This window comes from Myotis daubentonii, chromosome 3 (assembly GCF_963259705.1).
Source record: "Myotis daubentonii chromosome 3, mMyoDau2.1, whole genome shotgun sequence".
NCBI lineage: Eukaryota > Metazoa > Chordata > Mammalia > Chiroptera > Vespertilionidae > Myotis > Myotis daubentonii.
The window spans coordinates 137,256,994-137,329,082 of NC_081842.1; the positions used below are offsets into that span (position 1 = coordinate 137,256,994).

At 41.7% G+C, this 72,089-nt stretch overlaps 2 pseudogenes; both read right to left on the reverse strand.

Annotated features, from left to right (window-relative positions):
* Positions 1-4,946: 4,946 nt before the first annotated feature.
* LOC132229715 (exosome complex component CSL4-like) lies at positions 4,947-11,873 on the reverse strand (annotated as a pseudogene).
* Positions 11,874-26,978: 15,105 nt separating this feature from the next.
* On the reverse strand, positions 26,979-28,291 carry LOC132229716 (heat shock protein HSP 90-beta-like; annotated as a pseudogene).
* Between the last annotated feature and the right edge of the window lie 43,798 nt (positions 28,292-72,089).

The following is a 72,089-nucleotide window of genomic DNA, read 5'->3' on the forward strand; positions in this document are numbered from 1 at the left end:
GCACATCCATTTGATATCATCTTGTTCTTATTAGCATACTGAAAAGGAAAACATTTTTCAACACAATCTTGAGTCAGTTTTAATATCCTACACGGTGACATCGGACATGATGGCAGGAGACCTTGCTCCTCTCTGGGAAGTCCTCCTGCAAGTGAAGGGTTTGGGCCACCCCCACGTGCCAGTGCAATTAGCGAGGGCAGTAGGATGGATCAAAACAAAGCAAACACACAGACCCTAAAGGGGTCCTGATGCCATCGGTGACTCTGGACCCCACAGCATTATGACTATGGCAGATATTTCTGAATAAAGACAATCGAATTCTTATTTGTTCTCACAGGGGTCACCTGCAACTGATCATTCTCACAAAGAGAGTTTCATCAGTTGTCACCCTAAATTCTCAGCAAAGACTAAGGCAGCTGGCTGTGGGCACTCCAGAGCTGTGCATAGAAACCAGCAAGAGACAATGCAGTCAGGAGCATTCAGGTCCAGACCTTACCTCCTTATGGCCGTGGGCAAGGCATGCCCTTTGGACCTCAGTTCATGGCTCTGGAAAATGAAGATGTAAGTTACTGCCAATGGCTCATGTAGCTAAAACATTGTAAAATTACTTAGAATACTGCTTCTGTCATAAATGGATCTCTCTACAGTCTTGTGAGAGGTATGGCCAGAGTAATATTCAAAATATATAACAGTCAGTAAAGTATAGGTACCAGGATGGATCTCTGACCAACTGAAATGGCGGTGCAGTCACGGAGTAAGTGAAAGCCCAAAATAACTAGAATGGTAGTACCTGTGTGGGCTACTGAACATCCCCTGGTCCCTGGCGATTGTGAAAATAGTTCTGAATGGAAGCTTTAGAGACAGAGGAGAAGAGAGATGGTGCAGACAGCCAGGAGATGACCACGGGGTAGATGACCATTTGAAACGGAGACTCAAGGAGAGAACCGAGCTGGATTTGGGCAGAGTGGGACAAACACGTGCTGTGGAACCAAGACTGACTTGGCTCAGATCTCATCTCGGCCCCAGATGCCTGGCCTGAGGCAAGTTACTTAACTTCTCCAAGCCTCAATTTCCCCTTCTGTATGATGGAGGTAGAGTCTCATATTTCAGACAAAATGAAACACATGAGGCAGCAAATAGCACATATCAAAATTTATTCTTGATAATACTTCAAAATGCCAAGTTTCTCTCCTAAATTTTCTCTCAGTGGGTCTAACACAGCCAGATTTTTCTCCAACCGTAAAACAGATGAAATTCTTGGCCTCAGTTTATGGGCCATTTTGGATGGGGAAAAAATTGTGTTGTAAATTTAATCACCAGAATCATTTTCAGTGCTAGCACGATGGGAGGTACAATGGGAACAGTGATAGCTTGAGGGAGCTTACAACTCCTGTGTACTCTGGTGCCTAAGTTTACTGAATGGCTTTGGGAGCAAAATCATTGTACCCGTTATATTGAATTTATTCTCTCTCTTTCTCCTGAACCCCTCCCTCTGCGAAGTATACATTGATTGCATGAGTCAAATGCATGCATCATGCAACTCCATTGTAATTGCATACCCACCTCACATGATTGTTGTAAGGAGTGAGAGGGTTAGTGCTTTTCTAGGGCACAGGATAAGATGTGGTATGCAATCAATATAAAACACTATTTTTCTTCCTCACATTTGAAGAAGCCCAATTTATGACTATTTAAAAAAAAAATCAGACAAATCACACTGTCTGGAAACCCTACCCTCATCCAACATCTTTATCCTTGAATGTCCTTGGAGGTGATTGCTACAGACTATTTGTGTCGCCCCAGGATTTATATGTTGAAATTCTAACCCCAATGTGTTATTAGAAGATGGGGCCTTTTGGAGGTGATTAGGTCGACAGAGTGGAGTCCTTATGAATGGGACCAGTTCCCTTGTAGAAGAGACCTCAGAGAGCTCCCTTACCTCATCCGTCAAGTGAGGACACAGTGAAAGACAGCTGTCCATGAACCAAGAAGCGGACTCTCACAGACAGGGAATCTGCCAGTGTCTTGATGCTGGACTTCCCAGTCTCCAGAACTGAGAGAAATAATTTCTATTGTTTAAAAAACACCCAGTCTATGGCAGTTTATTACAGCAGTGTGATTAGATTAAGACAGTGACAGAAAGTTAGAAAAGAGGGAAGAAGGAAGTAAGGGAGGGAGAAAAGAAGGAAAAAAGGAGACCACAGAAGAATATCTGTCAGTGGAGAAGGTTTCAATAATGATGATATTAATGGTTGGCATAGCTGGGGAGATGTTACCGGCTGATCCTATGTGTCTATCAGCTAATATTAATACATTTTTGCTTTGCCCTGTGTTGTTCAGTGGTTAGAGCTTTGGCCCTCACACTGAAGGGTCTCGAGTTCGATTCCCAATCTAGGTCACCTAGCAGTCTCCATCCCCAGTGCATGCAGGAGGCAACCAGTCAATGCGTCTCTCTCACACCAATGTTTCTCTCTCCCCCTCCCTTCCACTCTCTCTCTCAAAAAAAAAAAAAAAAAAAAAGCCAATGAATAAATATTCTCAGGTGAGAGTTAAAATAAATAAATATATTTTAAAATAAATCATCTTCCTTACTCTGGACCAGGCACTGTACTAGGCCTTTTCATGTATGACAGAAAAAAATTAAGCAGTAATTATTCATAGCCTCGTCCCTTTTCCATCTGTCCAGAAGAATTTTGTGCTGCTCCTTTGGCCCATGAGTCTGTGCAGAATCGGGATGTGGGGCAGAACTGAGAGAAACCAAGACTGGCTGGAGTGATATGTGTTAGGAAGGGCCCTTCTAGTGGGACAGAATTTAGCAAGGAGGTGGGGAAAGGAGTGGGGTAGCAGGCCTAGGTTGAGTAGTCACTGAGCTTGAGCTATTAGAGGACTTTGGGAAAAGAGGAGATATATGGGCTGGTTGTGAGGGACTCTTACTGGGAGAGTGAGAGAGAAAAACAGTTTGTCACATTCTAGGAATGAAATCCCACTTGAAGGGAGTAAAGTTTTAATTAGCCTTTAAATAAAGTTTAACCAACATTCTTCCTTATTTTAGTAACTTAAACAATTTTTCTTCCTTATTTTAGTAGCTTACTTAAAAAAATATTTTTATACTATTATAATTCTTTGGTTCACCATCATGGTTTCTGCTCCGGCTTTAACCTAAGATCTTGTCGCCCTTTTCTCCATTTTTGTTTCACATTAATAACCAGTGAAATAATTGCTCAGGTCACTCTCTAAAATGTCAATTTTTTAAAATCCATAGAAAATTGCTGTAATTAACCAGACCCTTCAAGTTTAGCGGTATACAGAATGTCTCTTAATCCTTTTCCACACGCCAAAGTGGGAGAACATATAGATGCTGCCGGATGACGTCTCCCAGAAGCTGTCATTTTCCCAGCCTGAGTTATTTTGGGCACAGCTTCTCTCAACAGAGAACTTGTGACAGAAAACCAGTCAAAGCAGGCTGATTCAACAACTTACACTCAACGGGGCCTGTGCTGCCCGCTGGGTGTCTCATACTTCTAGAGGTGTGAAGACAGAGGTGTGTCTGATAGCCCTGAGGGAGCATGTGAGACCCTGGAAAGGACACGTGGGACAGGGCGCAGTCAGAGAAATGGGGCTGGGCTGCAAATGAAACAGCCAGTCTGCAGAGACCTGAGTCACCACCAGGCATTGCAAATTATTAATACCCACTCCTGCTATATCCCTGGAATTTGCAAGACAGTGCCTCACCAGCCAAAACCGAGTTTTCCAGCTAATGACTTTACCAGGACTGAGAAAGGTGCTAACAACAAGAGAATTAGTCAGGGCCTGTCCCGGGGAGCCTGTCTCAGCTGCTCATTTCCTTCTTTCTGAAAGTGTGTGTGACACCTGACACCAAGTCATCCAAGAATCTTAGGGCATTTGGCAAGCTAGTGAGTTGAAGTTTCATTGTCAAGTCCGCTTGTTTGGTTGTTTTCATAATTAATAACTTGCAAATGCACCTTTATGAAATCTTGGATTTAACTTTCTAATTATGCCAATGCCTTTGGGTTAATTGAATGAAAATCTTTCTCCAATCATAAATAACCCTTTTATTTTATAGAATTTTAATACATCTTCTGGGTCCATTAAAATTAAAGTGAAATATAACTGTATTTCTGATTTTTTTCTTCTCTTTACAAATATTTACTACCACTGGGACCTGGGTAAGGCTAGACACAGATTTGTTATATCAACATGACACCTGGACTCAGAGGAAAAGGAACTTGGAAAATGGACAAGCAGACAGTGGATCGTGCCCTGTTCTCCTGTGTTCTCCTGTCAGGGACACTGCCCAAGTACTAAGGATTAGGCTAGGAATTCCTGTTAGTACCATCTCAGTCACTTTGCATGTGAGTATGTATCTTATCACAATCCTATCGGAGGAGTTTCCACTTCCTGTATCACTTCCCCACTGCCACCAGCCTCAAATTCCTTCTCTAATAAAACAAAAAAGTGACACAGGGGGTGGCATTAATTATCATGTTTCAGATGTTAATTGAAGCATATTAAGAGATTAGGACATTATATGCATCCAAAGTCTTTTTATTAATTAATTTTTCACCATGAAATTCTTTTCATCAAAATGTTTTTCTTTGTCACAGCAAAAATTATGTATTTATAAGACTATCAGAAGGAATAGGCTATTTTCAACATTATACCGTGGGTTTTTTGGGGGGTTTTTTTGGTTTGTTTTATGGAGCCTCCCGAAGAGAAATTTATCACCCAAGATTTCATTCCACTGAAAGGTTCATAAGAAAATTGTTGCATCTATAGAGTAGCGTAAGTTTCCTGCAGACTTTTTCTAGAGCTGGTCGCAGTCTGATCCCAGGTGTTTGAATAAAGACAATAGCATCTTACTGTTCCTTTCATACCTGTGCTCTTGGAAACAGTGTACCCCTCTCCCTGGGGTAAAATGTTGCTTCTTAGGTTGACAAGAATCCAGGTTGTACAAGGACCACTTCCCAGAATTCTTTTGTCTTAGGGCACTGCATCTCACACCAGCTGATGGGATCCATCTGGACACCTGGTTCACGGTGGCCACCATCACCCCTTGTTCATTTTCGGCAGTGGTCAGGAGGAGTTGTACTGTGCTTCACCTAGGGAGGTCACTTTGCCCAAGACAATTCACCCACATGAAAACCCTTATAAATTTCAACTTTGTCTTTTTCAGTAGCTCGGATAGTTCCTCGAAAAGAGTTCTTAAGTTGTGTGGATCCCACAGAGAGGGTGTGTACTTTGGAAAAGCATGAATGGATCAGACCTTGCATGTGACAGTAGCCCCCACATCTGTCAGTAATTGGGATTTTGTTTTTCTCATCACAGACACAATAGGAAGCACCCATTCTTGCTGTGAGAAAAAGATGTAGCCCTGCTGGGTGCAGGTCTTGCTAACTGGGCTGCCCTCCTCCACATTACACGGATGTTTGTCCCGGATGCAGATCCTTACAGGTTGGCACCATGACTGCCACTGTCCCAAGTCCCTTAATTTTTAAATTATAGTTGACATACTTATATTAGGTTCAGATGTACAGCATAGTGATTTGACATTTGTATACCTATGAAGTGCTCACCACAAAAAGCTTAGTAACCATCTGTCACCATACAAAGTTATTAGGATACTAGAGGCCCCGGTGCACGAAATTTGTGCATGGGTGTGTGTGTGTGGGGGTGTCCCTCAGCCCAGCCTGCACCCTCTCCAATCTGGGACCCCTCGAGGGATGTCTGACTGCCCTTTTAGGCCCGATCGGACGTCCCTCTCACAATCCAGGACTGCTGGCTCCCAACCACTCACCTGCCTTCCTGCCTGATTGCCCCTAACTGCTTCTGTCTGCCAGCCTGATCACACACTAGCCACTCCCCTGCCAGCCTGATTGCCCCTAACTGCCCTCCCTTGCAGGCCTGGGTCCCCCCCAACTGCCCTCTCCTGCAGTCCTGGTCCCTCACAGCTGCCCTCCCCTGCCAGCCATCTTGTGTCCACATGGGGGCGGCCATCTTTGACCACATGGGGGTGGCCATCTTGTATGTTGGGGTGATGGTCAATTTGCATATTACTTCTTTATTATATAGGATTATTGACTATATTCCCTGTGCTATATACAACATCACTGTGACTCATTTTTTTTAACTGGAAGTTTGTGCCTCTCATTCCCCTTCACCTTTTCTGCCCAACCTCCCACCCCTCCCCTCTGGCAATCATTGATTTGTTCTCTGTATCCATGAGTGTGTTGCTGTTTTATTTTATTCGTTTTTTAAAGTTCACATGTAAGTGAAATCACACAGTGTTTATTTTTTTCTGTCTGACTTATTTCACTTAGCATATTACACATTGTCATGGCCAAAGTGACCTTCCTAAGTGATGCACAGTCCAACAACCTCCTGACCACTGCTGAAAATGAAGTAGGGGTGGTGGCAACCCACAGTGAATGCATATTATGCTAAGTGAAATAGTTATATACTAAGTGAAATAAATTGGACACCCAAAAGTATTTTTATTTAAAAAAATTTTAATTTAAATTTTAAAAAATTAAATTTGACATTCAATACTGCATTAGTTTCAGGTTGTACAGCATAGTGTTTAGACATTTATATAACTTATGAAGTGATCTGCCTAAGCCTAGCACCCAATTACACTGCACATAGTTATTACAATATTATTGACTATATTTCCTATGCTGAACTTTACAGCCTCATGACTGTTCTGTAACTGCCAATTTGTACTTTTTAATCTCTTCACCTTTTTCACCCCCCCACCCTCCCCCCACCATATCGGAGAACAATCAGTTTGTTCTCTATTTATGAGTTTGTTTCTATTTTGTTTGTTCACTTATTTGTTTCTAAGATTCCACATATATGTGAAATCATATAGTATTTGTCTTTGTGATTTCACTTAGTATAATACCCTCTGGGTCCATCTATGTTGTCACAAAGGGTAAGATTTCATTCTTTATTATGGCCGAGTAATATTCCATTGTAGATATGGAACACATCTTCTTTATCATACCATTATTGATAGGTATGAAGTTATTGCTATTTTATCAGTCATTTCCTGATTGTTTTTATAGATATTTTTTGTTCCTTTCTTCTTTTCTTGCTCTCTTCTTTTTTATGTTGGTGACTTTCTATAGTGATGTGTTTGGATTCCTTTCTCTTTATTTCTTGTATATCTCTTGCAGGTTTTTGGCTTGTGGTTATTATGTGCTTCATTTATACCAAGCCATGTTTATAACAGTCTATTTTAAGATGATGGTCATTTAAGTTTGAACACATTGTAAAATCCCAGGCATTTTTAACTCACCTCCTCCATGTTTAGGTTTTTGTTATAATTTTTGTTTACTTTGTGTGTGTGTGTGTGTGTGTTTGTGTGTGTGTATTCCTTAATTTACTATTGTAATTGCACACAATCTTACTACTTTTGCCTTTTAACCTTTGCACTAGCTTTAGTGTTGGTTGATCCACTTCTTTTATTATATGTTTGCTTTTGTCAGTGAGAATTTTTTCTTTGTTATGTTTTCTTATGCATATTTTTTTCTTCTTCTTAAGGAAGTTCCTTTAAGATTTCTTGTAATACTGGTTTGATGTTGATGCGCTCCTTCAGGTTTTTCTTGTCTGGGAAACTCTTTATTGCTCCTTTGATCCTAAGTTATAGTTTTACTGGGTAGAGTAATCTTGATTGTAGGTCCTGGCTTTTCATCACTTTGAATATTTTGTTTCAGTCCCTTCTAGCCTGAAAAGTTTCTGTTGAGAAATGAGCTGACAGTCTTTTGGGAGCCTGCTTGTAGGTAACTAACTGCTTTTCTTTTGCTGCTTTTAAGATTCTCTCTGTCTTTAACCACTAGCATTTTAATTATGATGTGTCTTGGTGTGAGCCTATTGTTTGAGACTCTCCACACTTCTTGGACTTGTGTGTCTTTTTTCTTCACCAAGTAAGGGAATTTTTCAGTTATTATTTCTTTAAATAGGTTCTCAATCCCTTGCTTGCTTGCTCTTCTCCTGGTACCCAGATGAAATGAAGGTTGTAATGCTTGATATTGTCCCAGAAATCCCTTAAACTATCCTTATTTTTTGGATTCTTTTTTCTTTTTGCTGTTCCTATTGGGTGTTTTATTCTAACTTGTCTGCCAAATTGCTGATTCTATCTTCTGTTTCACCCAGTCTGTTGTTGATTCCCTTTAATGTAATGTAATCTTCATTTCAGTTATTGTACTCTTCATTTCTAATTGATTCTTTGTTATGGTTTCCATGTCTCTATTTTAAAATTTCCTATCTCTGTGTTGAAGTTCTCACTGAAATAAGCTATTCTTTCCCTAAGTTCCATGAGCATCCTTATAACCAGTGTTTTTAATGCTGTGTCAGATACATTATTTACCTCCATTTTGTTTATTTCTTTTTCTGGAGTTTTGTTCTGTTTTTCCATTTGTGACATGCTCTTTGTTTCCATTTTGGATTCATCCCTGTTTGTTTCTATCTATTAGGTAGATCTACTATATCTCCTGGTCTTGGCAGAGTGGCCTCATGTTGTAGGTGTCCTCAGGGGCCCAATGGCACAGTTTTTCTGTTCACATGAGCTGGGTGCTTCAGGAGTGTCCCTTTGGTAGGTTGTGTGTGCTCTCCTGTTATAGTTGAACCTTGATTGTTGCTGGCAAATCAATGGGTGAGATTGACTTTTGGGCTGACTGGCTGTGAGGACTGGCCATGACTATAGCAGACCCCACAGAGAAGGATTGACTTTAGCCAGGCTCTGGTGTCTGCCAAGGCAATCCTTTCTTTTTGTCATTTGTGGTGCTAATTGTGTGGTGCTCTGATGTGGTCTGAAACTGGCCACCAGGTGTGTTGGTTCTGTGGTCTCTTGGGAGGTAACTCAGTGCAGGCCAAGGTCAGCCACTACCTGTGTCTGGCCCACAGCCACCTGGTAGGATCTACCAGGTTTCTGCAGCTGGTAGATGACTGTGCTGAGCTTAGAGGTGTCTGGGAGTGGTTATGCTGTCAACTGAGGCTGGCTGCCACTATTGCCAGGCTTGAGGCAAGATGTACAGGGCATGCTGAGGCCAGTCACTGCTTGTTTGAAGTTTATGTGCCTTTGATAGATTTTAGAAAAGTCCACAGTATGGACCCAGGCCAGCTGCTTATGTGGATTAGCCTCTGAAAGAGGCTCAGGTTCAGTGTGTTACTTGACTGGGACAGGGTCTCAGAATATCACCTGGTTGGGGCAAGAGTAGTGTTAGCTAGATTAATGGAGATTCAGATTTGGCACCTACCTGTACCTGCAGACTGTGGAGGAGGAGGGTTCAGCAAAGGAACAATGGAACCTACCAGATGGATGGAGAGAGGACTCAACAAATGAACAATGACACCTGCCAGCACTTCAGTCCCAGAGAGAGCTGTTTCTTCAGCCCTTGCCCTGAAGCCAGACAATTCATTTCCTGCCACAATGTCCTTTTTTGAGCTGCTATTCCTTCTCTGGAGATTAAGGAAAGTGTGGGTGAATGAGTCTATGCTTGGGCCTTTCAAGAGGACTCATGAGCCCTCCATCTCACCCAGGCTGAGTCCCTGCTGATTTTCACAGCTAGCTGTTGTGGGGACTCCTATTCCTGGCTCTGGTCCTCTGTGTTGGAGAGTCTGGTGTTGGGCTGTGTCCCCTAGCTCCTCAGGGGAAACCTCCATAGTCGAGATATCACTCCAAATTCTTAGCTGTCACAGTGGTTATGTGACCAGCCCATTTTATTTTTCTGTCCCTCCTACTAGACTCAATGTGGTTTCTCTTTTATATCTTTAGTTACAGAAATTCTGTTCACCTAGTCTTCAAGTGGTTCTTAATAATTTAGTTGTACTTTTTTAAAAAATATGTTTTTATTGATATTTTAGAGGGAGGAAAAAGGAGAGAGATAGAGAGATAGAAATATTGATGAGAGAGGAACATTATCGATTAGCTGCCTCCTGCACATCTCCCACCGGGAATCTAGCCATCAACCTGAGCATGACTAAGAATCGACCTGTGACCTCTTGGTTCCTGCATCAAAATTCAACTGCTGAGCCACAACTACATTCAAATTTAGTGTAATGTGATTGTGGAAGGCCTGCTCTGCCATTTTGACTGGAATTCCCAAAGTTTTTTTTTGTGTTTTTTTAAGTGTTTTATCTTATTTCTAATTTCATGGACTTCAGTCACAGGACCATCCAGTAGCTGGGAATCTAATTGGATAGTAGGAGTGGCTGGAGCAAGGTGCAGAAGAACATTCAGATCTGGTCAGGGAGCCAGCTGTGCAATGTGAGCAGGTATTCCAAGTGACCATCTTAGCATGCATATGGAAAGTGGTGTCCTCAGCCTCCTCCCTACCCATATTCCTCCTTGATAAATTACCTTTAGCTTTCAACATATGGTGACACTTGATATTTCCTGAAATAATAACAGAGACCAGTAGTCATTTAGCCACCATTTCCTTCCTGGACTGGATATTTAACATCTACTACCTCTGAGCTTTACAACTCTGCAAGGCCTAGAGAACCTCAAAGGTATGTGTCACCATTTCAATTCTATTGACTCTACCACCTCCCTCTCTCATGGTGTTTCTAAAGATCTGCAGTTATTCTATCTTCCTTATTGGGGAGAAAAGTAGTTCATCTCAGCTAAGAGATTCTTCACTTCCCTGGAAATGATTAGCCTCTTTTGCTCTCTCTTCTTCAGTGAATAATTCTATTCTCTCAACATTTACTCATGAACTTCTGGAACTTTCTTGTCATCTTTTTTGCTCTCCTTCTGTGCTTAAAATATTGGACCATTGTTTTGCAAAGCCCATTCTGAAACACAATGATCTCATTTTGTTCTACATTTCTGATTAGTACAACATGTCTAGTAGACTCTAAATTCAACTTTAAAGTTGAATATAAAATTGTATTAACTGCGGTCATTTGATACCAAATTGTATTAATTTAATCTACATTACTGTCCCCATAGCTAATATTTTTCTTGCTATAAATTTATAGCTAAAAGAATTAAAGATCTAATAAGCCAGTTCTCAAACCTCTAACCATTTAAAACTGAGAAACACACAGAGTTCTGTACAATATCCAGACTTCATTGTTCTAGTGTATATACTTTCTCTGTATGGTGTAATAGGAAAATAAAATAAAACAAAAAAATTGGACTTGAGCCATTAATCCATTACTGTTGTCTTCACAACCTCAGGCAAGTCATTTGAGATCTCTGTGTTCCCATTTTCTCATTTATAAAATGATAAGGTTGGATTATATCAAGTAAGTTTTCAAAGAAAATTTTAAAAAAAACCAACATTTTTTTTAGCATGGCCACCTTTCCTAATAAAAATTGTAGGCAGCAGCACAAAGCATATAACTTGAGAACAATCACACTATGCATAAGACCCTAATACTCACCCATTTAGACCCCCTCACACAACTGTTACCCACCCCTACCTGGTTTTAACTATTTATAATTCATATACAAGCAGAGCCCTGATCCATATGAGCATTTACATCCAGAGCACATCTTTGGTAGGATATACATGTAAGTATGTGCATTTATGTGTGTTTGTATGAGTAGATAGAAGAAATCCAAATTTCCCCAAATGCCTTCAAATCCATGACTAAGAGCAAACGTCCCTAGTTCTTCCAGTCACAAGCCTAACACAGAATGGCGGCCCCCTAGGCTTTCCTCCCCACCCCTGACCCTACCTCTTCCCCCACTCCTTCCCAGCCCCCACCTCTGCACCCCCCTTCCCAGAGTGGGCCAGTAGATGGTCTTATTTATATTCGTGCAGATACTACTGTGCTTCTCCTGCTGCTTCATTTGGCTCTGTTTTCCGCTGCTGGACACCAAAATCCCTGCTGCTGGCCATCACGTCTGCTGCTCCACCAGGCCATGTTGTCTCTTGCTGGTTGATGGCCCCACACCATCACTGCTCTGCCCAGCAGGTGGGTGGCATGGCTACTCCACTGTGGACAGCGCCTCCTGGAATTAGTGCTACTGCTCATTGCCATGCCTGGGCAGCAGCATCCCCAGCACCATGAGCACTTGCTAGACCAAAGCTTTGCAGCTTGACAGAAAGAATGTCTTCTTCTATTTAGGAACAGTCACTCGGGCTTTAAGATTTTAAGAATTTCAACAAACAGCTCTTTTTATTTTTATTTACACATATCCCCATTGCCACCTCCGCATAGGATGCAAACAAGTGGCCAGTGGGTATTGGACCAGGAGACACATCTACATGACAGAGATCACATTACTGAGAGAACTGCCCCTTCCCTAGAATGATTAAGATTTTTTACTGAGTCAAAGTCGTTGTGCCTGGTTTATTTCTCCCTTAATGCTCTCCCAGGAGGCTACTCAGCCCCTGTGCAAATAAACTTCAGTTGTCTGGATGTGTCCCAGCAGGCCTGAACCCCAGCTGACCCATCCTGGGCTCATTCTGAGACTCTCTATACACTAGTGTGGATGAATCAATGCCTGGTTACAGTATAAATCAAGAGCAGCTCCCTGTCAAGGGACTCGACAACTGAAAGATTCGGATCTTCTCCCACAGGTTTTCATTTCAGGGTGGAAACTCTTCAAATGTGAGAGGTTGATAGGAAACAGTTAATTCTTTAGCTGAAATTGAACTGGGGACCTTGAGAACAATCACACTATGCGTAAGAGGAGGGGGTTTCAGATCTGGGTAGGAAAAGTCTTACTTCACTCTGCAGTAATACTGCTGTGGTTTTTGGCAACTGGTTTCAGAAATAACACAAATAAGGCCTTTGACAAAAAAGAAAAGGATTCACAATTTAATGGAAGATCCAGAGCTGCAAACAGGCAATGAGATAATTTCAGTAACAATGAGATCATTTCACTCACTAGCTCTCAGTTGCACACACCTCATACCTGCCTATCCCTTTGCAGGGACTGATGCTGCAGCTCTCTGGCTGCTTATGGCTTTTGTGAGCAGACATAATGCCCTCTGTCTTTCTCACTTCCACGGCACCCAACATGGTGACTGTGGACACAGTAGATTCTCATCAAGTGTCTGATGACTGATTTTTGAGCCATGAACAGAAAACATAAATAAGATAGAGAATAAACACTGCAGTCTTTATTTTGCAGTTTTGACACTGGATGCTTTGTTTCTTCATGACCCAGATTTTGTGCTGTCGGTGACCTGTAGGGGCAGAAAGCAGCAGTGGGGTATGTACCTGCTCTGGGTGGTGCAGGATAGGTAGAGGGGCAGCAGCAAATAGGCAAGTGTAGGAAGAGATTAGCAGTTTCCCTGATGCCCCACCCTCCCTCTCAGGACACAAGCCAGTGTGTTTGATGGAACCTCAGCTACTATGGACCTCTGAAGACTCACTTTCTAGGCACACTCTCATCCCAGCAGGAGGCTCCTGCAGACTAGATCCTGTTGAGGATGGTCAGCGGGGAGGTGGTAACACTTTTGTTTCCATAGGAATTTTCAAAACAACAAGCACCTTAAACAAAACAGTAAAGCCTGATCCCAGACAGCAGCAGCTCTGCCCGGAACTTGCTATCATGCCTACCAACCATGTGACAACCTGGCCACATAGTCAACACGGGAATGCTGGTACTCATGGTTTCACATAGAGAGGTGGTGGAGGCTACTGATGAGGCTTTTAACTAAAAATACAGTTGACCCTTGAACAACGGGGGGCGGAGATTGGGGGTACCAACCCCTGCACAGTCAAAAATCCATGTGTAACTTCTGATTCCCCCAAAAACTTAACTACTAATAGCCTGCTATTGACCAGAAGCCTGGTAAGTAACACATATAACAGTCAATTAACACATATTTTGTATGTTATATGTATTATATACTCTATTTTTACAATAAAATGAGCTAGAAAAATAAAATGTTATTAAGCAAATCATAAGAAAGAGAAAATACATTTACAGTAGTGTAGCATATTTATCGATACGGTAAGCTTACATTGTCCATTTTAGGCTATGTGATTTTTCTGAGAGTTATTTCAAATTGTTGACTCAAATAATTGTAAGTGGACCCGTGCAGTTCAAACCTGTGTTGTTCAGGGCCAGCTAAACATTGGTTTAATATCTTTCTCTTGTTATCTGGGACAAATTACTTTATCCCTCTAGGCCTTAGTGTTTGCATCTATAAAATGCTATTAATTATGAGGATTGCAGTCGAGAATGTGTGTAAAGGGCCAGGCACCAACAAACGCTTCACAAATGGTAGCTGGTATTATTACCTTTTCCCCATGTGGGCTGTTTGCAGGGCCATGTTCCCTCTGGCCCACTGCGACACGTGGGCCTCTCAACTCCTGGAGGCTCCTGTGCTGTGCAGAGTGACTCAGCTTGACTCGTTATGATGTCACCCTCAGGCGGTTAGGTCCGACTTTCCATAGATCTACTAAGTGCCTTACCATTCCTCCATCTGTTTCTCATCTTCATATACTGTGGTTCCAGATTACAGATGTCTCCTGTCCGTAAAGAATACAGGGTTTGTGTTTTTGCTTCGTGTCCTCTTTGTTGTTTTGGAGTGATTCTTGAAAAAAGGAGGATGGAAACAGCTTTGTTCTGCCCTCTAAAAACCTGGTTATCTTTTCAGATATATCAATCAGCACAACACATAACAGATATCTCAGAAATCAAAAGTTAAAACAGGTCTTCCCCCTCTCTACTCCCTATTCCCTTAAACATAATAAAGCACACAATAGCACGCTTATTCCATTTCCCTGCCATCAGCACATTCCTCCAGCGCGTCCCACAGGCCCTGCTCACGGATGAAGCAGTCAAGGCTAGGCTTTGACTGACTTGTAGGAATGGAGGATGTAATTGGAGGGAGCAGAACATTACAACAGACCAGCTGCTCTTCAGAGGTTGATTTTCATTTTGGAAAATAGCAGGAGCAATTACCATCACTCATTAGAAGGCCTAACACACTGGCTGCAGAGCTATATTTGGAAAACTCTATTCACTTAGCTCCACAGTGGTGAGAGGGTATGGAAGGGTGGAAGGAAGGGCAAAAGACAGACCAGAGCCTGCCTGTTTTTAGACTTGAATTGGCAAACAGGAGATTTGAATTGAATTCTGAGAACAAGACGCGAATGCAGCTGGGACCCCAGGACATGTCTTGATGCAGTGAACATTGAGAAGGTGCAGCCCTTCATAAAAACTGAGCTTCCTCATAAAGAGCCCTTTTTATGAAGTGGGAAGTGGGTAAAGAGACAGCCTGTTGAACATGCCCTTCTGAGAAAGTTCAGCAACTACTTCACACTTCCATGGAGCTATGTGTGCTTCTGTGGCCTCCCCTGAAGTTTGCCGTTTAATTACAACAGAGACCATGGGCTTTTGGAACAAGTTTCCATCCTTATCTTTTCTGCTGTTGGTTCTAAGGGAAGTGTTGACGCCACAGGCTATTAACGCATGTCGTGTATTTGCTCACAACCAAAGGAAGGGCTCTGGGATAGGAAGGACATACTCTGGGCAAGAAGGGCAAGGGTTAGGAAGGTGATGGGATGGGACTATCCCAGAAAGAACTGGAAAAAACCACCTCTGTTCTCTTTGGATGGATGAGAGCATGTGGAGCCCTTTATCCCAGAACCATTTCTGAGAGGAAGGGAGAGGGAGAGAGAGAGAGAGAAACATCAGTGATGAGAGAGAACTGATTGGCCACTGCCTGCACAGCCCCCACTGGGGTTGGAGCCTGCAACCCGGGCACATGCCCTGACCAGGAATCAAATAGATTGATGCTCAAGCACTGAGCCATGCCAGGTTGACCCAGTAACATTTCTTATATAATTTGTGTGGTGAAGCTATTTAATTTGTAATTAACCCCCAAGGCTGGTATGGTTCTTTATATTTTATAAAGTGCCTTTACCAGGGCTGTTAAGAACTCCTTACTGGGGGGGGGGGGGAAAGAGGGGGGCATTGTGGTTGTCCCAGCAAGGACAGAGGTGGGGAAAACAGTCTTTCTATTGCTTGTGTATTATTATTCAACACAGGATCCAGGTCCCTTGGGATTCCAGTCTTGGGAATTTGTATTAGTTTCCTCTTTCCTATTGATGACCCTTGGCTTTCTCATAAACTATCCCATTTAAAAATATTATTGTTTTTGTTTTACAGAGAAATAAAATGACATTTAAGACGTTTTTATGACTTGCCCAGGGCTACCCATTTGCATAATAACACAGCTGAGACATGAACTCAGGTTATTTTCATGTAATTTCTTCTTCACAGAGGGCATTAGTCAGAAATGTCCCACCCTTAACAGAAAGCTTGAGTGACAATAATTGAAACACCTATGATTTATTTACCTAGAGTCTAGGGAATTTGCCCCAAGGAAGCAGGTTTCTACTGTCTTCCTGGTCTACCATCCTTACTTAGAATATGGCTTAGGTCCTCATAAGATGTCTGCAATTCCTCAAGGCAATGTATCCTCATTCTGGGAAGTAGAAAGAAGGAGTTTCCTGGGGTTGCCATAACAAAGTACCACAAACTGGGAGGCTGAAAACAATATACATTTATTCTCTCGCAGTTCTGGAGGCTGGAAATCCAACATCCAGGTGTGGGCAGGGCCATCCTCCCTCTGAAGTTTATAAGGAAGAATCCTTTCTTGCCTCTTCTGGCTTCTGGTCTTTCCAGCAATCCTTGGTATTCCTGAAGTAGATACATCACTCCAATCTTTGCCTCCATCTTCAAATGGCCTTCTCTCCTCTGTGTCTGCACTTCTGTGTCCAAATTTCCCTCTTCTTATAAGGACATTAGCATTTAGTGCCCATCCGAATCCAGTAGGATCTCATTTCATCTTAATTTTGTCTGCAAAGATCTTATTTCTAAACAAGGTCACATTTACAGGTAGACATGAGTTATTTTGGGACACTATTCAACATAGTACAAAAGGGTAGAGAAAAATACCAGCAGACTCTCCTGTTTCATGTGGCCACACTAACTGCAAGGTAACCTGGAAAATCAAGGAGAGGTAGGCAAAGGAGAGGGAAGTTGGACTGAAGGTTAGGCAAGTCTGATAGACAGACAGTTAGTGTTTAATCAACTTCTTTGTCTAAGGTAAAAGGGAACTAGCATCTATTGAGACCACACAGTAGTCTTGGCACATATTATATTCATTTTTAAAAATATATATTTTATTGATTTCAGAGAGGGAGAGGGAAAGAGATAGAAACATCAATGATGAGAGAGAATCATTGATTGGCTGCCTTTTGCATGCCCCCTACTGGGGATGGAGCCCGCAACCTGGGCATATGTCCTGACTGGGAATTGAATTGTGACCTCCTGGTTCATAGGTCAATGCTCAATCACTGAGCCACTTCAGCTGGGCTATATTCTTAATATATATTATCTTATTTAATGTTGTAGATCTTTTCTATGTGTATTTTCAGTTCAGTGAAGGCAAGGCTGTATCTTCTATTTCTCTTATACATTATACAAATTGGAGCTTAGGAAACATTATGTTGGATAAATCACTGCCCAGTCTTCCTCACTTCCTGTAGCCCATCCTTTCCCAAGGACCTCCTAATGTCAGCCATGGAAATTAGCCTGTCTGGTGTTAATTTTCTCCTGTTTTTATTTTCCTTTCTCTCCTTCTCCTTCTTCATCTTTATTTTTCTTGGCTTCTTTTTGATAAAGGAAATGAACAGCAGTTTTATTTCATAAGTCATTCAGTAAGGTGCTCTCATGTAACCCAGAAAAGAATAAATTCCTTTCTAGGTACAACTGCTTTGGAGGTAGTATGATTGAGAAAGACTGTAGAATAAAGAATTATTATTTTGAGAAGCTAAATTCTAATCCTGAGATGAAATCTAGAATTACATGCTCTATCTTCTCTGTTGCCACAGCTGGAATGTACTCCTCAGTTTCCAGTTTTTAGAAACACTCTAACATGTGGTGATACCTAGTATGTAGGTGGATAGCAGAAAGGGTAGACAGATTGATGGGGAAGTAGATAGGGCATATAAAGGAGTTCTGAGTGCTTGCCATGCTTTGCACCCAAAACTCTACTTCCCGGGAAGAGTGGATTGTAGCCGTGCGGAAACTTTATTTCTTTAACCTGACCTTTTTTCTTTCTTTCCTTTTGATTCAAACTGGCCTTGTCTAGCCAGGAGCACCCTGACTCATTCACATCCCTCTCCTTTGCATGCCCATTTCTTTAATCATTAAGCCCTCTGAACAATGAGGTCTTGGTCAACATCAAATGATCTTGGGAACAAAGCCCTGGTCTATTGACCACAGAAACAAAGTTTTACTTAAACTACATATAACATCTAGGCCTCAGCTATGTTTCAGCTCTTGACCCAGAAGAACAAATCACCCCACTGACCATGCCTTGTGAAACCAGACAGAGCAACGCCGTGGCTGACATCAGGACCAGATGCCATGACCAACTACTCCCTACCACAGTGCTAACCAATCAGCAGAGACCATGAGTCTAGCTCCACCATGATGAATACTTTCCCCCTATATAACCCTCCCCTAGAAGCTGTCAGAGAACCAGGTCTTAGACTAACAGCTCACCTATGACTCCTGGTTTGGTGCCATTTCCTTAAATAAACCTTTACTTTCTTTGCAGCAAACTCCTGTTTGCATTTCATTAGACAAACCCCTTTACATGATTGGACCAAGGCTGAGCACCTGGCCCCAAAAGCGGTGTCTCTGGTCCAGAGGTGCATAGAAGAATCACTTGGGGAGTCTTTTCAAAAGACCAGATGTCCAATTCAACACCAGATGGAGGTTCCAATTAATTTCCTATCAATGGGTCCCTAGAAAGTATACTTTGAAAAAGCTATACAGTTGCTTCTGATGTGCTCCCTTTGTACTGGTATCAGGGCAATTTTGCCCTGAAGGGGTTCTTTATACTGGATAGTGATTAGGTAAACCAATCAAGCCTTTTTGGAGAAGTTTGACCTCAGACCCCACTGTGAGTGGTGATGCTGCAAAGTCCAGAAAGAGGGGAAGTAGTGAGCAGGGGACTGTCTCGCTGAAATGGCAGAGCCTGGAGCAGAGAGCAAGGATGCTTAATCAGAGTAACAGGAAGAGTAAATGCTCAAAGGCCCCTAGAGATCTTCTTTTGAATTATTTCTTTACAGGTTAGGAAGCAGGCTCAGAGAGGGGCAGTGACTTGTCCATGGTCACACAGCAAATCTGTAGCATTAGAAGGAGTCCTGTCTTTCATTCAGTGTTCTGCCCACCATTCCTAGCTCACTCTAGGCAGAGGTGTCTTTGCATATCATAATTGCTCTTGCCATGGATTATATTTGTTACTTTAAGAATGAATGGCTTGAGGGGAGGGAGGTAGAAGAGGGCATAATGCTACTTCTCTTCAAATTATTGACAGCCTTCATTCTTTTCATCACTCTGGGCCAGTTTCTTTCTTACCTGAAGGGGTTGCAGGATTGCAGCAAATGGTAAAGGACCAGGCAAGTTTTGCAAATTACAAGGAATTCCTTGATGCAGAAGCATCCTGCACCAGTTGACAGCTATCTGCATATCTATCTTCCCCAGAGATTGCAGGGGAGAGAAGGGAGAGAAAGGGGGAGGGGACATGGAGGAAAGAAAGGCGATTCTCTCCAATCAATTAGAATTGCTCCCAAATGAAAATAATGCTCTACTAAAGGCAGGTTCCCCTTGAGTCACCCTTAGATGCTTCTGATCTTCCACTATTTAATAGTCCTTTCCCCTTCTCCTTTTCTCTGCCTGGACTTCTCTCTTCCCTCTACTGTGCCTCCTTCCCCTAATTCCAGTTCCTTTCTTCCCTCCCTCTCCCTCTCCCTCACACCATGTTGCCATTATTGTCAGTGGAACGAGCTGCATGCATGCCAAATCAGGTCATTCACAAATATAGAACAAACGTCTGTCACTACAGATTTACCACTATGACTAACGCATGGCCCTTCTGTCTGGGAAAAGTGTGCCCATTAGTTATGTGGGATCACAGCCCTCACAGCCTCTTAACCCGCTGCTTTAGCTTAACTGAGGGGGGCTTCTTCTAATAAACATCAGTGTGAGTATCTTTGAATGATGTTTGTGGTGGCTCCATTTGTGTTTCTAAAGTCAAGACAAAGTCAGCCTTTCCATTTAACACCGCATCCCCCCCAATCCCCCCCAACCCTCCCCCCCCAGCAAAAATACAAAGACATTTTCCATTTGAGTTTAGGACTTAACTATAAATATTTGTTTTGACTGAGAACTTCTAGAGGATACTTGCTAAAATGAGATCACTAACAACACTCCAGGAAAGAAAATGAGCACGAACTGAGACAACTTTGCAAGAAAAAGAGCTAACTAAGCATTAAACTCTATTTACGTTACTCAGAATTCTCTTTTGGACAAGCTGAAGTCATGTATTTTTACGTGGCTAGAATCAGATCGACTCTCCTTTCATCAGATATTACAATAGACTTGACCACAACTAAGAAAAAGAACAAAATATGACATGAGAAAAATAGTAAAGAGGGATTAAAAAAAAGATAAAATGAGTTTTTAAAATACCTTTTTATCTTTGAAATGGTCTTGCTTCTGAATCATTTGGTCTGTGTGAAAGCACATCCTCCCTGAGTTTTGCAGGTAACTAAAGCAACATCAGTGATGTGTAAGCATGAATGAGAAAACTGGGAATGATGATGATAATTCAAAACCGAACATAAAATTCCAAAAAGCTGGAGTCTTTTTCTGGTCTAATAACTTCTGCAAAAAATCCCAGACAAATTTTAAAGGGCCTCCAAAACCCAATATGAAAAACATAAATAAAAACACAAACTACTATCCATTCAACTTTTTCTATTTTCATCGCGGAATTGTTTTTAAATGAAGGCAGCAGAAACCACAAATGTTAAAATGAGAACGTCAGATCTGTTATAACTGCCCCAGACAACTACATTAGCCAATTGACCCCTGTTACAAATGCTTTGCCAGTTAATTATTACACTATCATTATTGTTATCACCATTGTTATTATTTTGTTCTTTTCTTTGATCATTTGTTTGCTGGTTCAACCATCATACATGGTTATAATAAAAATTCATTACCTTGTGATGGCTGTTGGGCTGCCTATGGGAAATGACTTGATAGTCTTGCAAACACTGAATCATGCAGTAAATTAACACTCATTTTCATGCACGTTTGCTTGCATGTTGATGACCTGGAAACACATGCTTACACTCCATATTTTTTCTTGTTACTCCTGATTTGTTTTTTCTGTGGTAGGAATAGAACAATATGGGCTTCCTCCAGGGGACAAAACAACACCTAACTCTGCAGCATGGAAGGGCGACAGGAGCAGATGGATGCAAACTACACTTAGAGAGGGCCAACACGGCACACAGAGAGGAAAAGCAGCTACCTGGTATCACACCTGGGCACTGCCAACCATCTTGGCAGTCAGCTGCCTGGGGAATGTAGAGGCCAGAAGGAGAGTAGAATCCAACAATGGCTCATATAAAAATAGTCTCTTAAGAGAGAATATTCTAGGTAGCTTGCTTCTGGGGGACCTTAGGGTTTAGAAGCTCACCCTCCCCACATTAAAGAGGCGCGGGGGGGGGGTATAAATAGATGCCATTTCTTTATCAAATATCTCCTGGCTTGCCACAGTCTTTTTTCCTTTAGTTGGCAATAAGACCAAAGAAAATAGTCTTTTATTCACTAGACATCTTTCATGGTCTTTAGAGTGAGACTAGTAACAACTATTTTCCACTATGCATGGGTTTTTGGCAGGTTATCAACACTTCCTCAGCAGTGCTAATAGAACTTTCTGTGGTGATGAAAATGTTCTATATCTACACTATCCTACTGGAATAGCACTAGCCATGTGTGCCTATTGAGCACTTAAAATGAGTTAGTTTAACAGAGGAACTAAAAACCTAATTTTATATTATTTTAATCAATTTAAAATTAAATATAAATTCAAGCTTTGTTTTCCATATATATATATATATATATATATATATATATATATATATATATGAAAGAGGAAGGGAGAGAGAGAGAAATATCAATGTGAGAGAAACATCGACTGGCCGGCTGTCTCCTGGATGTGCCCTGATCAGGAATAAAACCCAGGACCCCTTGGTCTATGGGACCATCCTCCAACCAACTGAACTACACTGGCCAGGACCTTAAATTAAAAAAAAATACTTGAGAACTTAGAGAAGTATACCCTAAAAGTACATTGACTATTGCTTCTTTCATTCTAGCTGAATCACGTGTGGCTAGTGACCACATATTGGACAGCACAGATCTGAAGTACACCTCTCAGAGTTGGCTGCAGACCTCTCTGGCTGTTCCTGTGTCAACTCTCCCAGCAATGTACATGTTGAATTGCCTTAACCTATCCACAAAAGACCAGGATTCAGACCAATGCTATCACATGCAAGTATATGATTACTATCTATAATCTGATGACACACAAATTGACTTTCCTCCCCTGAGCTGACCTTTTAGATTCATGTAACACTTTATCTCCCCTGGCAATGGGCCAAAACCTCACCCAACCTCTGAAGGGTCAGCTTAGCTTAGAAACTTACAGTTTTTATAGTCCTCTTAGATGATTGTTATTTCAAACAGTACAACATTGAATCTTACCACTTCTGCATGCATTTCAGGCTGGATGCATCATCACCAATTATGACAAAGTCTGAATATGACAAAGATCAAACTTCTCTATTTCCTTCTGGCTACACCTACCCTTCCTAATTTGTCCAAACCCAGGAAGCAATGCCTTAATTTCAATGACATCTTGTATATCTTAGAGTCAACATTTGATTAAATGTGCCATGTTCATTAATCCAATAATGTTCATAACTGAATCAAATTCATCCTGCAATAGTGCAGCCATCATCATCATCATCATCATCATCTTTAAGTTTCTCTTTGTATCAATACACAAATGAACTCTATCAGACAGAAATGATAATTCCTGTTTTATGGAAAAATAAATTTAAGGACATTTATCCAGTGTCACTCAGCTAGTAATTTTCAGATACGTACATTTTTACCAGCGCTTATAAATTCTTTTACTAAGTGGAGCTAACTACTGGCTATAGGCTCCCACTGTACCCTATGGCAATCTTTTTTTCCCCGAACCAAAGTAATCTTCTTTGTTCATCTTGTTGACCATGCCATGCCCATTGTGAGGTTAAAAAAACAAACAAACCATACATGATTGCTAACACCACCAGGTGAAAGACTATCTAGAAAATTCACAGTCTCAGAATATGACACCACAGATGACTTACTAATAACCAAAGGGCAAGGTGGCAGGCACCACATTAACCAGATGGGAATAATGGGACAAACTGACATCATGTGTCCCCTCAGGTGATGTTCTGAAAAACCATCTCTCCTGAATAGTATATCTGTCAGAAATGTTAAATTTAAATTTAATCATGAGGAAAATCAGACAAATCTAAATTGGGGTAGATTATGGAAAAATGGTCTGGACTCCTCAAAAATGCAAATGTAATAAAAGACAAAAAAAAGCTTAGTGAATGATTCTAGATTAAAGAGGCTAAAAAGATATGACAATTAAATGTAACACCCAATTCTTGACTGGATTATGGGTTTTTTTTAAAAAAAGTTAAAGGACATTTTTGGGACAATTGGGGAGAACTGAATATGAACCACTTATTAGAGAATAGAATTGTATCAGTATTAAATTTCATGAGTATGGTAATTTGTTATGGCTATGTGGGAGATTATATAGAGAAGTATGTAGGGGTGAAGATTTAACTAATACTAAAATGATCCAATAACAAAGAAACAAACCAATCACCCAGAAGGAGATAGAGTAAATGTGGTATATGTTAACAACTGGTCAATTTAGGTAAAGAGTATATAATGTTCATTGTACTTTTTTTGCAACTTTTAGATAGGTTTAAAATGTATGCAAAATAAAAAATTGGTTAAAAATGAATAATAGTAGCTAATGCTTATGTAGTACTTACTGTATTCTACAGGTAATCTTCTAAGCACTTTACACACATAACTTATTCAATCCTTGCAACACCCTATACAGCATATTATTATTAGTCAGATTTTACCTGTGAAACAATAGAAGCCCAGAGAGGTTAATGTCAATAGTTACCAAGGATTGGGGTTGGGATTCTGACCAGAGCCAATGCAATTAACTTCTCTGTTAAACATTTTTTTGGGGGGAGATGCTAGTTCTCATCGCCTTTTGAGGGGTTTGAAGAAGTTGTTCATTACACTTTACCAGTTTTAACACTTTGAAGTTCTTCATCGTATTCATTTAAAATTTATCTTCTAATGACTTTTATTCATTTGTTCTACTTCTACAGTGAGTACATCCAGAGAAAATCGGTTTTCCCACACTAGATATAAGCTCCACAGAATTGGGAATCGATCATGTTTACTACTCTGTCCACAGGCTGGAAGAATGTTTCCTAGCACATGGCAGAACTCACATGGGTGAATAAATAAGTGAACATCAGCTTTTCAAATATTTGAAGTCAACTTCTGGAAATTTTCATTCTCTCTTGAATACATTCCCGTTCCCTTCAATTGTTCTATTAATATTCTAGTCACTGTCCTGTAAAATAATTCCAGTTCTGCTAGTTTGAAAAGTTGTGGCCAGAACTGAAAATAGTCCTCCAGACTTCACTCACCACCATCATTTTCCTTGTTTCAGATGGTTTCCTTTTGTTAATGGAGCCTAAGAAATCTCAATTTTTAAGTGGCAATGCAGAAACTATAGAAGATACTTCTGGCAAAGATGTTGAACTGAACATACACATTAACTTTTTGCTCTAGCCTAAACCCCACTAAAATAACAGGAAAGGATATTTGTTGCTTGCATAAACCCAAAAAGACAAAGATAGTGAGAGAAGAAAACAGTAATAACATTTTGGAAGCCTGAAAGCATATGGTAACTGACTTACCAGACCTGAGAAAGATGAAATTTTTTTCCCTTAAAACTGCAGAAAGAGAGATTATAAAAACAATCCTGTTTACCATCACACCAAAAAAATTAAGCTACTTAGGAATAAACTTAACTAAAGAGGTAAAAGACCTCTACTCAGAAAACTACAGGATGTTGAAAAAAGATATAGAGGAAGACATAAACAGATGGAAGAACATACCGTGTTCATGGATTGGTAGAATCAACATCATTAAAATGTCCATACTACCCAAAGCAATCTATAAATTCAACGCACTTCCCATTAAAATACCAACAGCATACTTCAGAGATCTAGAACGAACTCTCCAAAAATTCATCTGGAATAAAAAAAGACCCTGAATAGCTGCAGCAATCCTGAAAAAGAACAAAGTAGGTGGGATCTCAATACCAGATATCAAGATGTATTACAAAGCCACTGTTCTCAAAACTGCCTGGTACTGGCACAAGAATAGGCATATAGATAAATGGAATAGAATAGAGAGCCCAGAAATCGGCCCGAACCAATATGCTCAATTAATATTTGACAAAGGAGGCAAGAACATACAATGGAGCCAAGATAGTCTCTTCAATAAATGGTGTTGGGAAAATTGGACAGATATATGCAAGAAAATGAAACTAGACCACCAACTTACACCATACACAAAAATAAACTCAAAATGGATAAAGGACTTAAATGTACGACAGGAAACCATAAAAATTCTAGAAGAATCCAAAGGCAACAAAATCTCAGACATATGCCGAAGCAATTTCTTCACTGATACAGCTCCTAGGGCACTTGAAACGAAAGAGAAAATGAACAAATGGGACTACATCAAAATAAAAAGCCTCTGCATAGCAAAAGAAACCATCAATAAAACAACGAGAAAACCCACTGTGTGGGAAAACATATTTGCCAATGACATATCTGATAAGGGCCTAATCTCCAAAATTTATAGGGGACTCATACAACTTAACAAAAGGAAGATAAACAATCCAATCAAAAAATGGGCAAAGGACCTAAATAGACACCTTTCAAAAGAGGACATTCAGAAATTCAAGAGACATATGAAAAATGCTCCAAGTCACTAATCATCCGAGAGATGCAAATCAAAACAACAATGAGGTACCATCTCACACCTGTCAGACTGGCTATCATCAACAAATCAACAAACGACAAGTGCTGGAGAGGATGTGGAGAAAAAGGAACACTTGTGCACTGCTGGTGGGAATGCAGACTGGTGCAGCCACTATGGAAGACAGTATGGAGTTTCCTCAAAAAACTGAAAATGGAACTCCCATTTGACCCTGTGATCCCACTTCTAGGAATATATCCCAAGAAACCAGAAACACCAATCAGAAAGGATATATGCACCCCTATGTTCATAGCAGCACAATTCACCATAGCTAAGATCTGGAAACAGCCTAAGTGCCCATCAGTAGATGAATGGATTAGAAAACTGTGGTACATCTACACGATGGAATACTATGCTGCTGTAAAAAGGAAGGAACTCTTACCATTTGCAACGTCATGGATGGAACTGGAGAGCATTATGCTAAGTGAAATAAGCCAGTCAATAAAGGAAAAATACCACATGATCTCACTCATTCATGGATAATAGAGACCATTATAAACTTTTGAACAATAATAGATACAGAGGCAGGGCTGCCTCAAACAGATTGTCAAACTGCAGCGGGAAGGCCGGGGAGGGTGGGTGCAGGAGGTAGGGGGGTAAGAGATCAACCAAAGGACTTGTATGCATGCATATAAGCATAACCAATGGACATAAGACACCGGGGGATAGGGGAGGCTAGGGGACTGTCTAGGGCGGGGGGGAAAAATGGACACATATGTAATACCCTTTGTAATAAAAAAAAAAAAGAAAATAAAGTACAAATGAAAAAAAAAACAAAAAACAAAAAACTGCATATTCTTTATTTTGCATACTGTAATTTCAGAACAAAATAAACAACAACAAAAGACACCACAATACACAACATCCAAACCCAATGTCAAATGTGGGAAGAGAAGGTTTGAAGCCTGTGCCTCCTGCCTCAGGCAGAAAGGCAGGAGAGAAGAAGCACACGACATCAGCAGAGGAAACCAGGGCTGGGACCACTCAAGGCTACTGGAGGAGTCATGAAGCTAATATACAGAGGGCACGAGATAAGACATTCCTCATCTACTTCTTTCGTGTGAGAGGCATCCTCATCATGCTCAAGGAGGGCCTCTCATTAGGAATAGCAGCACTGGGTCCTTCTGCTGTCACTTCATTGTCATCAGTGCCTGCTCCTGGCTGGATCATGAGATAGATGTGGTTGGAGTGGGTCTGGGGAAACTCGAGTGAAAAGCCAAAAGAGAGCAGCACAGTCTCAAACAGGAGTACCACATGGTCCTTAACAGCATTGTCATTCTTGTCCACCTCTGCCTTTTGCCATAGAGACTCCACAACGGAGTGGACAGGGCTCATCTTCAGGTGCTTTCTGGCCATCATGTAGCCCATAGTAGAGTTATCCCAAAGTGCCTGGGCTTTCAGGATGTGCTCCATGCAACTGTTCATTCGTAGTTGCTAGTCACAATGCAGCAGGGTGAAGACACAAGCCTATTGGAGATGGTCACCTTAATAACCTCCTTATCCAAGATTTCTTTCTTAAGTTTGCAGAGGTTCTCCAACTTGACTTTGCTCTCTTCCATTTTCTTCTTCTCTTCATCCTCAAGTACCTCTGGGCCCTCCTTGGTAAATGAGACAAAGCTCTTCCCATCAAACCCCTTGAGCTGCTGCACTCAGAATTCATTGATATTCTCTGCCATAGGAATTACCTCAAAGCTCCACCTCCACACTGGTTCCACAAAAGCAGAGTTGGCAACTTGCCCTTTGCTCTCACCAGTGATGTGCTAGATGGACTTCTGGGTCTCCCTCATGGGAGAGAAGTCATCTCCAGACTGGGAGGTGTGATAGCTCAGAAGCTCAGAAGGGCATTGCCAATTAGCAATCCTCATGGATTCCAAGCTTTAGATTTTTAGAAAATGCCTCATGGAATTTCCTATGGTTCCTTGTCTTCTGCCAGTTCACAGAAGAGCTCAAGGCCCTTCTTAACAATGTTTTTATGAATGACCTTCAAGATTTTGCTCTGCCAGAGCATTTCTCAGGAGATGTTCAGGGGCAGGTCCTCAGAGTCAATCACACTACACATGACATTAAAATACTCTGGTGTCAACTCATCACATCTGTCCATGATGAGCACAGGGCAGACCCAGAGTTTGAAGTTGTTGTTCTTGGCCTTAAAGAGGTCAAAAGGAGCCTGATGGGGATGAGTAGCAATACCCAGAATTTCAACTGATCTTATACAGAGAAGTGCTTGATTGCCAAGTGGTCTTCTCAGTCATTGGTAAGGATCTTAAAGAATTATCTGTCCTTGCCAGGTAGTCACATTTGGGATCAGCTCTCCCCACCCCTGGACTGTGCCACAGTGCTGGGGTGGGATGGAGATGGAGCCTCTCTATTCACATAGTTTATCCATGAGCACCACTGTCTGTCTCTAGAAAACCACTTGAATAGGTGCATTGGCATTCTGCTGCTTTTGTGCATGCTTGGGATGGAAACATCTTTGCAAATTCACCTTGGGTTTCATATGCTGCATAGACAATTGATGCATCTATTGCTCTGTGCAGTCTCTCCTCTGTTGCAGCAGGGTGCTGGGGAGTCAGGTCTGGCTTGGCTCTTCTGAGACTCACAGACCTCAGTCTCTTCCCCCTCCCACCTCTTTCCTGTAATATGAGGACGGTTCTTGTCTGGTAGAGAGAGGATAGGGGAATAAAGCATTTACCTTTTAGCTCAAACCTCCCTCCGACCATCAATATTTGTCTATAATATTCTCCTACTTTGGGGCTTAGGCTTATGAAAACAAAAGCCAGGAAGTATACCAGCCTATTTCCGCTTTCAACCAGAAGATGTTAACCTAAAGCATGTTGAATGGAGGGGGAGCCAAGAGAGGTAATCAAAATAATATCCTGCTTTACTTGTAAACCAATCAGCTTCGCACAGTAGAGTGTTTCTTGGTATTATGAGCTTGCTGGAGGAAGGGTCATGGCTGAGTTTCCTTTGTAGTCTCTGAATCTTGAGTAGCACCTAATGGTTAGTAAATAATGACCACTTATTGAATGAATGAGTGGCTAAGTGAATCAAAGCATAAGCAAGAGCGAGAGCTCTCCCTTGTTTAAAATGTTCAATGGTTTATCATCACTATGTACCAAAATTACAACTGTTCAGCATGACAGTTAAGGGCTTCCATTACTGGTCTTGGACCTGTTTTCTAGTCCCATTTAAATTTTTCACTAATCTCTTTATTTGTGGTTTGACTTCCTCACTAAGTTGGGAAGCCCATGAAGGCAGAGATAATGTCATATTCCAATCCAAATGCAAATGTAGCAAAATATGCTCAGTAGTGCTGCTTTAATGCATTGTTTAAGCCAAACTCAGAGTATCCAACTAAAGTTTGGTCGAGATTCTAGTGTCCAGAGCAGTCAGGCCCAGTAGGCATTAGCTCAAATAAAATAGTGCCTAACCAAGGCATAGATCTTTCTAAAACGTTCAAACACATCCATGTGGTATTTAGTTTTGTCTGTTGGGTAGCAGAGGCACACACGTATTTGTGAACATAAAAGGAAAGGAATCACAGTGTGAAACTGAGGATGAGTATACACCAAACTGAGCGGTTTCCGGGCAAAGGTGATAGTTATTTTTCTGTTTTCCCAGTATGAGCACATTGCAAACGATATTTGCAAGACAATAAGCACATTATGATCTTTGAAATTAGTGTCAGTCTGTCAACTTTATAGTTTCTGGGGTTTTTTCCTTTGACTTTCCATATAAATTTTAGAACATTTTTGCACCTTTGTTATTGTCATAATTAGCTAGTTGTTAAATATTAAGCAAGGAAAGAAGGCAAAGGGAAGTCAGATATTTTAAGGATGGTCACCTGCGAAGCTTCACCAGGAAACTATCACTTCACATACCATTGTTTCTCCAAGGGGATTAACACCCCTCCCTTCCCCCTTCTGCTACTGAATTGTTGGGGGGCAGAGAGGGGATGAAAGGGAAGATCGGCACATGTGCAGTAGAAGTCAGGGTGGCAGAGGGGAGGTGCTTGCCTCTCAGTCTAGCCTGGGGAACAGTGGAAATCTTGGAAAGTTAATCAGTTAGTTTGAAGAAGATCCTGGTTAAAATCCCCAGACAAAGAGTTCCCTCTTTCTTGTTCTCTTTTGCTCTGTGACCCATGTTGGCTCATGTCTTCTCTCCTCATAGCCATGTGGCCTTAGCAGCCGCATGGCCCATGGCTGTGTGAACTACACACACAGGATGCTGGACTAGACTGTACTTTAATATGGAGCAGAAACTATGGGCAGTGGCCTTGACTCTGGCCCTGCTGAAGACAGGGTTGGATTTTATCCATGACAAGATGAAGGAGAATGGGACATTGGAAATCCAGGGGTTTATTTTCATCCAAATAAATATCATTCATCTTCCCATGGGAGTCTCAGGAAATTCTTTTCCTTGAGACATCACAAGAATGCCACTTCCACTGATAACATTTTCAAACAAAATAAAATAAACCTGCTAGAGATTACAATAATTCTAGATTAAGTGATGGAGGATTGATAGTTTACCTACATTGAGTCTTCTGTTCCGTCAACATAGCATGTCTCTCTGTTTATTTAGGTCTGTTTTGGTCTCTTTCACTAGCATTTTGTAGTTTTTAGCATGCAAATTCTGCAGGTGTTTTGTTAGATTTTTACCTAAATACTTCATTTTTTGGGAGTTACTATAAATTATATTTTTAAATTTCAGTTCCCAGTTGTTAATTGCTAGTCTATAGCAATACAATTGATTGTTGTGTGTGGATATTATATCCTGCAAACTTATAAAATCCACTTGTTAGTTTTAAAAGCTTTTTGGTAAATTCCTTGAATTTTTCTTGCCTTACTACACTGACTAAGACTTTTTATATGATTCTGAACAGGAATGGTGAAAGTGGAGATCCTAATTTGGCTTCTAATATTAGGAAAAAGTGCTTTATAAAGTTAAGAAAGTTCTCTTCCTTTACTACTTTGTTGAGAATTTTTGGATGTTAGTTTTTTCAAATAACTTTTCTACATCAACCAATATGACAGTGTGGCTGTTCTTTTCTATTTTTTATCTATTTAATATAATTGATTACATTGATTGGCTTTATGATATTAAACAAGTCTTGGTTTACTCAGATAATCTATTTGATTATGTTGATTATGATTTACTAGTGTATGTATATTTAGATTTGGTTTGCTAGCACTTTTTTGAGGATTTTTTAAACCCATGTTAATGGAGAATATTTAACAGAAGGATATTGGTGACCTAAAAGAATGGTTTGGAAATTAGGTTGTACTCTTTAATCTTCAGGACAAATTTATATAGAATTGGCATAATTTCATTTTTAAATGTTTGGTAGAATTAATGAGTAAAATCATATGGGTCTGGATATTTCTTTTGTTGGAAAATTTTAAACTCTGAACTCAATTTCTTTAATAAGTATAAAGCCATGGTGAGGGCTACAAAAATATTAATACTTTTCCTCCCACCTTCTTAGTTCTTCTGACTGGGCCAATAACCAAATTGACAGAGACAGATTAAAAGGAGAAAATCAAATTTTAGTACATGTGCATGGAAATTCACAAAGGCATGATCATTCCATGAAAATTCTGAAGAGAGTGAGGCAACATTGGGTATGTAAGACATTTTGGACAAAAGAAAAAGGGTGGAGAATGGGGTCTTAGATCTCAGAAGTGAGAATGGAAGGTTTACAGGTAGTTGAGAGAGTAGAGCAGCGGTTCTCAACCTGTGGGTCACGACCCCTTTGGGGGTCGAATGACCCTTTCACAGGGGTCGCCTAAGGCCATCGGAAAACACATATATAATTACATATTATTTTTGTGATTAATCACTATGCTTTAATTATGTTCAATTTGTAACAATGAAAATATATACTGCATATCAGATATTTACATTACGATTCATAACAGCAAAATTACAGTTATGAAGTAGCAACAAAAATAATTTTATGGTTGGCGGTCACTGCAACATGAGGAACTGTATTAAAGGGTCGCGGCATTAGGAAGGTTGAGAACCACTGGAGTGGAGGAACACATATGTCAGGGAAGCCCTTGCCAGGTGACTCAGAAACAATGGTCCACAGGGGCTACCTAGTAGCAGACAGCAGCCTGAAACCCTTTTGTTTACCAGCGTAGTTCAAATTAGGCTAAGGCAGCATCCTGAGATCTCCTTCCTGAAGCAGGTTTCTCTCCCTGAATCTTTTGGGCAGGAAAATGGGGGGAGATCAAAGGTTTTTTTTTGAGTCCTTTGTTTCTAAATAAACAGCTTAAGATCAATATCCAAAAAACGGGAACTTCAGGGGACAGAATTTTGGTCCCTTCACCCTTTAAGTTTTTTTTTTTTTTTCTCTTGGGTGAGTTTGGTAGTTTGTGTCTTTAAAATATTTGGTCCCTTTTATTAGAGTTGTTGAATTTATGTTTGTAAAGTTCTTTGTAATATACCTTTACTGTATCTTTCTAATGCATCTGGGGTTTGTAACTGTGTACCCTATTGTATTCCTGATAGAAGCAATTTGTGTCTTCTCTCTTTCTTTTCTTTGTCGTATTGGTGAGAGGGGTATTAGTTTTACTGATCTTTTCAAAAAATTGTTTATTTACTTCATTAATTTTCTTTTTTATGGTATATGAATTCCATCAATTTCTATTCTCCTTTTTTAAAATAAATCTTTATTGTTCAGATTATTATAGTTGTTCCTCTTTTTTCCCCCCATAGCTCCCTTCCACCCTGTTCCTACCCCATCCCATGCCCTTACACCCTCCTTACACTGTTCTCATCCATAGGTGTACAATTTTTGGCCAGTCTCTTCCCTCACACTCCTCACCCCCTTCCCCCCAAGAATTGTCAGTCCACTCCCTTTCTATGCCCCTGGTTCTATTATATTCACCAGTTTATTCTGTTCATCAAATTTTTTATTCATTTGATTTTTAGATTCACTTGTTGATAGATATGTATTTGTTGTCACCTTGTTGTTCATAATTTTTATCTTTACCTTTTTCTTCTTCCCCTTCTTAAAAAATACCCTTCAGCATTTCATATACTGGTTTGGTGGTGATGAACTCCTTTAGCTCTTCCTTATCTGTGAAGATCTTTATCTGACCTTCAATTCTGAATGATAGCTTTGCTGGGTAGAGTAATCTTGGTTGTAGGTTCTTGCTATTCATCACTTTGAATATTTCTTGCCACTCCCTTCTGGCCTGCATAGTTTCTGTTGAGAAATCAGCTGACAGTCGTATGGGTACTCCCTTGTAGGTAACTAACTGTTTTTCTCTTGCTACTTTTAAGATTCTGTCTTTGTCTTTTGCCCTTGGCATTTTAATTAAAATGTGTCCTGGTGTGGTCCTCTTTGGATTCCTCTTGTTTGGGGTTCTTTGTGCTTCCTGGACTTGTAGTCTATTTCTTTTACCAGGTAGGGGAAGTTTTCTGTCATTATTTCTTCAAATAGGTTTTCAATATCTTGCTCTCTCTCTTCTTCTGGCACCCCCATAATTTGGATGTTGTTACCCTTGAAGTTGTCCCAGAGACTCCTTACGCTATCTTCATATTTTTGGATTCTTTTTTCTTTTTGCTGTCCAGTTGGGTGTTTTCTGCTTCTTCATATTTCAAATCTTTGACTTGATTCTTGGGGTCCTCTAGTCTGCTGTTGGATCTCTGTATATTATTCTTTATTTCAGTGAGTGTATGCTTAATACTAATTGGTCTTTTTCATATCCTTGGGGGTCTCACTAAATTTCTCAGCAGTTTCTAGAAGATTCTTGAGTAACTTTATAACCATGGTTTTGAACTCTATATCCAGTAGTTTGCTTTCTTCCATTTCTTTCTTTTATGACATGTTTCTTTGTCTCCGCATTTTGGCTGTTTCCCTGTGTTGATAGAGTGGGTTTGTGTGCTAGGTGTCCTGTAGGGCCCAGTGGCTCAGCCTCCCTAATTACCTGAGGTTGTCACACTTGGTGCACCCCTTTGTGGGCTGTGTGCACAGTCTTGTTGTAGTTAAGTCTTGATTGCTATTGGTATCACTGGGAGAAATTGACCACCAGGCCAATTGGCTGTGAGGACCAGCTGTGTCTACAATGGGAGAACTGCTGAGCTAGAGACACCCTTATGGAGCAGGACTTGCTTCAGTGGGGCTTTGGTGCTCACTGAGTCTGCCCCTTGAGTGTGTTGCTTATGGATGTGAAGAGTTGTACTCTGGTATGGTCTCACTCTGACCACTGGGTACACTGGCTCTTAGATCTCCAAGGAGATACAAAGTCAGTCACTGCCTGAGGCCACCAAGCAGGAGCTACAGAGAGATCTGCAGATTCCTCCTCTTTGTTTGGGGTTTGGAAGTGCCCAGATGAGGCCCAACTCTGAAGCAATGCAGGCTGCTGTCTCGGCCTTCTTTTGGAGGCTTTGGTGCTCTTTGACCCAGCAGCAGTTTGTTAGGTTTTAGATTGTAAAATAACAAACCATTCATATGCAAAAGCCTCTGCTCACAGCTTGGGTGGGGTTGTAAATTGGGTGGGGCGGGGTCTCAGAGAATCATCAGGGTGGAGCAAACCACAGCGGCTGTCAGTCTGCTCTGCCTAGGAGAGATCCTGGGGTCTCTGTGTCCCACAGCCCCGTGCAAGAACAATGATCGCTGCAAGCACCTCTGAGAGAAAGCCGCCCTAGTGTTCCGGTCTGATGTCAGACAGTCCAGCTTCTCCCCGTATGAGTCTGGGCCCCCAGATTCTTGCCCAGAACTGGAGTTCAGAGCAATTGGGAGCTTGTGTCTCCCTCCTGATTGAAAAAGACAACAGCGTACCCAGTTGCCACCCCGTTTCTGCACATGCCTCTGTACCTCCACACTTCCATATCTCTGCACCTCCTACTGGACTCAATGAGCTTTTCTCTTTCCTTCTAGTTGTGGAATTTCCACTTAGCCAGCCTTCCCATGGCTCTGGATGATATCTGTTTTGTCTTTTAGTTGTATTTTTGATGGGGTTGTGCAAGGCAGCAAGTACAGTGTGTACCTATGCCACCATCTTGGTTCCTCTCAATTTCTATTCTTATCCTTATCTTTATTATATTTTGCTTTGTGCTTCTTTTAGGTCTCTTTTCTTAGTTTTTTTTGTTTTGTTTTTTTACTTTTTTACTGAATTTATTTGGGTGACATTGGTCAATAAATTTATGTAGGTTTCAGGTGTACATTATGTGAGAATAAACAAGTAATCTTTTCTGTCAAAGAAGGGAGGTTAGCCCTAACCGGTTTGGCTCAGTGGATAGAGCATTGGCCTGCAGACTGAAGGGTCCCAGGTTCGATTCTGGTCAAGGACATGTACCTTGGTTGCGGGTACATTCCCAGTAGTGGGTGTGCAGGAAGCAGCTGATCGATGTTTCTCTCTCATCGCTGTTTCTAACTCTTTATCCCTTTCCCTTCCTCTCTGTAAAAAATCAATAAAATATATTGTAAAAAAAAGAAAAAAAGAAGGGAGTTTAGGCAGCCTCCGTTTTGGCTTGTGTGACTTGTGGCTCCCCTGGGGGCCGCCATTTTGAAATGGCAAAGGTCAACCCCTCCTTTTTTTCCTTTAAATTAGTCAATCGAGCAAGACTGTGAGCTTAAGCTCTTCCAATCAAGAGTGGGGTGGGGGACATTTGGCTGCGTCAGGAATAAAGCCCGGAGAGGACCACCGGCTCAGTGCACGTGCTACCGGAAGCTGTGTATGTGCACACCCTCCTGCAGGAGTAAAGATATTTGCCTTGCTGTCTGACTCCTGAGTATCCTTTGTGTTCTGCCAGGACCCCTGGTTTTGGGGCTCGCCTTATTTCTAACAATTCTATAACACATAATCTGTGTATTGTATTGTGTGTTTACCACCTCAAGTCAAATTTCCTTCTATTTTGTTAACATGAAAAGTTAAATTTTTTTAATTGAAATCTCTTTTCTTCTAATAAATAATTTAAGGTCATGAATATTTCTCCAAGCATGGCTTCATCTTTATTCAACAAGTTTAGAAATGCTGCATTTTTATTTTTGTTTAATTCAAAATATTTTCTAATATTCCTTGAGACTGTAGCTAACAAGGTGAGCTGAGTTATCTAATAATAAATCTGAGTGGTCTTTAGGTATGGCTAACTGAGTAATGTTCCTCTCGTTTTCCTTCTCAGTCTAAATGATGTGAGGCATTGTAAGAAAGATTTTAGGAAATAAAGCATGGCATAAACTGCTTACCTTGAATGGCTTAGATATAATTTAAACTTTAGCAATTTAATATAATAATTTCTCTGCAACTTAATTCTGGAAAGAATCTAGAACCAAAATCTTAAAATCTCAGAATCAGAAAACTTAGTTATACCTAAAGCAACTCATCTTTCAGAAATATGCTATGCATTGTTTTCCAAACTCTAGTTTGCATAAAGATCATTTTGCAAGTTTATTCCACACAGATTTCTTGGCCCCCACCTCAAAAAAATCTGATTCAGTAGATCAGGGATTTGCACAAGAACATGCATTTCTAGCAATTTTCCAGGTGATATTTATACTGCTGCTCTGAGGACCACACTATAAATTGTATTATTATATTGCACTAGGAAATATTGTCAAACAAGTTCTCTTGGACACGTCTTCATACTTAGCATGATTCTCTATCCTTTTTCCTTTTTCACTTCTTTGGAATCTCCTTTGAAATCCTCTTCCTGCCCTCTGACATGGATATTTTCCAATATTACAAATTGATTGTTATCTCTTCATCTTTCCTTCCATTTTACATTAAACAACTACTTATTGAGAATTTACTAATTGTTAAACTTGGCTCTAGGTACTATATAAGGCAAAACTATGCCCTTTGCTTCAATATTATCTTGTCTGTGAAAGTTTTCTCAGAACTTTCTCACAAACATGATCATCTCTTCCTTTGCATTCCCATAGCTCTGTATTTGTTTCACTCATCTGGCTTTTATTTCATGCTATCTTGGTTGGGAATTCTCTAAAACAATATGCCAAAATCTTGATTGAAAACAGGATTTGGACTGGGCAAATGTATCTCAAACTCCAATTTTAATTTTTGTCACCCATCTGTATTTACTCTTTCAAATTCAATATTTATATCAGCCTTGGAATTGATCAGAAAACTGTGACAACCTTTTTAACACAATATCACTTTATACCAATACAAAATATACGTTGAAGTTATACAAATTTGGATTTATATTTGGAGATGTTGCAAGATGACAGAGCAAATGAAACAAAATTCTACTTCTAAAGCATATTGGCAGGAGAAAAATATGTATAACATTTACTTTTATCTAATTCAGTTCAATCAACATTACTGACAAATCACAATAAGCAAAACATATTGTACTTGCACGTATTTTATTTTTTTGTCCAGGCTACATTATGTCTCCCCAAATTTTGTGGGAGAGTTATAGATTGGCCTTGCTGTCTCCATTCTGTGTGTGGCAACAGTCAATAAAAATAATGTTCATCTCTCTGAATGTCTATGTGTTTAAAAGGAAAGAAGTGAGAGAAGGGGGGGATATTTTCATATAAAGTCTGAGTAAACATTGTCAGAGACCTCTCTGAGATATCTCTGTCCTGTCCTCCAGACTTCCTCCTCTCTGATATAAAGTGCTCATATAGGAAGTCCCAGGGTTGTAATGGAAATCCAAGCCTGACCTGCTTGACCAGGTTCTCAAACGTTGACTTTCCCTGGGCCAATAATTAGAATGGGAAGCCATTTGGATAAGAGAAGAAAGGAGATCCATGAGTAAACCAGTAGATCTTTGGAATCAAACTGATTTAATATAGAATGAATACCAGGCATTTCCTGGGGAAGGAGGAAAGTGTAATTCTGTCTGTCAACTAATTTTGTGACCATAAAAAAACTTAGAATATCACAAATATTTTGCCAGGGTTCTCAAGGACCAGGAGAGACAGCTCCTGTACCTTTTTGCATTACAGTGGAGACATACCAAACTCACATTCAACTTACATACATCCAACACACATTCAACAACCACCACAACCATATTTTTGCACAGCATGGCCCTTAAATGCACACCAACTACTTTATCTGGTGCTTAAGGAGAGAAATAGAGATGTGCTACAAAAATGGAAAAAAATTGTCCGTATTGATCTATTGAAAGATGGTGTGATACATGCAAAGCATAGATAGAGTGGTATTTGTGGGTAGTTTAAGGGATCTTCCTTGATAGAGGAAGCTGATAGCTTGCTGCCCCTGGGGCTTCAATGGGCAGCTGTGGAATTAGGTCAGTACTTCTTAGTCACTGCTCTTCTAGATCAACAGCAGATGAGAGCGTAAGGAAATCTGGGTATTTAAAGAAACCACTTTTCTCACCCTTTCTATCCTTCTGCACACCCCTTCTTCTTCCCTCTTTTCCAATTCTCTTATCAGACTTTCCTCATTTCACAAGATGAATCAGTAGAGATGGTTCAGTGAAGACTTCATTGAAGGAAGAAGCTGGTGTTGTGCACCTTTGGTGAGAACTCTCACCCCAGATAAATTATGTGAATCACCCATGGCTCTTGGGTTTCAATGTAATAAATAGCGACATCCAGCTAAGCATCACCACAGCGGGGTGGTTTTCTAAGCGTGTGAGTCGTTGGGTTGTCCTCACTATGAGATCAACCTTGGGATTATTGCTAGGCACCGCACCACATGGAGACCATTTCAACTTATACCAAGCTGTAGCTCCTTTTCTAGCGAACTGGTTATAAGGTTTTAAGAGTAAGGAAATTACTTTTTCATTACTATTATGAAGAATTATGAAGGAAATGTGTAATGAAAAGAAAAAATATCTAGATGTTCTGAAAGAAAATGGAAGGCAAATCAAAGTGGGAACTTATGGTATCAGGGTAAGTTGCTAATCCATCAGTGGGCAGTGTGATTGCTCCAGAGAAAGAAAGTTACCAGGAAAACCTTTACTTAGAAACTAAATTAAGAATAAGGTCCCCATTGTTTCTCTTCCAGTGGCCAGAGTTCATGAGTGTCTTGCATTGTCCCGAGGGGCTCTGTTTCTGTACTCTAGGCTCTGATTGAGAGGAAGCCATATATCTTCTAAGTATATTTCTGTCATGTGCTGAACTCAGGAACATTAACAGAGGGAAATGAGGTTATGTGAACTTCCCATGGATATTTTGATGTGAGTGATTCAGCTGATACAAAGGATTCCCTGTGAAATACATCCAAATCAATAGAATCAACTTCACTAGCTCAGGAAAGGTGAAAAAAATATCCTGAGAGACAGGGACTCCATAAGTATATGCAGATGGCCAAAACACATGATAAGAATTGCCCTTCCCCCCATCAAATAAATAAATGCCAAAATTTTCCACTACAAATGGATTAGATGTGGAATATTTTAATGACTAAGTCAATTCTGATGCAAATAGCCATTATTTCATTTTCCAAATAAAAGATTTTGTTGAGTAGTAGTGTGTGGGCTAGTTCAAAACTTACCTTATCTTCAAAATATTCTTAAAAAGAATACTGAGGAAAATGACCTCTTAGGTAAAATAGTTTAGATTCATTCAGAATTAGCAAATGTGAAAATTATTACATAAGAAAAGAAACTTTGCAATTTAATCCTAGAAATAAGCTTCCTACACTCCCCCATAAATACACACACACACACACACACACACACACACACACACTTAGAATTTTGCTTTCCAGGAAGTGTTAATTATAGCCCCAAAGACAATATTTAACCTTAGCATGGGGTAAAAGCAAAACAAACAAACAAACAAAAAACTAATTTACCTAAACAGAGAATTCAAATAGAATACATGTTCCCATTTTTGGTCCTGAAGAAAAATAAATTTTGGTCTCCCCTCTGAAATATAAGTGAAACTTGAGTCTCTAGGGGGCAAGGTAGAACCATGGTGAGATGAATGGGAGGAAAGGAGAACAGCTGTCTTTGAAATTGATCTTAACATTCTATCTGCCTTTGGAACCACCTGAAACATAGAATCCTTCACTTCTCCTCAGTCCGTATTCAAACAGTTACGGTTTTTTTTTGTGTTCATCTACTTTTTAATAATTTTTTATTCATCCGCCAGTGTAGTGAACCAATGCCTTTAAAATAGTAGGTATTGAGGAGGAGAAACTAAGATGGCGGCATAGATAAACACCGGGAAATTGTCGCCTCACACAACAATTGAAGAATGCCACAAGGGTCAGAGCAAACATCGTCCAGAACAACAGGAAGGCTGGCTGACTGTAATTTCTACAACTAGAAGAAAAGAGGGGCACGCTGAGAGCCAGAGGAAATGCAGAGGTGAAGTGCAGAGGTACGGTGGCGGCTCACGCGCGCGGAAAGGGGGTGGCGCCTGAGGACGCGGCTGTCTTTTTGAATCACAAGCTCCTGACTGCTCTGAACTCCGGTTCCAGTGGGTCTCTGGGGACCCAGGGCTCATACGGGGAGAGGCTGGTCTGTCAGGCGGCAGCGGGCGAACTTGAGGGCGGCTTTCCCTCAGAGGTGCTTGCAGCCGTTACCGGGACACTGAGACGCACAGAGAATCACCATAGCTGCTTTCACCGCCCTTTGACTCCCTGAGACCCCGCCCCACCCAGGCTGCGGCAGAGGCTTTTGCATGTGAATGTACCTAACTACAGCCCAGCCAGGTAGACCCCGAACTTCCAAGAGAAGGCCCAAGGCCCCGCAGCGGCTTGCATTGCTTCACAGCTGAGCCTCTTCATGGCTCCTGCTGTGTGGCCTCAGGCAGGGGCTGAATTAGCACCTCCTTAGATCCAGGAGCCACTGTACCCAGTGGTCAGAGGGGGACCATTCTCCCACTTCAGACACAGCTGATTCCCACAGCCAATTGGCCTGGAGGTCAATTCCTCCCAGTGATCCTACAACAACCAAGGCACCAAGAGTGCACCAAGAGTGTCTACCCCAGGTAACTGGGGAGGCTGAGCCACTGGGCCCTACAGACACCTGGCGCGCAGGGCCACTCTATCAACACAGGGAAGCAGCCAAAACGCGGAGACAAAGAAAAAGGTCACAAATGGCAGAAACGGAGGAAAGCAAACGACTGGATATAGAGTTCAAGGCCACGTTTATAAGGTTTTTCAAGAATTTTATGGAAACCGCCAATAAATTTAATGAATCCCTCAAGGAGTATAGTGAGACCATGGAAGACATGAAAAAGGACCAACTAGAAATTAAGCATACACTGACTGAAATAAAGAATAATTTACAGAGATCCAACAGCAGACAAGAGGATCCCAAGAATCAAGTCAAAGATTTGAAATACAAAGAAACAAAAAATACCCAACCGAAAAAGAAAAGAGATTCAAAAAATATGAAGATAGTGTAAGGAACCTCTGGGACAACTTCAAGCGTACCAACATCAAAATTATAGGGGTACCAGAAGGAGAGAGAGGGCAAGATATTGAAAACCTTTTTGAAGAAATAATGACAGAAAACTTCCCCTACCTGGTGAAAGAAATGGACTTACAAGTCCAGGAAGCGCAGAGAACCCCAAACAAAAGGAATCCAAAGAGGACCACACCAAGACACATCATAATTAAAATGCCAAGAGCAAAAGATAAAGAGAGAATCTTAAAAGCAGCAAGAGAAAGACAGTCAGTTACCTACAAGGGCGTACCCATTCGACTGTCAGCTGATTTCTCAACAGAAACCATGCAGGCCAGAAGAGAGTGGCAAGAAATATTCAAAGTGATGAATAGCAAGAACCTGCAACCAAGATTACTTTATCCAGCAAAGCTATCATTCAGAATGGAAGGTCAGATAAAGAGCTTCACGGATAAGAAAAAGCTAAAGGAGTTCATCACCACCAAACCAGCATTATATGAAATGCTGAAAGGTATTCTTTAAGAAGAGGAAGAAGAAAAAGGAACTCTTACCATTTGCCACAGCATGGATGGAACTGGAGAGCGGATAAATACCACAGGATCTCACTCATTTGTGGAATATAATGAACAACATAAACTGATGAACAAGGACTGATCCAGAGACGGAGAGGCATTGATTGGACTGTCGGGCCTTGGAGGGAAGGTAGGGGAGGGTGGGGGCAAGGGGGAAAGATCAACCAAAGGACTTATATGCAAGCATATAGGCCTAACCAATGGACACGGACAACGGGGGGGTGAGGGGATGAGCGGGGGGGGGGGGTAAAGGGTACACATATGTAATATCTTAATCAATAAAATATTAAAAAAAATAAACATGATATAGCACATAAAAAAAAATGAAATAAAATAAAATAGTAGGTATTCGCCGAAACCGGTTTGGCTCAGTGGATAGAGCGTCGGCCTGTGGACTGAAAGGTCCCAGGTTCGATTCCGGTCAAGGGCATGTACCTGGGTTGCGGGCATATCCCCAGTGGGAGATGTGCAGGAGGCAGCTGATTGATGTTTCTCTCTCATCGATGTTTCTAACTCTCTATCTCTCTCCCTTCCTCTCTGTAAAAAATCAATAAAATATATTTAAAAAAAATAGTAGGTATTCAATAAATATTCCATGGATAAATGGATTTTTCTTATTCACTCCTAGGTTTCAAATGCTTGTTTGGCTTTACCTCTCAAGAGATATCAGTGTTCGTGCAATTCAGAAATAACACTATGGCAATTACCATAAGAATTACTTCTACTTCATTAACAGCCTGGGCTTATATGCTGTAGTGGGTTACTGAAACCTGAAATTATTTACATTAAAAAATGTGAATTAGGATCAAATAAGGTGGAAGAAAGGAAGACTTTAATTTCTGGACCAATCACAGAAATACTTTAGGCATCTTCCGTGTCTTTCTCTCTTTCTTTCACAATTGGTGGCCAGTAAGTGTAAGGATAATTCAGACACAAAAGGAGGTAAAACTCTCAAAAAGGCAATTAGAAGCTTTAGACAGAGAAGCATTGACCATGAGGCAACTCTCTTGAGAGCATCTGCCACTTCTTTCAAAAAGCCACCAGCTTTTGTTTTCATCAATAATTGCTACAATGTGGTCCATTGATACTAAAATAATTATGAATAAAGAATTGGTAACAAAGGTACCATAGCATCTCTGGATCTGGTAAAATGAAAGGAAATTACCTTCCTTGATAGAAATGTTCCCACCAACAAAAGTAAAAGAAGAAAAAAAAAATGCCTTGATACTATTTCCCCTGAATTTCCTACTTCTTGGCCTTGAAAGCAATCTATTGAAAATGTTCACAAAATGAAGGTTCTTCTCAACCTTTGGGAGAATGCAGGACCTAAGTTTATATTATACAATAAACTGAGTTGACAATATCAATAAAACATTGCATAGAAACAAACAAAAAATTGTTCAAGGATAGAATAAAAATAAAATCTCTGCTATTGAGAGATAAGACTAAGTAAGGCATGATGTGGAACTCATCTGAATCTCCAAACTTGACAGCAACAGCAAGTGGAGGGGAATGCAGGCCTGGGAGACTTATTTGACCCAAATGTGGTGTTCTACTTTATCAAAATGAGAAAGTAGCAAGTGTTGGATTACAAACTGTATAGTCTCCAGAGCATTTGAGAGAAGACCAAGTGTAGTGATGCTGAAGCACCATTGTATCAGCCTTGCCAAATCAGATAAGTCCCAGGGCTTGTGTCATAGTTATATCACCTGAATGTGTCCAAAATCAGTTTTGGGGACTTGTTCACAAACAATTTTCTCAGATGTTCCCAGTTCTCTGTTTTGTCTCCTAGGGCCACTTCATCCCTTTCAACACATGACAACCTTCCAAAGAAAATGTCATGGCCTTCTTGAGTATTTCTCTTTATTTTATTTTTTTAACATACATTTTATTGATTACAGAGAGGAAGGGAGAGGGAGAGAGATAGAAACACTAATGATGAGAGAGAATCATTGGTCGGCTGCCTCCTGCACGCCCCCTACTAGGTATGGAGCCAGCAACTCAGGCATGTGCCCTTGACTGGAATCAAACCAAGGACCTTTCAGTCCGCAGGCTGATGCTCTATCCACTGAGCCAAACCAGCTGGGGCTCTCTTTATTTTTTAATGACAAAAGACTTATTGTCATTATTGAATCTTTTCTTCTTCCATACAACATGTACCTAATATTCACTGTTCTGCACAAATCATTTTGTAAAGCACTTCACAAGTGTATTCAGATGATGGGTAATATGGGTGTTTTTGAACCACTGGTTAGCGATGTGTATGCAATTCAGAAATACCCCTAGCTTTTTCTCTGTGAAGCAGCTATGCAGCCAGAATGCAGACTAAGTCTTTTGGGACCACTGGACCCAGCCATGCTCATGAAACTCATCTCAGAAAATCCTCATAAGGCATGGAAATGGAGAAAAAGACTTGAACTATCCAGCCAAGATCTTAATCCTCAATATTGACTGCAAAGAACAGCCATTAATTTTTATAAACTAGAAACTGACCATGGGACAAATGGTGTAAAAGAGACTAGACCAACTTGACTATTTGGGAAACACAAATTAAAACCAGAACATAGTATCTTGTGCTTTGGGCTCCCCTGTGGCTGGGTGGGGCCCTATGACTAGTTCTGACTATTGAGTTTTGAGCAGAAATGACACATATCATGGCTAGAGTATACATAAGATCAATGAGACCCTTCTAAGTCATAATAATCCATAAGTCAAAGAAAACATTCCAATGGAATATAGAAAAACTTCAAATAAAGTAATAATACTATATGTCAAAACTTAACCATTATATTACAAATACAACATGTTAAGCTATAGCCATGCTTAAAAGAAAATGCATAGCTTCATATACATATTAGAGAAGAGGAAAAGCTGGGGTATCAATAAACTTCGAATCTTAGTTTAGATTTCACAGACGTGGATCCAAAACCAAGGATTCAACGGCAAACAGTTTATTAGGAGTGAATTAGCTTTTTAAGATTGCTCTAACGAAGTGCCATAGACTGGATGGCTTAAACAACAGAAATCTATTCTTCAGGGTTCTGGAGACTAGAAGTCTGAGATCAAGGTGACAGCAGTGATGGTTTCTTCTGAGACCTCTCTCCCTGGATTGTTGCTAGTAGCCTTTCCCCTGTGACCTCACATGATCTTCCTTCTCTGTGTGTCTGTGTCCTAATCTCCTCTTTTTATAATGACAAGAACCATATTGGATGAAGGCACATCCCAATTACCTCATTTTAACATAATCACCTCCCTAAATACCCTATCTTCAAAAATACAGTCACCTTTTAAGGTATCGGGGTTAAGACTTCAATATATGATTGTTGTAGGGAGAAGGGAGGCACAATTCAGCTTATAAGTGGAAGTTTCTGGGTAAAGAGATAGAAACTGAGACAGGGAAAGGAAGGTAGATGATAAAAGGTATGTTATTAAGGTGCCACAACATCAGGTGACTGCAGTTAGATTGCCAAGGAAAACTCTAGAAAACTATGTAAAATATGCTTCAGAATTATCTTGGACAAAGGACAAGAAGGTGGGTTATTTATACCCTGACAGCCATTGATCTTTGGTTAAGGGTTTCCCCAGAGATATGTTACTTCCTAGGCACATCTAGTCCACTGTGTTTATAAACTGAGTGTGTTCTGGCTGTTTGAGGGCAGCCCTCTGAAAAAGAATCCCATACTGGCCCTTGGAAGTCAGGCTGGTGTGCATGGGACCAGCAAGGGGATCCAGGGCAGATGGGCAGAGTCTCAACAGTGTCAGCCTAACAGCCCTCTCTTGAAGTTACAGAAAGGGAATACAAACCCAAAGGGAATACAATAATTGAAAGTAATGCAAATGTATAGGTAGATAAGATCCACAAAATGATAGATTCGTTCATTAAAATACTGATAAAATTTAGAATTATTGGTAAGGCTTATCAGTTAAAATAGAGAAGAAGCACAAGTAAACAATGCTAGGAATTTTAAAACAGGACATCATTACAGGTCCTGTAGACATGGATCGCTGAGAGAAGAATTAGAAATAAAAGAGAGAGTAGCAACTCCACTCTTAGATATATACTGAAAAGAATTGAAAACAGGTACTTACTTAAACAAATTAATGTACATACATGTTCATAGCAGCACTATTCATAAAGGCTGAAATGTGAAAATATCCCAAAATTTCATCAATGGACAAATTATGATATATCCATACAATAGAATATCATTCAGCCACGAAAAGGAATTAAGTACTGATACATGAAACAACAGGCATGAACCTCAAAACATTATGCTGAGTGAAAGAAGCCAGATGCAAAAGACTATGTATTGTATGATTTAATTTATATGAACTATCCAGAGTAGATAAATTTGTAGCAGCAAAGAGAAGGTCATTGTTTTCAAGAGAAAGGAAGGAATGGAGAGTGCCTGTTTAGTGGGTTCAGGCTTTCCTTTTGTTTTGTTTTGTTTTTTTAAATATATTTTTATTGATTTCAGAGAGAAAGGGAGAGAGAAATAGAAACATCAATGATGTAAGAGAATCACTGATGGGCTGCCTCCTGCACGCCCCCACCAGGGATCAGATCTGAAACCCTGGCATGTGCCCTGACTGGAAATCGAACCATGACTTCTGGGTTCATAGGTCGATGCTCAACTACTGAGCCATGCTGGCTGGGTCAGGCTTTTCTTTTGTAATGATATAAATATTTTGGAACTAAACAGAGATGTGATTGTACAGCATTGTAGAAGTACTAAATACCACTGAACTATTTACTTTGAAATGGTTGCACTTATATTATGTGACTTACACTTAAATTTAAAAGAAATAGAGAGAGGTTGAGAAAAGAAGTAGAAATCTAAGTGTGGAATGCAGACCATGTGCCAGATATTCAATCACCATGCTCTGCCCATTTTTAATATTTGATGATCTCATTAAATATTCACCATTGTCCCATAAGGTAGGGCTTAGTAATAATATTCATTTTTGCAGAGGAGGAGTTGTGGGAAAGAAACTGACTGTTTCTCTGTCTTTGTGTCACTTGTGTTTTGCATCATTGATATGGATCTGTCTCTCTTTCTCTTTTTAAAATATATATTGATTTCAGAGAGGAAAGGAGAGGAGAGAGAGATAGAAACATCAATGATGAGAGAATCATTGATCAGCTGCCTCCTGCATGCCCCCTACTGGGGATCAAGCCCACAACCCAGGCATGTGCCCTTGACCAGAATGGAACCTGGGGCCCTTCAGTCCACAGGCCGATGCTCTATCCACTGACCCAAACCAGCTAGGGCCAGAGCTGTTTCTTAAAAAGTAGAACCAAAAAACATAGCTGAGGTTGCTTTAAGATTTGAAGATAGCTCAAGGAAGTGGGCCAGGGAGGAATAAAGTGCTCTGACATTCCAAATATAGCCTGTGGTTGGCCACTTAGGAGGATAGATTTGTTGCTAGCAACAAGTACTTAGGAGGCATGTGATTTGGCATGTCTCGGGCTGTGAAGTAGATGTAGAAGCAATGCAGGCAAAAATCGATGATATTATGGGGAGGGCTGTGTAGGGTGCTAATTGCCATCTGCAGTGCCTGCAGGTGGATAGAGAGGAGTGAAGAATCTCTTTTTAATAGATTTTCAGGATGGGAAAATCATATTGCGACCCTCAAGCATTTGGGAAAGATTGTACCTAAGATAAAAAGCACACCTAACATGAAGCTGGAGAAAGTGCACTCCCTGCAAACACACTTTGCAGATTCCTGTGTATCAGAAAGAAAGGTCAGAGGATTTCAATTGCCAGTAGCCCTCTTACTCCTTCCAGTCATGTCTACTGAGCCCCAAAGAGACAGCCGGGAGCAGACTAGCAAGTACCAATGACTTTGGGACTTACACCACAACCCAGGATTACCCTTGTGAGCTCTGGAAAAATAGGCAAAAGGAAAATGCTGGGCGAGATGGGAGCAGAGGGGAGATTTTGGTCTGAACTGCAACGTTATGGGCATGTGGTGATGCTAATTCTTTGGCACAGTTTAGAATTTACATTAGAAGGTACACTTGTGAAATTTCTGAGAGCCATGTTTGTTATTCTCTACTTCGATACCTGGAGAAGTAGGTTAATACTGAATCTTTATATTTTAATTTTGCCAAGAAGAAAATTATACTATAGATGTTAAAATAAAAGTGCACATTAGCATCTACACTAATAAAAGAGAAACATGCAAATTAACCATCACTCTGTTACTCTGCCACTCTGCCACTCCACTACACCTATCAGCCAATCAGAGTGACTATGCAAATTAACCCAACAAAGATGGCAGTTAATTTGCATAAGCAGGCGTGGAGTGAAGACTGAGGATGACTGAAGATGGTGGCGGCCATGGAGTTGGAGTGAGCAGGAGGCTTGGGTTGCTCCCGGTGACAGAGGAAGTCAAGCTTCCAGCCAGCCCTGGCCTCTGCTCGAGGAGCTGGGGGGAAAAAAAAGGAGGGGCTGGGAGCAGCTGGAGCAGAGAAGCCAAGCCTCACTGCTGCGGCTGGACCAAAGGCCTGGGTCCTGGGTGCCAGAGGAAAACCGGTGCTGGCAGCCAGGGGAAGGAAGGCCTATTGTGTGAATCTTCATGCAACAGGCCACTAGTAAAATCATAAGGCCAAACTACTGAAAAGGGAGGGAGAAGGAAAAGAAAGATGAATGTAAAATTAAAAACAGCAAATCTTAGGCTCACATTTATTTCTTAAAACTCTTGAGTTTTTACTCTCATCCAGCCAACAAATTGATTAGCACTTTCTATTGATCTGAACTCTGAATTCAAGGTATTTCTGCTGCCTATATACCTGATTCGGGCCCTGGGTTACTTCTTTTCTTTTTTATAATTATGTTTTATCATTGTGGTAAACATACATAACATAAAATTTACTATTTTAACTTATTTTTTTTTCTTTTTTTTTTTTTATTGCTTAAAGTATTACAAAGGGTATTACATATGTATCCATTTTATCCCCCCGCCCTAGACAGTCCCCTAGCCTCCCCTATCACCCAGTGTCTTATGTCCATTGGTTATGCTTATATGCATGCATACAAGTCCTTTAGTTGATCTCTTACCCCCCTACCTCCTGCCCCCCAACCCTCCCCGGCCTTCCCGCTGCAGCTCGACAATCTGTTTGAGGCAGCTCTGCCTCTGTATCTATTATTGTTCAAAAGTTTATAATGGTCTCTATTGTCCACGAATGAGTGAGATCATGTGGTATTTTTCCTTTATTGACTGGCTTATTTCACTTAGCATAATGCTCTCCAGTTCCATCCATGACGTTGCAAATGGTAAGAGTTCCTTCCTTTTTACAGCAGCATAGTATTCCATCGTGTAGATGTACCACAGTTTTCTAATCCATTCATCTACTGATGGGCACTTAGGCTGTTTCCAGATCTTAGCTATGGTGAATTGTGCTGCTATGAACATAGGGGTGCATATATCCTTTCTGATTGGTGTTTCTGGTTTCTTGGGATATATTCCTAGAAGTGGGATCACAGGGTCAAATGGGAGTTCCATTTTCAGTTTTTTAAGGAAACTCCATACTGTCTTCCATAGTGGCTGCACCAGTCTGCATTCCCACCAGCAGTGCACAAGTGTTCCTTTTTCTCCACATCCTCTCCAGCACTTGTCGTTTGTTGATTTGTTGATGATAGCCAGTCTGACAGGTGTGAGATGGTACCTCATTGCTGTTTTGATTTGCATCTCTCGGATGATTAGTGACTTTGAGCATGTTTTCATATGTCTCTTGGCTTTCTGAATGTCCTCTTTTGAAAGGTGTCTATTTAGGTCCTTTGCCCATTTTTTGATTGGATTGTTTATCTTTCTTTTGTTAAGTTGTATGAGTTCCCTATAAATTTTGGAGATTAGGCCCTTATCAGATATGTCATTGGCAAATATGTTTTCCCACACAGTGGGTTTTCTCGTTGTTTTGTTGATGGTTTCTTTTGCTGTGCAGAAGCTTTTTATTTTGATGTAGTCCCATTTGTTCATTTTTTCTTTAGTTTCAAGTGCCCTAGGAGCTGTATCAGTGAAGAAATTGCTTCGGCATATGTCTGAGATTTTCTTGCCTTTGGATTCTTCTAGAATTTTTATGGTATCCTGTCGTACATTTAAGTCCTTTATCCATTTTGAGTTTATTTTTGTGTATGGTGTAAGTTGGTGGTCTAGTTTCATTTTCTTGCATATATCTGTCCAATTTTCCCAACACCATTTATTGAAGAGACTATCTTGGCTCCATTGTATGTTCTTGCCTCCTTTGTCAAATATTAATTGAGCATATTGGTTCGGGCCGATTTCTGGGCTCTCTATTCTATTCCATTGATCTATATGCCTATTCTTGTGCCAGTACCAGGCAGTTTTGAGAACAGTGGCTTTGTAATACAACTTGATATCTGGTATTGAGATCCCACCTACTTTGTTCTTTTTCAGGATTGCTGCAGCTATTCGGGGTCTTTTTTTATTCCAGATGAATTTTTGGAAAGTTCGTTCTAGATCTCTGAAGTATGCTGTTGGTACTTTAATGGGAAGTGCGTTGAATTTATAGATTGTTTTGGGTAGTATGGACATTTTAATGATGTTGATTCTACCAATCCATGAACACGGTATGTTCTTCCATCTGTTTATGTCTTCCTCTATGTCTTTTTTCAACGTCCTGTAGTTTTCTGAGTAGAGGTCTTTTACCTCTTTAGTTAAGTTTATTCCTAGGTAGCTTAGTTTTTTCGGTGCAATGGTAAACGGGATTGTTTTTATAATCTCTCTTTCTGAAAGTTCACTATTGGTGTATAGAAATGCCTCAGATTTCTTGGGGTTAATTTTGTATCCTGCTACATTGCCAAATTCATGTATTAAGTCTAGTAGCTTTTTGATGGAATCTCTAGGGTTTTGTATGTATAATATCATGTCGTCTGCAAATAAGGACAGTTTTACTTCCTCTTTTCCAATTTGGATGCCTTTTATTTCTTCTTCTTGCCGAATTGCAATGGCTAACACTTCCAGTACTACGTTGAACAGGAGTGGTGAGAGGGGGCATCCCTGTCTTGTTCCTGTTCTTAGGGGAAATGGTGTTAGTTTTTGTCCGTTGAGTATGATGTTGGCTGTGGGCCTGTCATATATGGCTTTTATTATGTTGAGGTATGATCCTTCTACTCCCACCTTGCTGAGAGTTTTTATCAAAAATGGGTGTTGAATTTTGTCAAATGCTTTTTCTGCATCAATTGATATGACCATGTGGTTTTTTTCTTTCAATTTGTTTATGTGATGTATCACGTTTATTGATTTGCGGATATTGTACCATCCTTGCATCCCTGGGATAAATCCTACTTGGTCATGGTGTATGATCTTTCTGATGTACTGCTGGATCCGATTTGCTAAGATTTTGTTGAGGATTTTGGCATCTATGTTCATGAGGGATATTGGCCTGTAATTCTCTTTCATTGTGTTGTCTTTACCTGGTTTTGGTATTAGGGTGATGCTGGCTTCATAGAATGAGCTTGGAAGTGTTCCTTCCTCTTGAATTTTTTGTAGTAGTCTGAGGAGGATAGGTTTTAGTTCTTCCTTGAATGTTTGGTAAAACTCCCCTGTGAAGCCGTCTGGTCCTGGGCTTTTGTTTGATGGAAGCTTTTTGATGACTGCTTCAATTTCTTCCATAGTTATTGGCCTGTTGAGATTTTTAGATTCTTCCTGATTGAGTTTTGGAATACTGTATTTTTCTAGGAATTTGTCCATTTCCTCCAGGTTGTCTAGTTTGTTGGAGTAAAGCTGTCCATAGTATTTTTTAACAATCATTTGTATTTCTGTGGGGTCTGTTGTTATTTCGCCTCTATCGTTTCTGATTTTATTTATTTGGGTCCTCTCTCTCTGCTTCTTGGTGAGTCTGGCTAGAGGTTTATCAATCTTGTTTATCCTTTCAAAGAACCAGCTCTTGGTTTCATTGATTTTCTGTATTGTTTTTTTGGTCTCTATGTCATTTATTTCTGCTCTAATCTTTATTATCTCCTTCCTTCTGCTCACTCTGGGGTTTTCTTGTTGCTCTCTTTCTAATTCTTTGAGTTGTAGAGTTAGATGATTTACTACCATTTTTTCTTGTTTTTTGAGATAGGCCTGTAGAGCTATAAACTTCCCTCTCAGGACTGCTTTCAATGTGTCCCATAGGTTTTGGATTGTTGTGTTTTCATTGTCATTAGTTTCCAGGATGTTTTTAATTTCTTCTTTGATCTCATTGGTAACCCAATCAATATTTAATAGCATGCTATTCAGCTTCCAGGTGTTTGAGTATTTTGGGTTGTTTTTATTGTAGTTTATTTCTAATATTATGCCATCGTGGTCTGCGAAGATGCTTTTTATGATTTCAATCTTCTTGAATTTGGGGATACTTTGCTTGTGACCCAATATGTGGTCTATTTTTGAATATGTCCCATGAGCACCTGAGAAGAACGTATATTCTCTGGCTTTGGGGTGAAGTGTTCTGAAGATGTCTATTAAGTCCATCTGATCTAGTGAGTCATTTAGGATTGCTGTATCTTTACTGATTGTTTGTCTATAGGACTTATCCAGTGCTGTCAATGGTGTATTAAAGTCCCCTACTATGATTGTATTGTTGTCGATCTCTCCTTTGATATTTTCCAGGAGTTTTTTTATGAATTTGGGTGCTCCTACATTGGGTGCGTATATGTTTACCAGGGTTATATCTTCTTGTTGTATTGATCCCTTTAGTATTATGAAGTGGCCTTCCTTATCTCTTGTTAAGGCCTTCACTTTGAGGTCTATTTTGTCCGATATAAGTATTGCTACCCCAGCTTTCTTTTCCTTTCCATTTGCCTGAAAGATATTTTTCCATCCTTTCACTTTCAGTCTGTGTGAGTCCCTTCTAATGAGGTGGGTTTCTTGTAGACAGCAGATGTATGGGTCATGTTTTTTTATCCATTCAGCCACTCGATGTCTTTTGGTTGGAGCATTTAGTCCGTTTACGTTTAAAGTTATTATTGAAAGGTACTTGTTTGTAGCCATTTCTTTTTTTGTGTGGCTGTTTTCTTTCTGAGCTTTTTATTTCTTATTTTTATACCAGTCCCTTTAGCATTCCTTGCATTGCTGGCTTGGTGGTGACAAACTCCCTTAGTCTTTTTTTGTCTGTGAAGCTTCTTATTTCCCCTTCAAGTTTGAATGATAGCCTTGCTGGATAGAGTATTCTTGGATTCAGTCCTTTGCTTTGCATCACTTTGTAAATTTCAGTCCATTCTTTTCTGGCCTGATGTGTTTCTGTTGAGAAGTCATTTGACAATCTAATGGGAGATCCCTTGTATGTAACTTTCCGTCTCTCTCTTGCAGCCTGTAAGATTCTCTCTTTGTCCTGAACATTTGCCATGGTGATTATGATGTGTCTTGGTGTGGGTCTTTTCGGGTTCACCTTGTTTGGGACTCTCTGGGCTTGTGTGACTTTTTTCTTCCCCACCTCAGGAAAGTTTTCTGATATTATTTCTTCGAGTAGGTTTTCTAATCTTTGTTCATCCTTCTGTTGTTCTGGTACTCCTATTATTCGTATGTTGTTTCGTTTCATGTTGTCCCAAAGCTCCCTTAGGCTCTCCTCCTGTCTTTTAATTTTTTTCTCCAATTGCAGTACATTTTGGGTGTGTTTTGCTTCCTTGTCTTCTAATTCACTTATTCGGTCCTCCGCTTCTCCTAGTCTACTGTTGATACTTTCAATGGAGTTTTTCATTGCAGCTATATCACTCTTCATTTCTTCTTGGGTCTTACTTAGGTTGTTGATTTTTTCATCTGTTTCTTCTAGCTTCTTCCATATGTTATCGATTTTTTCATCTGTTTCTTCTAGCTTCTTCCATATGTTATCGATTTTTTCATCTGTTTCTTCTTGCTTCTTGCAGAGGTTGTCGATTTTTTCCTCCATCCGGTTTATGCACTCTAGGATCCTTATTCTGAATTCTTTATCTGTCATGTTGCATGCCTCTGTATTACTTAGCTGCTTTTCTGGAGAGTCCTCCTTCTCTTTCCTTTGGGGGTTTCTTTGTCTACCCATGTTTGATCTCACTGACATATCTAGACATTGAGTTGTTCAGTGGTTGCTCCCTTGGTGGCAGTGACTCCTTGGTCTGTGGTTGCTCTTTGGGCGGTTGCGGTAGCAGCTGCTCTTCAGTTGGCAGCAGCTCCTCTGGTGGGTGCTGTTCACAGCTGTGGTGGCTCTTCCGGCTGGTGGGGCGAGGTTTCACGTACAGCTGCTGTTCCTCAGCAGAGGATGAGGTGCTCAGGAGGTTGCTGTTGCTTGGATCTGCTGCGTTGATTTAAAGGCACAAAATACAACACAACAAGGCACCACGTACCAGGCACTATACACAAATATATTCACGATATTAATAACCCCATTTAAAGGTGACCACCTGAATTAAGAGAATTAGGGGATAAGGAAGAAGGAAGAGAAAAAGATAAAAGAGAAAAAGGAAAAGAAAAGTAGGGACCTAAAAAAGGGAGTGCAAAAATGAAATTGGGAAAAAGGAAGGGGGAAAATAAAAGCGAGAAACGAAAAAAAAAAAAAAAAAGAGCGAAAAGAGAGAATGAAGTGGAAGAGGGAAGAGACTTTTTATATGAGGAGAATACTCCTATAGAACAGCCATTAATCCCAACAAATTCCAGCAACAGATCCCTGGATATGAATGCAAACTAGAAACAACCAATAATATAACGATGAAAATAGAATGGTGAACACTAATCCCAAAATAAAATAAAGAAAAAAATAAAATGGCACTTTAAAAAATGGTAAAATGGTAGCAGTAATAATACTGGTTAAAAATAAGAAGGTAGTAATTAAAAGGGTAAAATCAGGTGATGGAAAAAGAAGAAAAGAAAGAAAAAAAGAAAAAAAAAAGAATGAAAAAAAAAATTGGTTTCTTAGTTAAAAAGTGAAAAAAGAAAAAAAAATAAAAAAAAATAAAAAAAAATAAAAAAAATTGCAGTAGTGAAGGTCCTTCGTTTCTTCTATTCTTCAGTGTGGCTCGCCTTAGACCTTCCAGGTATTCAGGAGAGTGTTGAGTTTCCCTGCGATATACTGTTCCTCTGTGTTGTAAACCACAGTCCTTATTTTAAAGCATGCCGCATTTATTTCCCAGACTGCCTTATTTTGTTTTTAGCAAAGAGTCAGTTATTGGGTCAGCCTCTGGGTGGCAGTGTTCTGGGGTTGGCCTCTGAGGCTATAGGGCCTCTCTGTCCAGTGTAAGTTCACTGCCCAGAGCTGACTGCGTAATAGTTAGTTACTGGCGCTATGTTGTTGCTGGGATTGAAAATCCCCCTATAGGCCAGACCCTGTTAACTCCCAGGGACTGATCAGGTTATCTTAATCCTTGATCTCGTACAGGGTGGAATCTGGGTGTGGCTGTGCTCCTTGCCTGGGGGCTGGGGGGAGGAGACTCCCTCTCACGAGCGGGTGGCTGCCCCAGCCCCTGGCTCTGGGGTGTCTCAGCACTCAATTCACTACCACCTCTCCTGGCTCCCCCTCTTTCCCCAGTCTCTCCCCAGATTCCACTCCTCCGCACACTCTCTCTCTCTTCAGCACAGGTGAGTGTCTGTATCCGAGATGTCCCATGAACAGGATTCAGTGAAAACAAACAAACAAACGCCGGCCGCGGAAACGGGGAAGGCTTGGTTTCTGTAAGCTTCTTCTCTTACTGGGACTGTATGGTCAGGTCAGCTCTTCAGGCTGCCCCCTTTAGGCTCAGTCCTCCGTGATCACAGAACCCAGCTCTCAATTTCCCTGGCGGCGCCAGGAATCCCGCGGTTCTCCTTTCCCCCGTCAGGGGCTGTGCCTGTCCCAAGGGACGCGGCTGTCGGCCACGCGGTCTCCCTCTGACTCTCTGGGCTCAGAGGTCTGGCAAACTTTCCTGCCCAAATCCCTGTTTTTTTTTTTTTACCTTACCAGGGGAGTTCTGCTCTTCCCGGCTGTAAACCCTCTCACCAGCTGAGCAATTTCGCCAATTCGGTGTGAGTGTTACTAGCTACAGCTGCTCGCTCCATTTGCTCCGGGACACGACCTGGGACACGTCTGCCTATATCGCCGCCATCTTGGTTCTCCCTAACTTATTTTTAAGTGTATGTCTCAGTGGCACAACGTTGTGCAACCATTACCACTACTGAGAGTTGTTCTAGAGCAGCGGTTCTCAACCTGTGGGTCACGACCCCTTTGGGGATCGAATGACCCTTTCACAGGGGTCGCCTAAGACCATCGGAAAACACATCTATAATTACATATTGTTTTTGTGATTAATCACTATGCTTTAATTATGTTCAATTTGTAACAATGAAAATACATCCTGCATATCAGATATTTACATTACAATTCATAACAGTAGCAAAATTACAGTGATGAAGTAGCAACAAAAATAATTTTATGTTTGGGGGCACCACAACATGAGCAACTGTATTAAAGGGTCGCGGCATTAGGAAGGTTGAGAACCACTGTTCCAAAGGAACAGAATTTTAAGGATGAGTTTTCTGAATTGGTCCTGGGAATTGACTCTTTAATTTGATTAGATTTAAAGATGCTAGTGACTCTATTTTTAGTAGTAAAGACAGTACTGATACAGTCCATTACCTGATCTGGCAATAGTGATATGTAAAATATCTCCACTGTATCCTCATAATCAACCATGTGTGAGAAGCAAGAAGATGGATGAGCATGTATATGATATCTTTCAGCATTTTTGGTGAACTGCCAAGCACAGTCAGGTACCATTCTGACAGATGTGTCATTAAGCACTTAAACCAAACTATTGAAACATTTATTTCTCACAGTTCTGGAGGTTGGGAAGTCCAAGATCAAGGTGCTGGTGGATTTGGTTGCTGGCAAAAGCTCTCTTCTTGACTTATAGATGGCTGCCTTCTTTCTGTGTCCTTACATGGCCTTTCCTGGGTACATTCCCATGGAGAGAGCAAGATCTCTGTCTTCCTCTTCTTATAAGGGCATGAATCCCATCATAAGGGTTCCACCCTCATAACCTCATCTAAAGCTAATTATTTCTCAAAGGCCCCACCTCCAAATGCCATCCCATCAGGGCTTCAACACACACATTTGGGGGTTGTACAAACATTCAGCTCATAACAATAAGCAATGTTAAATATTTATTTAAAAATGTTAAAATGCGTAAACCTTTGTCAACACCCTTCAGGCACTGACCATCAGTTTTTGACCATGTTGGGTTTAATGCTCATGGGGAACCATGGGGAGGCACAGTAAGAGTTTCAGACAGGTCTTAGGATAGGATTTTGGCTTGTTTGGTGTTTGGGAGAGGATTTAAGGAAGTGAGGATTTGCTTTGGATTGGATGTTGTTGGGAAGTAAGGGCGATTTATGAATAAATCTTATCTAGAAGGAGGAAAGAATAGAGTGGGCTAAAGCTAGAATTGATAAAGAAGCAACAGTTACTCGTATTACCCAGGACAGGAACGTGTTTGATCAATTTTGTTGTTTAGACAATGTTCCAATTTTGTCTGGGTACAGGCATGATTATGGAGTCATATTGCTTTTGTCCTGATCCATCATGGCCTCAGAGTGGCCTTGTCTGGTGTTTGGTGCTATAAAATTGTTTATGTTTCACGAGAGAGCTGTAAGCACCAGGCCGGCTCCGGGATGTCCAGGACTGCTTTTCTCTTTCTTATCTTTCAACCTAAAAACAGTGCATACTAGTCAGCTGGAGCTGCCATAATAAAATACCACAGACTGGGGGCCTTAAACAATAGATATTTATTTATCACAGTTCTGGAGGCTGGAAGTCCAAGATCAAGATGTCAGCAGGGTTGGTTTCTGGTGAGACCTCTCTCCTTGGTTTGCAGATGGCTCCTTTCTTGCTGTGTCCTCACATGGCTTTTTCTCTCTGTGTGTGGGAGAGAACGAGTGATATCTCTGGCATCTCTACCTCTTCTTATAAGGACACCAGTCCTATCAGATTAAGGCACCCTTTATGATCTCATTTAATCTAATCATCTCCTTAAAGACCCTATCTCCAAATGCAGTAACACTGGAGGTTGTGACTATACCATGAATCTAGGGGGGTAGGGGGGAGACATAATTCAGTCAATAACATTATGCATCAGAGTCCAAAATTTCTAGGCAGATCTTTCATAAAAGCTAAAAATAATGCACATGTTGTGGAGGTGTTATCTTTAATAACAAAACTTAGAAATAGGCAAATTTCTAACAATGCAGGATAGAAAAGTCAGGGATAGCTCAGAGGACAAACAGGCTCAAGGCTGGCTCAGATGGTATTAGGGTGGTGGATTAATTGGTAACTGTTTTTAATTATTAATTTTTTCATGTTTCTATAATATTGTTTTTGTGACTATTAAGAAAAGTTGTTAAATAGATTGAAACTTTTTCATCCGGTGGAGCAAGTGCTCTGTCAGCACATTCTGGTGTGCTTGTGGGTAATATCACCACAAGAGGGGATCAACAGGGCGCTGAGGGGACCCCATGAAGCAGGGGGCTTGGCAAAGGACCAGAGAGGACAACGAGGGAAAACCTGGAAAATATACCACCTTCCTGCTTTGCCTATTGTCAGTCCCGTTGAGTCATCAGCCATAAGGACCCACATCATGTCTGCTTTCAGAACTGAGCCAGCTCCTGGGTATCCCTGCTGCCACCCCCACAAGCAGATGGTAAAGAAGGACAATGGAAAGAGCAATCCGCACCACATAACAGCCACCTCCACCTGAAACGCTCACCCCTCCTCAAAGCTAACATTTTCTTAGGTGTAAGATGATGCATGAGAGTCTTCTCAGTCTGTTTTTGTTGTTGCTCTTATAACTGTGCTTTTCATTTTTTACCTAAAAGAACTGCCCCCAACAGAAGGGATAAGTGGGGTGGAGACCTTTAGACTGCTGGTAGTGCTCAGGAGCACAGAGACCACACTTAGTTCTGGGACTGATCATTTGGAAGAGAACATATTATAACTTTCATTCTCAACGTAGAATCCAATGCTACTATCTGGGCCAAATCTATTTTTAGGATAAAGGCTCCAAAATCTCCTAAGGACTAATTTCCACTAATCTTTATGGTGTGTCCCAGAACACTACTCAACTCAGTCCTACCCACTGACACTGCCCCACCCCACCCACTCTTTCACACAGGGTCTCCTGGAGGTTAAAAGAGTTTATTTTGAAATGAAATGGCAATTGGGAAAAGCTTTTTAAAGCATTTCTCTCTCTTGATTAGTGTTCACGACAGCAGCCCGGAATGCTTTCTCCAGCCAATTTGTAGTTGATCTTATAAAACAGATCCCTCCCCTTGATCTGATTTCCTCCCCCTCCCTGTGCATTTGTTCTGCTTAAACATTTCAGCACATTTATTAACTTGAGTGACATTGACAAAAATCGCCACCCCATTAACGTGGAGTCATGCAATCCCTGGGATGCGCATGATTCATTTAATTGGGATGGCTTAGTTCCCTCCCAGATGTTCCCTTTCAGCAGATACCATTGTGTTTTAAAACTTGGGATAATTATAGCTCTGTAAACGTAGAGTACAAGACAAGATTTGTTGGCTCCAGCCAGCTCCCCGCTCCTTATGTAATAGCTTCATTGTTTAGTAATTGCCCTATTCACAAAGCGAAGGGATCCGTGTCAGCCAAGACATCTATTCAAAGCCCTTCCAGTGCTGGATAAACAGTAGCAGGAGCAGTCTACCAAGAGAACCAAAACACTCGCAAGAGACTTGGCCACAAGCGTGACCAGAGCAGCTTTTCCTTCCTAAATTGAACTGTTCTTCAGAACTTTCTTCACCTTTCTTCAGTAACAAATCAGCCTCCAGGCAGAGTTGTTCCCTTTGCTGGTGAAATCCCTGCTAAATGCTGGGAGCCCCCAGTGGCTGAGGCTGGCCATGTGGGTGGTGTGGGAAATGCTATGGGGCTGAGTGATAAGACAAGGGACTTGGGGCAGGAGGCAGAGCACAAGGGGGTGGTCCACACATGCTGTCCCCAAGGAGGAGAGAAAGGAGAGAGAAATGTCCCTACACTAATTCCTGGAAATATCCAGAACCATCTCTGGAAACACTAGTAGGGCCTGATGCAGGAAGTGGAGACTTCTGAGATCCTGTGGGGATCTGCACCAGGGCGTCTGTACCCTGAGTTTGTAGTCTGTGGAGCCCCAGTGAATGCCTGAGCTCTTCACGCCAGTGTCTCCACAGCTGCTGATGGGAAAGTGCCTCTTCCCATGCTGGCATTCCAAGATTCCCTGGGAAATCGGCCTGGATGGCAAAGGCCTGGAGCCACAAGTAATTGATTTCCTCTAATGTTCATGATGGACCTAAGAACCTAGCATGGCCCCATCATAGCATGGAAGAAGCCTCAGCCCATCAGCCCAACTCATACCTGCTCTTCCCGCCTCAGTTGTCCCTCAGTCCTGGTCCCACAGGCCTGAGAGAGTGGGATAGCATCTGGGGAGGGGCAGAGGAGACAGAGAAAAAACAGAGGGAGTTTTAAAAAATTTTCATTAACAGTGATCTAGAGCATTCATCTAAGGCTGATTCAATGCAGACTTGGAAGGTCTAGAAATGCTATAACCCACCCACCTGAATTAATGTGTTCATGACTGACCAATAGAAACACTTATTTCTTTCCTTAAATCTATCTATCTATCTATCTATCTATCTATCTATCTATCTATTATCTATCTTTCCATCTATCTATATACATATATATTTATATAGTGTACATTTTATATGTGTACATATATTTGTATATATACACTGAGTGGCCAGATTATTATGACCACCTGACCTTTGTAGGCAAATTAACTATAATTTCACACTGAAGTTGCTAGAGGGCCAGACCATTATAAATAGGGAAGCAGGTTGTTTACCACGACAGTAGAAGTGTTTTTTTTCTGAAGATATGGGTAAACAATGACATTTAACAGCCTTTGAATGTGGAGATATATATATATATATATATATATATATATATATATATATATATATATATATATATATATTAGAGGCCCGGTGCACAAAAATTTGTGCACTGGAGGGGAGCATCCCTCAGCCCAGCTTGCCCCCTATCACATACTGGGAGCCCTCAGGGGATGTCCTACTCCCTGCCTCCCTGCTCCCTGCTCCCCTTGGGGAGCGGGCCTAAGCCACAGTCTGGCCTCACTATTTGGGAGGCGACCGGGCTGGTCAGGGGAAGGCACCAGCCCCATCACCCCGCTGCTGCAGCCACTGCCAGTCACCGCAGCCACCAAGGTGGTTTCATCAACACGGACTCCAGTCCCTTTACTGTGAAAAAATGACAACTTTCTTTAGGCATTTTCAAGATGTGTCTTTCATAGGATATGACATTTATTTATTATATTTTTTATCCTCACCTGAGGATATGTTTCCATTGATTTTTAGAGAATGTGGAAGAGAAAGTGAAAGACAGAGAGAAACATCAAAGTGAGAGGAACACTTTGATTGGTTGCCTCCTGCATGAGCCCTGACCTGGGCCCAGGCCAGGGGGAAGCCTGCAACCTAGGTACATGCCCTTAGTCAGAATTGAACCCAGACCCAGCAGTGGGCAGGCCGAGGCATTACCCACTGAGCAAAACCAGCTAGGACAGGATATGACATTTCTTAGCCCTCCAGCAGAGGACCTTCCTTTTTTTCTCCAGGAGTGTGGTAAAAAACCCTAGATCACCTATTTGGATTCTTATTACCCAAGTTAATAAGAATATTACCAGTGGCATACAGGGAGCTAAGCCAATGAGGGGTCAGAAAAGGTGTTTCCTCTGTAGTTCACACCAATTGCCGGCTTGGCCCCTGCCCAGGTCTAGCGCCTCTGGCCACGTCATTAGACCTGGGCAGGGGACCCCCAGCTCCCTATGATCGCCGACTCTGCCCCTGCTTGCGATGGCTGGCTCCGCCCATGCCCAGGCCTAAAGCCTCTGACTGAGGCATTAGGCCTGGGCAGGGGACCCCCAGCTGCCCACAATCACTGCCTTTGCCCTGCCCCCTGGCTCTTGGCTGACTCTGCACCTGCTCCCCGCGATTGCCGGCTCTACACCTGCCCAGGCCTAATACCTCTGGCCAAGGCATTAGGCCTGGGCAGGGGACCCCCAGCTGCCCATGATCGCTGACTCCGCCCCTGCTCCCAGCAATTGCTGGATCCGCCCCTGTCCCAGCCTAAAATGCCTCTGGCCAAGGTGTTAGGCTTGGGCAGGGGACCCCCAGCTGCCCACGATCGCTGACTCCACCCCTGCTCCCCACAATTGCCGGCTCCGCACCTACCCAGGCCTAATGCCTCTGACCAAGGCATTAGGCCAGGGCAGAGGACCCCCAGCTCCCACCATCGCCTCCACCCCTACCCAGACCTAATACCTCTGGCCAAGGCATTAGGCCTGGGCAGGGGACCCCCAGCCTCCCGCGATTTCCCGCTCTGCCCCTGCCTAAGCCTAATGCCTCTGACTTAGGCGTTAGGCCTGGGTAAGGGACCCCCAGCTCCCATTGCCGGCTCCGCCCCTGCTTCCCGTGATCACTGTTCAGGGGCGGGCAAAGGCACCCAGTTCTCTGATCATGGGGCAGGGCAATGGTGTCCCTCAGGGCCGCCTTTGTCCTGCCCCCTGGCTCTTGGCTGCCTCCTCAGTTTCCGATCACCAGCAGCAGCAGGCAGCTTCTTCCGTCCTTCCTTTTTCACCTCCCAGCATTGCGCCTACGTATGCAAATTAACTGCCATCTTTGTTGGTGGTTAACCGCCATTTTAGTTGGCAGTTAATTTGCATATTGCCCTGATTAGCCAATGGGAAGGGTAGCGAAGTTATGGTTAATTACCATGTTTGTCTATTATTAGATAGGATATATATATATATATATATACCCTATATAATAAAAGGCTAATATGCAAATTGTCCCCTCGACCGGGAATTTGACCAGGAGTTCAACCCAGAGTTTGACTTGGGGGGAGGGGGGGGCAGCCAACCAACTGCCTGTGGCCCCGCCCCCACCTGCCCAGCCCAATGGGCCCTGATCAGGGTGGGCTGGTTGGACCTCACCCATGCACAAATTTGTGCACCATGCCTCTAGTATATACACACACACACACACACATATGTGTGTGTGTGTGTATATATATCTATAATAATAAAAGCGTAATATGCTCATTAGAAAGGCCTACTCTTGCATGAATTTCGTGCATTGGGCCTCTAATATATATATACACACACACACATATATGTATATGTATGTATAAAAGGCATCACAGTTTTGGCATAAAGATTATTTTAAAGTGAAAATATTTGAAACCTTATCTGAACTTCCTTTATCTGACAAAAGCAGAGCATTCTGAAAAATACAGCTGCCACCTCCCTCCCTCTAAGAGGGTTTCCTGTCAGTTCCAGGAAGGAGACAGACCACCCATCCCCATTAACATCAAGAAAAACCCAACAGACCTTCCCTACTTCCTCACTGAACCCCTAAATATCCCTCACACACTTTTGATTAATTTGGTATATAAACCTTTACCTCTGAGGATTCACTGAGTTACTCGTTACTGAGAAGCAAACGGGCCTTTCTCTCCTCCTATGAATCTGAATTGGCAGGCAATTTGCATTTCCTGACCACTCAAACCAAAGTGGGTAGAGAGAAAATCTTCTCCCAAGAGTTTATATATAAAAATATATACATATAAATTTATGTATATAAATAAACATTTATATGTAAAGTTAAGATATATAAGTACACACACACACACACACACATTCTGCTAACTGACAGTACCTGCAGGCCCTCTCAGACCTGAAAATATTCTGGTACCCATCCCACAACGCCCCTTTGTCATCCCCACCCTGACACTCATATTTGTGCACTCATCACTAGAAATGGGTCTCCTCCCATGGGGGTCCACTTCTGCCCGGCATCAGCTGTGCCCTGCCTGGTCTGCCGGGCACTCACATCTCCAACCACAGCTGGTGCCCTTGCCCTCAGGATATGAGAACCACTGAGCCTTCTATTGTTGACAGGATGGGGCAATCTGATTTTTCTGTGTGATTTTCTATTGAAGACTTTAAAAAACATTTTATTTATTGTTATTTATAGAGAAAAGAGAGAGAGAGAGAGAGAGAGAGAGAGAGAGAGAGAGAGAGAGAGAGAGAGAAAGAGAGAGAGAAGCAGGGAGAGAGTGAAGTGGGGGAGGGAGAGAGAGAGAGAGAGAGAGAGAGAGAGAGAGAGAGAGAGAGAGCGCACATGGGTTTGTTTATGCATTCATTGGTTGCTTCTTGCTTGTTGTGCACTGACTGGAGCCCTATCAGACCATGCTCTAACCAACTGAGCTACCTGACCAGGGCTCTGTTGGAGACTTATTTTTATTTTTTAAATATATTTTTATTGATTTCAGAGACGAAGGGAGAGAGAGAGAGATGAGAGAGAATCATTGATCGGCTGCTTCCTGCATGTCCCCTACTAGGGATCAAGCCCACAACCGGGGCATGTGCCCTGACCGTGACCTCCTGGTTCATAGGTCGATGCTCAACCACTGAACCATGCTGCCTGGGCTGGAGACTTTTTAAAGGCACTCAAGCTTATGCTACACTGTTTTATAAGGCTTTTAATGAAACGCTGTTTCTATTATTTTGTTTTGTTTTCTTCTCTTTAAAAACTGCCTTCTCCCTGTGGGGCTTAAACCTATATCTGATGTGGCCCGGCTAGGAAACCATTCCCCATTCATAACCTCCAGTTTCTTCAGGAACCTGGTCCATGTTTCCCCAGCACTTCAAATGCCACCTGGCACCTGGCCCAGGTCCACAGTCCTGAATCCATAATTCTGAAGTCCAAAAGTCTCTGAAAACAGAAAGATTTTATAACAGTGTTGGTTATAAAAATAACCATGTGAAGTGCTATAAGGCTCCATTTATCCCACTTAGTGTGAATATTCATACATTTTACTGATACAGGACTGTGGAAATATTGTGTTTGATTCACATGGTGTTGCCTCAGACCCCTCTGGGATGTTATATAATCTTTGGTGTATGTACACCGTATTGTCTCCTAAAATCTGAAACGTTCTGGATTCTGAAATTCATCTGGCCTCCTGGGCTTCAGAAATGTGATTGTGGACATAGGCATGTTTCAGTAAACATGTGCTGAATCAATGTCTGTATTGCTCCTTCCTTCCCACACCGGGCGTCATTACAGGTCAAGTTCTCAGCATTTGGCTCCTTCCTGTGCAGGAGGAACTGCCCCAGGCTTCCTGCAAACAGGCCTGGGTCATCAGCCCAGGTTTACTATGACCAGTGGGGAAGGGTCCATAAGTGGAGCGCTGACCACACGAGGGAGTTTTATCACATCAAACCCACCCTTAGTATCATGTTATGAAAGAAATAAATAGGCAAAATATTTTTAGCTTGAGCAGGCATTTAGTTCTGGTCAGTTAGCAGGAAACAAGCAAACAAACAGACAAGGAATGTAATCTTGCTAGTAGTGACAAGTACTGGAATGCAGACACTTGTTGACGCTCCCGTTACACTGAATCAACTTTAGAAGGCTGTTTTTTTGGTTATTAATTTCATTGCTCTTCTTTTCCCTTCTCTTTCCATGGCCCAAAGTCCTGGCGCTATTCTCCTGGTGTCCTGAATGGACACTGGTTGGATTCATCCTTTCAAGGCCCTGTGCCTATTTCAGTATTATTTGTATTTAGGATTTCTACTTCTTCAAAAGAGCTCCCAACTTGATCAAGCTCAGGGCCCCACAAAACATGGGTGCTCCTCTGGGTGGCCGCAGGCATTCTAGGCCTCAGGGGACCAGCGGTGGGTCCCACAGTCTGGGCTATTCATCAGAGCGGAGCATCTGTAAGGCAAACCTTCTTCATGTGGTAGTGATGGGTTCTCATGGCAGAATTTGAATATTTCATACCAAATACCGACTCTATCCCAGCAGCCAGAGGCCTGAGAGAATAGGTAACTTAAAGGAAAAGTTTGTACAGCCCAAAGTTAGGCTTTTTTGCTTCCGTTTATAGATTTTTTTAAAAAGATGATGCTCAGCGAGTTTTGTTTTTTTTTTTTAATATACTTTTATTGATTTCAGAGAGGAAGAGAGAGGGAGAGAGAGATAGAAACATCAATGATGAGAGAGAATCATTGATTGGCTGTCTCCTGCACGCCCCGCACTGGGGGTCGAGCCCACAACCTGGGCATGTGCTCTTGGCTGGAATCGAACCTGGGACCCTTCAGTCCACAAGCTGACGCTCTATCCACTGAGCCAAGCCGGCTAGGGTGAGCCAAACCAGCTAGGGCTCAGTGAGTTTTATGAGTCATTTATATATGATCGCTAGCTGGTCAGAGATCCAACCAGAATGTGAACCTAGTTCCTGAATGCCTGAACTGGTGCTTTTGTCCTGTTCCATGTTCCTAATTTATTACAACCATTCACTTGAAGAGAGAACGAACTGGGTCTTCCTTTTCAGGGCTAGTTAATTTAAGAAGCACCTGGGCCTTTTTGAGCAACTTGGACCTAAAGTTGCCAGCATTTTCAGTAAAGACAAGAATAACTTTTGAGGCTGTGTTCTCTCCTTTCACTATTTTTATACTAATGTGTGTTTCAGTAGGAATGTGATCCTCCTATCTCAGGTACTAATGTCCATAAGCCACTAACACTTTTTGTCTTAATTTTGTAAGAGTGCTTGCCAGAGCAATCATCTGCATCCTATTTGTTCTAGGGGCAGGATGGAGAATCCACTGGGACAAGAGACATGGGGCTGAGAGGCAGGTCCACCCTGTACTACCAACAAGTGACTTAAACAACAGAATCTGTCTCACAGTTCTGGAGATTAAAGGTCTGAGATCAAGGTCTTGGCAGGGCCATGTTCCCTCTGACAGCAGTAGGGGAGAATCTGCTCCGACCTCTCTTCTACCTTCCAGCAGTTCCTTGGGTTGTGGCAGCATAGCTCCAATCTTCAAATGTTTGTGTGTGTGTGTGTGTGTGTGAGAGAGAGAGAGAGAGAGAAAATTACCCCTTTTTATAAGGACATCAATGATATTGGATTAGGGGACTACCCTATTCCAGTATGACCTCCTCAACTAATTGTATCTATAATGGCCCTACTTCCAAATACAGTCAGATTCTGAGGTTAGGGCATCAACACATGAATTCAGGGGGATACATTTCAATCCATAACAGTCCACCTTCTGGTTATCCTAATTCATGTCCTTCTCACATGCAAAATTATACTCACCCAACAGTCCCCAAAGTATTAACCTATTTCAGCATCAACTCTAAGTCCCAAGTCTCATCTACATCAGGTATGTGAGACTCATAGTGTGATTCACCCAGGAGCAAAATAACTCTTCATCTGTAATCTGGTGAAACAGACATCAAGTTACCTGCTTCCAAAATATAATGCAGTTGTAGGATAGACATCCGTATTCCAAAAGAGAGAGATCAGAAGGAAGAAGAGTTGTGGGTCCCAAGCAAGTTTGAAACTAGCAGAATAAATTCCACTACATTTAAGGCTTGAGAAGAATCCTCTTTAGCTCCATGCTGTGTCCTCTGAGTCCGTATATATTATCAAGGGCAGTCTGCTTCTCTCAGTCTACCGATTTATATGTTAACCACATCTACAAAACACATTCACAGCAACATCTAGACTGGTGTTTGACCAAACACCTAGGTACCACAGCCTAGCCAAGTTGACACATTAAATTAGCCACCACAGATACTTTTTGAATAAGTATTATAATGTGTCCAGAATGGGGGAAAGTCGGAAAGAGGCACTTATCAGAGAAGGTGAAGTCTTCCTGGCTGTTTGTCCTCGACAATGATGTATCAGTACAGCAAGACACACAGGGGTCATCAACTGATGATTGGGTAAAGAGTAGTCTGAATCTGTCACAGTGGTTTTGGGTCAGAGGAATGGACAGAAAGACTGGGTAGTCAGCAATCTAGAAGCAAGGACATTTGCTCTGCCATATATGGTAGGAAACAGGGGTGACTAGAAAGTTGGCTCTGAGTGACACAAGGAGGAACATTAATAGAGTACTGGCTGATCTGGGGTTGGGTAGGTACACTAGTCGTACAGGGCAAATGTTTTTATGCCTTTCCCTGCATTCATTCATTGAAGCCCTAACCCCCAGGGTAGTGGTGGAACCTCTGGGAGGTAATTAGGTTTTGATGTGGCCTGGGTGAGGGTAGAGCCCCATGATGGGATTAGTGCCCTTGGGAGAAGAAGAATGGACACCAGAGCGTTCTCTCCCTCTCCCACTCTTTCTCTCTGCCACGTGAGTGAGAAGCCAGCCTAGAACTGAATCTCACCAAAACCTGAATCTGTTGGCATCTTGGTCTTGGACTTCCAGCTTCCAGAACTGTGAGAAATACTAGTAAGTGTGTGTTGTTTAAGCCACCCAGACTGTGGTGTTTTGTTATAGAAGCCTGAGTGAAGACACAGAGGAAGCCCCTCGTGGCCTCCTGAGCATGCCTCACAGAGCAATAGCCTACTGCACTGTTCTCTGCCTCTCTGTGTCCCCACACAACTTCAAGGTCCATAGGCGGGTCTTTTGACAGATGTGTCCTCAGCAACCAGCATAAGACCTGGTGCTAGCAGGTGCTCAAGCAACAGCTGTTGAATAAAAACATAAAACACCAGTGGACAGTGGACTGAACCCAACTTCCTAAAGTCCAGTGGTGACAACAAAATTGTATAGTGTGGGGGAAGGGATACAATTTCGTTTGTGTGGTGTGTTTGCCAAGGAAGCGTGCTGCTCTTACCTAGATTGTGTGGTTGTTTGAGTTGGCTTGGGTAAGTCTGATGGCTGAGAAGCGGGAGATGTTAACCATGCCCCACCCCCCCGCCCCACGCCCCGTGGCAGTTACACAAGCCTGAGATTCTATGAGCCTGCATTGAGATAAAGTGCTTTTATGGAGACCAAACTACAAATGCCTTTCTCTTCTTAGTGTGTAACCACAGATCTTAATCTCTACACAAAGTTGAGATTCGTCTCTAGACGTGCTTTATTCCAAAGGGCATGAAGGGAGAAGGAAGGAGGGGGAGAGAGAAGGTAGGTAAACACTCTTGCTCCTAAAGAGAAATGCCTTCCTGTTGGGTGAGGGCAGCAGCAAGCTACCCACTTCCATCATCCTTGGAGCCTTCTGCTTGTCCATCTGTCTTGGGCCCATCTTGTTTCTGCACAGGAGAGGGGGAGTCCAAGTGGGCAGCTGGGTTTATGATGCTATTTTCACATCAGCCTCTTCGGCACCCACACACTACACAAAAAGTATGACCTGGTGTTTTATTCCCTTGCATTGCTAACTTGCCATCTATGTTGCTCTGGGGCCTCCTGCCTTTGAATGAGATTTGGGACAGAACCAGACGGCAATCTGTGCCTCTAGCTTCCCATTGACAGCGAGGCAGCTAGCTTCAAACTGCGATTACTGATTTCCATTTCAAAACTGTGTTCAATTTACTTGATTTAAACGACTTGACTTTCCTCTGTGAAATGACTGTGGCATGTGAGCTCAGCCAGTCGCTCTTTGAAAGGCATAAACACGCTCCCTGCAGGGACCAATGGAGCTCCGCCACCCATTGTTTATCTAAAAACAGCGTTTTATTATTGTCGCTCAATTAGTCCAGACAGCGGACACAAATGACTTTCAATAGCAACATCCTAACACTGCGTGTCACGCATAAAACGCCAAAGACTGCTCTAATAGCTAGCTAATAAAATCCAAATGTGCTTGCATTGACTTTGAGATTACTCAAATCATCACCCTTTCTTCTGAAATCTCTTCTTAACCTAATTACATACAATATTTTCACTTTAGTAAAAGAACATTAACCTCAGTAATCAACAGTTCTGCTCTCAATTTATTTATGAGCAAGCAACCAAGGTTCTTCTGAATGTAAACTTTGGAGCGAAATTTATTTTCTATAAACAAACTAGCATATTTTCCCCCTCAAGGTCAAAATATTATTGCCTGTAGGATTTTTTTTCTACCCACATTTCCCCGCCCCCCCGCCTAAAAATTGCACAATCTGTCATTTCACAGACACCCACCAAAAGCCACTCCTAATCACTTGCAGAAGATAAGTTTATACTAACTGCTGTGGAAATGCTATTATACGCAAATGTTTCATCTGTTTTGCAAACATATGCTTTCACACACACATACTCACTGCAGAGGCAGTTGCCTGAAATGGGAAGCATCCTTTGAAAAGGACAGAAATGAAATGCACTGAGCCACTCAACGTTTTCCATTTTTCAAATTCATCTTGGAAGCATGGGCAACTGATATTTAGGAATCACATGCTCTGTTGACTGCTCTGGAACCGAACTCTTTGAATGGGAATATGCCTGTTCTCTGACTCATACCTCCAATTTACAATTGGAAAAGTGGAGGATCAGGGAAGTAAAGAGATGAGGAAGGTGAGCAACCTGGAGCTCAGGTGCTCCAGTCACACTCCTGGACTGGTGTGAGATTGAAACACAAAATCAGAGAATGGGTGGTAAAGATCCCTCCTCTTACTAGTAGTGGGGGCCCTGAGCACCCGGATGCTCTGAGCGCCGTTGTAGTTAAGGTGTAGTTGTTTAGCTGTATCACAGCTGCTCCCTTCTCCCCCTGCCCTCGATCCCTCTTCCCTTTATCATTACTCCCCCAAAATATACACAGGCACACTTTGGCAATGTAAAATTTATAAAGTTTTCATTTGAGTTTAATTTGTATTTGGAATACATCCAGACCAAATATAATGAAATCTTAAAGCCTGCACTCTCCCACCTCATGGCCCTGCCAAGCTCCCCTTGGTTGCAGCCATAGATGGGGGACCAACATTACCTCACGTCTCAAAACTCCATCTCTGGGCAGCCCAGGCCCGGTCTCACCTCCTCCCTGTTCTCTCCTTGAGGTGAGAAAAAGGGGGGTGATGTTGGCACCGTGCAAAGAATTCCTCTTTTACTCACAAAGAAATTACTTTGTTGGGGCTGAAGGTCCAAAGTGGGGGGACCTCCCAAACAGAGGTGGGAGGCTGAGAAGGGACTTGGAATTGGGAGGTCAGAGCATGTCCTCCTGAGCATGCTTCTTGCTTATTTCGCTGTACTGAGCTTCCACCATTTCATCAGAGCAGGAAGCGTGAGGCCATCACCAAGGCAGCCCCCAAGAGTCAAGCAACCTAAACTTTGGTGCCCAGCAAAATGCCTGGGCCGCTTAACTAGCTCTGAGCCATTTGCCTTTGGGAACATGTCTTAGCTCCTCTCTGTGTCTGTTTCTTTCTCCCACACGTTTTTATAATTAATTATTCCTATCCTTGCCTCCTGGGGGTGTGGACCATGCATGCACACAATGTCCTCTCATTGCAAATCCTTATTTGAGCCAATCTCTTCCTTTCATGGAATGATGATAAGTGTCAAGAAGAGGGAAGAGGTGTCTGACATCTGACCAGTGAGTTAGAAAAAGCCTACCTTGGCAGGAACACAGTGGTATTTTTTTAGATAGAAGCTGTCCCTTAGGGATCATCTGCTGTGGGTATGCCTTTAAAAGAAATACATTTTTTATAATGTCAAATTCTTTCAGAGCGATGTCAGTTGGTCAGTTCCTCTTCCATCTCTGCCTGCCCTCAAAGGGGGACACACCACCCCATCTGGAAGCCGCCGGGCAGCGAGGGGCAGGCTGAGTGACGGGCTTCCTGTGCTTCCGCTGGCAAACGTTTCAACGGAATCTGCTCTGGTGGGTGAAACTTTCCTCAGGAAGCCACACAAATGACCCTCAAAGTATGTGGGCCTTGAGGGAGCTATTCACCCTGCATTTTTAAGCTCTCACCCTGCTCTTAGGTTCTGGCCTCTCTTGCCTTCTGAAACCACAAAGCAGTTAGAGATTCTAATCCCCAACACAAAGTCACTTTCACACCCACAATCAGATGTCACCTGGGGTCACAATTGCCCGCCTGTGGTGGAAAGTTCCAAGCAGTTGCAGTTGCTTTTGTGATCTGCCAGTTGACTTGCAGAGAACCTTGAACCCCAAAGGAAGGTGGTTTTCTGAGGCAGGTTAAAATATATTTATGTTTGTTTATATGTGAGCGATTATTTTTAGTCTGAGGAATAGGTTTGAGGAGGATCGAGGGGCTCCGTGGTGGCCTGGCAGAACCAGCAGAATTCACACCTGCACAAAACCAGCAGCTTGGGCGCTTCTGCTTCTGGGTTGTTGCCTCACTTCTCTCACTCCCTTATAATCTCCAAATGTTGCACAAA